Genomic DNA, 72,089 nt, shown 5'->3' on the forward strand with positions numbered 1-72,089 from the left:
TGATAAAAAACTTTTTTTGAAAAGTTGGTACTGTTAAAAGTTCAAAAGATAAAGGAAGATATTTTTGGTGGTGGTAACATTTATAGCCTTTTTTACTTCGCAGTAAAATATCTTCGAGTTTTGTTTCACTACAAAATCTTGTCGGATTGTGTAAAAAGATCAGCCAAAACTTCTTGGTGTCCATTTGACAATATTAAGTTGAACAAAGAATCTCTATTCTCAATGACAGGGTTTTTCTCAAGTAACTCTTTAACAACATCTCTGTGACCATATTGGCATGCAATATCAATGGGAGATCTCTCATCGTCCCACTGGTTCACATCAGCACCTTTGTTAAGTAGTAAACGTACAATATCGGCATAGCCTTTCTCGCAGCTAATATGCAGTGGGGTTGTACCGTCGTCATCTCTAACGGAGTTTATATCGTTATCAGCACCATTATCTAGTAGTAAAGAGACAATTTCATACAGATTCTCAGAAGCAGCGTCCCACAGTGGCGATGTATCAGTCTCGTCACGAACATTGACATTAGCATTATTCTCAATAAGCAATTTAGCAACAGTTGTATGACCGTCGTGACAAGCAGCATGGAGTGGTGATACTCCGAAGTGTGAACAACTATTTACATCTGCACCTCGTGTAAGAAGCACATTTACAATATCGATATATCCCTTTGCACAAGCAATATACAATGGCGTTCTTCCTTCATCATTGGCTTTCTGAAAGTCAGCTTTGTAATCTAACAATAAACAGACAATGTCAGTACGACCAAACTTGCAAGCTGTGTACAAGGGACTTTCTTCCTTTTTATTACACATCTCAAATGATGCATTTTTATCGAGCAGGTGTTTAACAATCCCTAGAAAGCCACTACGTGAAGCGGCCCACAATGGCGATTCACGTCCACTGTTGCACTTGTTAACGTTTACTTTGTTTTCTAGAAGCAGCTGAACTATATCCTCAAACCCGAAATGGCTCGCAATGAACAATGATGAGATTTCCTGGCTATTGCATTTATTCAAGTCAGCCCCGTTTTCTATTAAACAGCGAACAATATCTGTATGATGACCATGACAAGCTATATGTAAGGATGTACTACCATCCAACTCAGTGCTATTTATGTTTACTCCAGCGATCAAAAGCCTTTTAACGATCTCCAAGTGACCATTTTGTGATGCTAAATATAAGGATGAAATGCCACTTTTCCAGCACATGTTGGCATCGGCACCACAATCAAGTAACATATCAACTATTTCTTTATATCCTTTTTGGCTTGCAACACTGAGGGGAGATTCATTTGCATTAGTGCATACATTAGGGTCTGCTTTGTTAGCCAGTAGATTTCTAACTATTTCTACATAACCATGTTGGCATGCTATATATAGAGGTGAAGCACCGCTATCCCTATACTTATTTACATCGGCATTATTTTCTAGTAATATTTTGACGATCTCTTTACGTCCTGTTTGGCAAGCCATGAAAAGTGGGGTAATGAGTCGAGAATCACATTTATTCAAATCTGGATTATGTTTCAGTAACTCGGTAGCTGTCTCGGTGTGTCCGTTTTGACATGCTAATAACATTGCCGATACCCCTCCATTATCTGTCAGGTTTACGTCTGCGCCATGTTTGAGCAGGGTACACACTATTGATGTATATCCTCCTTGTGATGCTAAACACAACGGTGATGTGCCATCTTCCATGCATTCATTTACATCTACCTTCAGTTCCATCAAATCTTCTATCACGGAAACGTCACCATCATCACAAGCTTCCAACAAAGTTTGTTTATGTTTCGATTTATTCATTACTGACAGGCAGAGGGTTATTTGTTTTTTTTGCGGATTTTTTTTGGAATCAGTCTTTATTTATCTGAATAATAAAAAACAAGTTTTATGCATAAAAAAAAAAAAATTTAAAATGTGAATTCGAGTTTCTCTAAGCTGACTTCATAATTACAGTTGCTCTTCTCTATATATCATATAAACCTTATCCTGTCCCTCAATATTTTAGGTGACCTGTTGCGCTTTGCGATTCCGAGAAGACTCCTGTCTATTTTATAGCAGAACTATGAGTGTATATCTCTGCTTAAAGAGAGATGTAGGTACGTCTATGAGACCGCAACAAAACCAAATACCAGGAACAAAAATTAAAAATAATAACAAAAAATAATAGGACCATGCAGACTTCAAACAAAGGAAAGGTTTATATATCGTCTTCAATATGTACTAGAAGACACCCGCGAAATCGAGGGCATATACAGCTTGTAAACTGTTGTAACAATTTTTGTAAAAGATATTATGACTGGAGAATTTCATATAAGGTACCAAAAGCCCTCTCCCTTTTTTCCAAAGTCCGTTATGTGTTTCCTTTCTGTTAAATTCAATTATTTTTCGTGTTTTCTGGCCTTATACCACAATTATTCTTCCCCTTTGCTAATATGCATTTTTTGGTAAAAGTCAAATTAAATTAAAAATTTGCGCTTCAAAAATGAAATAAATGATAAAATTGAGAATGGAAATGGGGAATGTGCCAAAGAGACAACAACCCGACCATAGAAAAAAACAACAGCAGAAGGTCACCAACAGGTCTTCAATGTAGCGAGAAATTCCCGCACCCAGAGGCGTCCTTCAACTGGCCCCTAAACAAATATATACTAGTTCAGTGATAATGAACGCCATACTAATTTTCAAATTGTACACAAGAAACTAAAATTAAAATAATACAAGACTAACAAAGGCCAGAGGCTCCTGACTTGGGACAGGCGCAAAAAATGCGGCGGGGTTAAACATGTTTGTGAGATCTCAACCCTCCCCCTATACCTCTAGCCAATGTAGAAAGGTAAACGCACAACAATACTGCTTATAGACCATTATTGTTCTAATTAAATGTGCTTCTAGGACAATCCATCAGTGTTTTTCCTTTTGAAAGCCCTATGAACATGGCAATGGTAGGATTTGAATCTCGTATAAATGACTAAGGCTCATTTGAGGGGTGGTCTGAGGGGCCCTAATCCCGAAATCCCGTGCTTAAAAACATGAAATCCCGAGGTGCGTATTTATCCCGACATCCCGAATTTTTTTTCCCCCGCATCCCGTAAAGATCAATCCCGTAATCCCGAGCTTAATCACCCGATCCCTACGTCCCGAATAAGTCCTGCCTCCCTCTAATCTCTAACCTACTTTCATTTTGGCCAAATCACTACTTTCACTTTCACCAATATTTTTTTATGTCCCATTTATGGGAATTATGTTTTCTAGTCTGTTCGTCCGTTCGTTCGTCCGTCCGTCCTTCTGTCCGGCTTCAGGTTAAAGTTTTCACTTTCAACAATAAATTTTTATGTCCCATTTATGGGAATGATGTTTTCTAGTCTGTTCGTCGTTCCGTTCGTCCGTCCGTCCGTCTGTCCCGCTTCAAGTTTAAGTTTTTGTCGAGGTAGTTTTTTTTATTAAGTTGAAGTCCAACCAACTCGAAACTTAGTAAATATGTTCCCTATGATATGATCTTTCTAATTTTAATTACAGATTTTATCCCATTTCACGGTCCACTAAACATAGTAAATGATAGTGCCGATGTGGCATCCTTATACTATGGTCACATTCTTGATCATTCTTGTTTCCACATGTTTTACTTATTTCAATACATATGCAACTGGTATGACCCCTTAGACAGTAAATATTTCAGAAAAAAAAGTAGACAGAATACAGAGAGTCTTTGTATATTATAGTAGTATAATCGTAGTTTATAGGTGGATAAATGCGAAAACATAATTGTCTCTAAGGAGGTATAATAGCTGTAGTTCTTGCGATCTAAAAACCATCATATGGAGAACGCTTTGATTGGCTTATTTATTTGGCTTATTTATTTTTCATTTTCGTAATCTATCATACGATTTGTTGTTCTTGTGCATGTTTAAAACTGAGGTCTTATCAATGACTTAAAGTCAGTCTGATAACGGAAACAATATCCGGACACCAATTATTTTTCTTTTTTCTCTCAAAATAACTCAATCTTAATAATCATAAGAATGAATGACAAATGTGACAATGCATGTAACCCAAAGTACACAGAGGCATAATGATTAATTTATTGTGGAAGGAAGAGAAGCGACACACAAAATGAGGTCTTCTCGTTTAATAGTAATGATAAGATGTGGTGTGAGTGCCAATGAGACAACTTTCCATCCATGCCACAATTTGTAAAAGTAAACCATTATAGGTATGGTCTTCAACACAGAGACTTGGCTCACACCGAACAGCAAGCTATAAAGACTAGTGTAAAACCATTCGAGTACCTGATCAAATTGAGACAAAACCATGTGTTTGACGAACAATGTATATGCAAAATTCCCGATGCGAATTAATTAGGTCATTACTTCAGAAAACTGTTCCGCTCTAATCATTGATAGGGACACTGTTTAATTAAGGCACTTAAACTCCGATCGAAGTAGTAGTTTTTTTCTTCTCCGTGTTAAAGGACTCTTTGTGGTTTAGAAATGAAGAACAGCAACCAAGGCGACCATACAACAACCACATGCTCCTGACTTCGGACAGGCACATTCACTATTAAAAAATATACATTTTATACAGCTGCTCCTATGCTTCATTTGTTTTTTTGCTGTGCATAGACTGATGTTGCGTCATGGATGGATATCCCATAGTTGTTTTCTATTGAATTTCAGTCTATACCAAAATAAAAATTTCCGGATCGGACAGGAAAAAAGGACAACAGTTAAGATAAATTAATAGAGTTATTCCTCTTTGTACTGGCTCTCTCCTTTCGTGTATTTACTTTTTTCTTATAATCATGTTTCCATATTTGTTCTAAATCATTATTCAATTATTAACAATCAGTACATGTTTGTATGTTAGATTGCATATGTTGCTTGTGTGAATATTGAATGAAATTTGTAATTTGTGTTGATTTGTACATATGCTCTTTCGTTTATGGGCCTTTTGATTAAGAATAAAGATATTTGAATTTGAATATATTGGAAGACAACTTTAATTATTTAATAAGGTTTGAAATAATGCACAGATAGTAAAAAAGAAATGCAGATTTATAGAATACATAAAAATATCGGCCACTCTTAAGAGTCTTGAAAATGATGAAGAAAGGATTAATTAGCATCGAAGAGATTGAATGCCGTGACTTCAATTATCTTAAACATGTTTTAAAAAGAGTGATTGATAAACAGCTCAAGGTATTATTGCCGAGAATAATCTATCGGGTTGGCCATTATAATTATACATACTTGAAAGTTATATTAAATAGTAAAAAGTACTTATAGCCATCCGCCCTGAATTAGAAATATATTAAAATACGTCATCTTAAGGGTAAGTATAAAATGAGTAAGCGTATTCGTACAATTTCCCCATTATTGTGTGAGTTCGTGGTCTAGTGGTTAGGACCGATGGCTACAGTGCTGAAGGTCCCGAGTTCGATTCTCACTCGGGGTGCTAAAAATATCAACACATCAGAAGGGTAATTTTCACCCTTTCACACACATCTCTGGTACCCAGACCGGAGTTTAAACTAGAATGGGTACTTTGGAGGCCTCGGTTGGTCAAAGTTGTCCCTTAATTTGACCTGAAGACCAATCTTCTGATATCTCTCTGGTTTGTCTGTTTCCACCAAGTGGCCCGGTGGTTCTCTCCGAGTACTTCGGCTTCCTCCACCATAATAAAATGAGTAAGCGTATTCGTACAATTTCCCCATTATTGTGTGAGTTCGTGGTCTAGTGGTTAGGACCGATGGCTACAGTGCTGAAGGTCCCGAGTTCGATTCTCACTCGGGGTGCTAAAAATATCAACACATCAGAAGGGTAATTTTCACCCTTTCACACACATCTCTGGTACCCAGACCAGAGTTTAAACTAGAATGGGTACTTTGGGGGCCTCGGTTGGTCAAAGTTGTCCCTTAATTTGACCTGGAGATCAATCTTCTGATATCTCTCTGGTTTGTCTGTTTCCACCAAGTGGCCCGGTGGTTCTCTCCGAGTACTTCGGCTTCCTCCACCATAATAAAATGAGTAAGCGTATTCGTACAATTTCCCCATTATTGTTTGAGTTCGTGGTCTAGTGGTTAGGACCGATGGCTACAGTGCTGAAGGTCCCGAGTTCGATTCTCACTCGTGGTGCTAAAAATATCAACACATCAGAAGGGTAATTTTCACCCTTTCACACACATCTCTGGTACCCAGACCGGAGTTTAAACTAGAATGGGTACTTTGGGGGCCTCGGTTGGTCTATGTTGTCCCTTAATTTGACCTGAAGATCAATCTTCTGATATCTCTCTGGTTTGTCTGTTTCCACCAAGTGGCCCGGTGGTTCTCTCCGAGTACTTCGGCTTCCTCCACCATAATAACAGACTGTCCGGTGTCCTAGCACTCCCTTTGTGTTGGGTGGGGATTGATTGTCCTTGTAAAAATAATTGTCGTATTAACATAAATTAGTGACACATCTCCATTAATCCCGTTAGGGAGTGTACATGAATGCCACTGTACCTTCGCAGCTTTCGAGGGGTTCTTCGGATATCGCAGCATTTACCAGTACATACATACATACATACATACATACATACATACATACATACATACATACATACATACATACATATTGTTGTAGTAACCAGGTATTGTTGCATTTGTTATTTATTAGTCAAGCCCCGGTCACAACAGATCGTACCAGTGGCGGATCCAGATTTCATAAGTGGGGCCCACTGACTGACCTAAGAAGGGGCCTGCTCTAGTCACGCTTCAGTGATTCCCTATATAAGCAACTATTTTTTCCCAAAAAAGGGGGCCGGCCCCCTGCCCCCTAAATCCGCCTCTGCCGTACGATTTTTTTGTCGTGGAAGATCTATAAAATAGTTGTCGTGGAACTGTCGTGCATAATGTCAAAAAAATATTTCGAGTGGTCACAGCTACGACATGTCCACGATGGTTCCACGATGCACATAGTATAGAAAAACGAATTGTAATTATACTGTCCTCGGTCAGTCGTACGACAATCGTAAGTTGTTTGGAGCTATTTATTTTGGGTACCACGATTTCCCGAGAAATACAAGAAAAACGTAATATCCCCAAAACAAACTAATATATCCCGAGAAAAAAGATTTTTAATGGTGTTATAGGTGTCATACTGTTTAAATTAGTGTAACAGCATACAATAGTAAGGTTTACATCCATGAGTTTAATTCCTCTTTTTTTGCGAAAATTATTTATTTATTTATTTAAGAAAATTTAAAACTACAAAGGTACTCTGTTCAAGGCACGAGCATACCATATGAAATCCACGAAAATTATTTAGGTTTTCGTGTCATGGGTTGCGCGTCTTTCCGTAGTGTCACTGTCGTGCCAATGTCGACGACTGTCGCACAACAGTCGTGGGTCACTCGCGCGTCTGACTCCGAACTACTAGTATTTAAAGAAGGCCCAATTTATTGCGTGCCATTTCCAATTTGCTTTTAATGTCGGTCAGGGTCATTATATTAAGTTCTGTCCAAACAAACGATGTTTTTCGTATTAGTTTATTTAATAATTGTTCAGCGAATTTAAACTATAATGCCCCCAAAAAGAAAAAATAACAAAAGAAATGTGGTAGCGGTAAACGTTGGTGATGTTGACCAGACGGAGGACCATGACCCCTAACCACAAGCTAAAACAAATGGCGCTGGGTTCGCAACTGCTGGGGACAATGCTGATAATTTCGTCACTGTAAAGGGGGACGGGGAGGCGTTTACGGACATTCCATCCGAATTGTATTTTTTGTAAATAAAACGACGAACATATCACGGTCGTTCGACAGACAATCAATGTTGTGCGAGCATCGTACGAAATTTGGTAATCGTGAGACAATCGTGCGACTGTATTGCGAGTGTCTTGCGAAAGTCGTGAGATTGTCGTATGTCAGTCGTGTGACAGTCGTACAATTGTTTTTATCAAGATGGGTTATTTTGGTATCCACGACAATGTGTTCATCGCACGACAGGCACACGACTGTGGTAAGACACTCTCACGACAGCCATTAGACAGTGACACGACAGTGACACGACAAAAAATCGTAGAGCAAAAAAGGTGCATGTTCAATTTTCGACCCCCGACACACGACAGAGCCACGATGCTGAATATATCGTGCGACTGTCGTGCAACTGTCGTACGACGATCACACGGATGACCCGCGATTAGATCAATTTTCGTGTCGGGGCGCTGCATAGATTAGTCGTAGGTTTGTTGTGACCAGGGCTTTATGTTCGTTTGATCAATGAAAGACCTGGGAAATGTGAATATACGTTATTTTTCTCTCCATCAAATTAAACATATCGATGATGGTGGTTTAGAACGACTTTTACTACCCGTGAGGAGTTTTGCACGGTTGTTATTAATACATTTTATTCCCTATGACATGATACATGATTATGATCTATTATATATGTCTCTGGTGTTAGGTTTAACAAAAAGGCGAGACAAACGTTATCAGAACTTGAAAATACCTTCCCTAAATATAATAAGTTATTATAATCTCAGTATTATGAAGAAGAAGACCAATTATGCACAGGCGCTTGGTTATATGATACCGTGAGATTTTTTTTTTTTTTTTTTGATGATTAAAATATTCAATTTTTTATATTTATAAAACATATATCTATCACTTCTGTGCATGTCTCACATAGTTTCGAGTGATTTAAACGACTCAAAGAAAATACCAAATTTTACTATCCATACTAAGAAATAAATTTGGTATTTTCTCTGAGTCGTTTAAATCACTCGACACTAGGTGAGACATGCACAAAAGTAATAGATATGTATTATAAATATAGAAAATTGAATATTTAAATAAACAACAAAAATAAATATCTGTATCATATATAATACCCAAGCGCCTGTGCAATTATGTATAAACATAGTGTCTCTGGTATGAATATAAACGCATGAAACAAAACATTAAACAACTATAGATTTATACAATAGTTACAGAAATAAGTATACATTTCCCAAATATAGATACCAGTCACTATGCTTATATTTCTCAAAATACTTAATATGACTGGCTATTAAGATATTTCATAAGCGGAATACGTCAGCCCCAAACTGATTAAACAACAATGTCAAATCTAGAGACTTATAGACATCAACAATACATAGAAGCCTACAATATATTAAGCTCAGAGCCATTTAGAAGGCAAAAAGGCCAGTCTTTCAAGTAGACAGTAATCTATATATCTATATACAATGACTATATAAACAAGTCTAAATTAAAAAAAACCCGTTCAAACCTATAATACATATAGATCATAGATGTAGTATCATATCTAAGAATAAGAATACTATATCCTTTAACTATAGTCAGTACTTGTGAGCCAAAATTTGTTCCTGTGAAAAAAGTTCCAGTGGAACTAATTTCACAGGAAATATGTTCTGGGAGAACTTTTTTCACAGACGATTTCTATATAATTTGTTCCATCTCTATGAAATAAGTTCCACACTTTACCTGGTGAAATAAGTTCTGGGTTGGTGAAATTTGTTCCTTACCTAGTGAAATAAGTTCCATGTTTGTGAGATTTGTTCCTTACCTTGTGAAATAAGTTCTGGATTTGTGAAATGTGTTCCTCACCTGGTGAAATAAGTTCCTTGTCTGTGAAATATGTGCCACTGGTTAAACAAGTTATCTTATATACTGAGCACTTGTCATCAGTGAGTTTAAAGTCATTATAAAAAACATGTATTATATAGATAATGTAATAAATAAAAAGTGTAAACATCCAATTTGGATCATGTGGAGTAAAGCAAAAATTTAATAACATACTCAATTAATAATACTTAAAATGACACTTATGAACCAGGAAAGAGTAGAATAAGAAATAATGATAAAAGTCACTCCAAAAAAAAAAAAGTATTAGTATAGTTAAAAATGAACTTTTAAAGATTTGTAATTTTTTGAAAAGGACAAAGTGACTGATCAATTATATTAAAAGACATAAAGAAACAAAAGACACACTCTTTTAAAACTGTGCAATGACCATAACTAAATACATGTATGATTAGAACACCGGTTACCCATGGCAGATCAACAGGAAACAAGGAGGTCGAATACCACATAAATGATTACAGATAAAACATAGATACAAATTATGATACATTATCATCGCTTTTATTTCTTATCTTCATCCTACAGTTATGCCTTCAATTGCAAATGTACCCCATGCAAGCACCTATTTTCTGTGAAATAGGCCGGTCGGAGCAGAACATTTTCATTGATTTCTGTAAAATACCTTTGTTCAAAACTAATATCACAGGAACTTATTTCACTTTTTTTTTAAATTTTAATATTGGAACAAAACTCATGGTGCTGTGATTTTTGTTCTGGAACTTATTTCACACTTGGTTAAAAAATTAGTTCCGGAACAAATTTTATAGTGCTGGAACATATTTTCTATGAAATTTGTTCCGGCGAAACAAATGTCATGCCAGAACAAATTTTTTGTTACATACTAAGTCGATTTAAAGTTTTTTTCTTATACCTAAATAAAATGTCGACATGACGATAAAAAATATTTATTTCCCGAGTCACTCTTCATTTTTCTGTCTTGTACTGTCTTTTGGTCTTTTTTCTTCCCTTTTTACCAGAGTTGATTACCATGGCGTTGTCATATTATTTTATGATTATGAGTTTGAGGTTGTGAATGTTCCTTTGATATCGTTCGTCTCTCTTTTAAAAACTGAGACTACTATTGTGTGCAATTTCATTATAGTGAGTAGTGTCAGTTAATGTATATCATAATTATCATCATCAAATCTCAGTGGTTACTTTTTTTGGCGGACGTCGGAGAAAACACCTTATATTGTAAACTAACTAACTAACTAATTTTATTCAGTATAAAATCCAGTTCAAAAGGATTGTATGTACTCGGAAACGTCAGACACATATTATATCATTATATTTCGGACTACCTCTTGCTTAAAGGTTCGCATAAAAACATCCAAGGTTATCCGAAGAAATAAAATATTTATGTTTATATTTTTTTCCTGTACATGTTATTCCTGGAAAAGGTCTTGATAAAGCTACCACGTTTCTAAAACAATACGTTGCAAAATATGGATACCTTGTGGTTTAATATTGGGCTAGCTTTTCTATTTTTGGGAACAGTGTCAGTAAATTGCAAATCTGTAAATGAAATGCAATTTCAGCACATGAAAAAAATATTAGATGAATCCGAGTTGGATAACCTTCGTCAAAGGAATGAAGTATCGGCAGTTTATTATTACAAACGTGGTAAGTACTCACAAATTTCTATGAATTACAAATGTTGTGACTCAAAATTTATTTACATATGTAGGTTTATGAACCCTTCTCAGGCTTCTGTAGACATGTAAATTACAAAATTTTCAAACTGCAAAGACAAAGTATTAAAACAACAAAGATAATGAATAATAGAGATGGGCTATTTTGTGCATATGTTCCGGACCGTATGAGTATTTGGACCGTACGCGTACGGTCTGGACCGTATGCGTACTTTTTCAAAATACTCATACGGTCGGACCGTACGCGTACGGTCTGATTAATATCATTAAGAAGTTGCTTAAGTTTATAAGTTACAAATGCATGTAAAGTTCATGTACAGATCAACATAACTTAACTCTCAAATTAATATGGAAAAGTTCAATTGTAATTGGAATGAAAGCTTTATTTGTTAACTAATAAAAAAATTCACGCTTATTAAATCTATTAATATCTTGTATTTAGTATGTCGATCAGTAATACATTAATTGAATTATGATCATAGAAATTTACGATATCGGAAGTAAACATGATGTGGGACGACAATTTTAGAATATTAGAAACTTTACAAAAAAATGCAAATGCAAAGGAACATGAATGAACTGCAAACATGTAAATGTAAAAACTATATCATTAATTGTGGTAGTAAGTGTCACCTTGAGGGAGAGTACCAAACTAGTATTCAGATATACAATTAAACAAATATTTAATGTCAAATGTTCAATTGTTCATTTTATCCATCTAAAAGTGATTGTAATGATAACAATTTATAAAACTAAAAATAAAGATTGTGATAAATGGTTATCTCGTACTGGACCATACGCGTATACTCATACGGTCCGACCGTACGCGTATGGTCGGACCGTACGAGTATACGTATACGGTCCGGACCGTACGCGTACGGTCCAAATACTCATATGGTCTGGAACACATATACTAAGGAGAAACTTGGATCTCCTGTAGTTGGTGATCGCAATACTGGTATACCAGTATTGTCCACAATACTGGTATAAGTATTTTGTACCAGTATTGTAACTTGTTTTGAAAAAAAAACCAGCAATACTGGTACATTACTGATATACCAGTATTGTAGCTGTATTGTTGACTATACTTTAAGGTGTATAATGAAAAATAAGATATTGAATATCAAAGGGAGATTGAATGAACTCAAAAAGATTAGAGGATAGTTGTGAAATCAATAAGCAACCAGTTAAAGAATAATTACTTTACTTCTACAAATAAACAAAAGATTATTGTAATTAACTCATATTATTCAAACAATTGTTTTAAATTATATAAATAATTGCTAATAATTTTATCATATTTCTGATATGAGGCAGGCATTACCTGTGAATGGGGACGAAGTCTAGGATTTTTTTTTTTAATCAACAATGTTAAAAAGAGAAACGGAAATACTGTAACGTTTCCGATTTTGTTTTGTTGTTAGGGATTTTCAGTTGTGACGTTATTTAAGTTATGACGTCATAGTCAATGTAAACAAAGAAACGCTGTCATCAGGTAACGTTTTTTTTTAATAACAAACATTTTTTTTTTAAATGAATTAGTATTAGTTCCTTTCTTAGACTTATAAATATACATTTTATTCAAAGTCTCATGTAAACACGACCAGAAACGGAAGTAGATTTCTGCGCAGATCCAGAAATTCAAAAACGCGACAAAAAAAAATTGAACGATTTTGAGTTCATTAGTACAATGAAAAATTCAGGAAATTTTCCCGATTTTTTTTTTTATTGAATTTTCTACTGTAATAGGGGACTTCGTCCCCATATAATTCAATTTATATAAAAAAAAAAAAAAAGCTTATTATTATCTGAGTTATTATTCATTCAATAAATTCAATGAAACTATTACACTAAAACACTGTAAATTTAGCATTTACATGTTTGCCATTTTATATTTTTTACAGATATTTTAAGACATGTATACTTACAATGTAGATCATATGCATTCAGTGGCGGATCCAGAAATTTTCATAAGTGGGGGCCCACTGACTGACCTAAGAGGGGGCCCGCTCCAGTCATGCTTCAGTGATTCCCTATATAAGCAACCAAATTTTTTCCCAAAAAGGGGGGGGGGGGGCGGGCCCCTAGCCCCCCTCTAAATCCAACTCTGGCATTTGTTGGTATTAGTTTTATAATTAATTTTTTACAATAAACATGATAAAAGATATCAATATCCACTAAACATATAAAAAAGTTACTTAATAGGAAAACTTGATTAGAATCTAATTTTAACTAGTTTGTCTACATGAATGTTAAGGGTAGTTAAAGCAGTTGATTCAGAATCATGGGCAATACAATTTGTAACAGATATACATATGTAACTACTGGTACAAATACTCAAATACTAATGCTGGACAAGCACTCCTACAATAAGAGGGCCGCAGAGATGCTATCTAAACAAACTGAATACCTAAATATTAATATAGGAAGTGGGGATTGTATAAATGCCACCTGAAGAAGAAATAAACAATACCCTGATACCAATGCTGATGATACAGAATATTTAACAGCAATGTCAATATAAAATTATTCACTAAAATATACTGAGTCTCCGAAAGAGAGAACTGGAAGAAAACATAGAAGAAAGTAAAGAGTTTGTTAAAATGCTGAGACAGTACAGTTCCTTAAGAAATCACATCAGAACTTTCACAGTGAACCATCAATGAGATCATCATGATCATCAGTTAATTATGCAATCATTTCATATAAAATTGTCATGTCATATGTTAATATGTGACACCTCTAATCAAAGATTAAATTATAAATACCTACTATGCTATATGTATTGTTTATTTAAAAAAAAAACACAATACTGGTACAAAATTTTTATACCACTGGTATACCAGTATTGCGATCACCAACTACAGGAGATCCGGAAACGTTATGCAAAGTATTATTTTTTTATTGTTTCATTGCATTTAAGGTTTATGTACTCTTCTGTTGCCATTTTTGTACGAACTTTTCAAACTTCAATTGTATCAAAACTACAGATATAATGAATAATAGAGATAGGCCATTTTGTACATATTACAAGGGGAAACTTGATGCAAAGCATTATTTTTTACTGTTCCATTGCATTTAATAGAAAAAGAGGACTTTGTGGCAAATAAATCAAGATTTTTATAGAAAATCCACAGCCTTTATCCTTGTACTCTCATATTTGGCAATTTGATGACTGATAGATATAGGATTATTGCATGCAGTGCTAGCATTGATTTCCTTAAAACAAGTTTATAAATGTAGTTATTGGTTAAGACAAGTATAAATATGGCCAAAATCAAGTACACCTTTGAGGGTGCGCTCGACTTTAGTGACTCAGCACGAGGTGTTTTGGAATTTACAGGTTACTTAGAACTTTTTGTAAAAAATAAACACTAGCACATCATAGAAAATCAAGTGAGTAATTTATGTTTCAAATTTTATAACAAAAATCTCTGTATTAAAGGCTGTGGATTTTCTATAAAAATCTTGATTTATTTGCCACAAAGTCCTCTTTTTCTATCAAATGCAATGAAACAGTAAAAAATAATGCTTTGCATCAAGTTTCCCCTTAGAACATGTACTAAATGGCCTATCTCTATTATTTATTATATCTTTAGTTTTGATATAATTGAGGTTTGAAAAATTCGTACAAAAATGGCTACAGAAGGGTACATAAACCTTAATAGAAAATGAGGATTTTGTTGCAAATGAAACCATGATTTTTGTAGAAAATCCACAGACACAGATTTAAACATAGATTTCTCACTTGTTGATCTATGATGTATTATTGTTTACCAAAATCCTAAACAACCTTTAATTTCCAAAAAAACTTGTGCTGAGTCACTAAAGTCGAGCACACCCTAGAAGGTGTACTTGAATTGATCTATATTTATACTTGTTATAACCAATATCTAAAATAATAAACTTGTATTAAGGAAATCATTGCTACTGCATGCCATTATCCTCTATCTATGAAGCACCTAATTGCCAAAAATGAGAGTACAAGGGGAAAGGCTGTGGATGTTCTATAAAATTTCTATATGTTCATTATTGAATCAACACAATAGTACATAATCCTTAAGGTTCATCATAACAAATGGCCAAATATGGCCGTATTTTCACCTCATACAATGTAAACTACTCTGTGTACAGACTTACCTGTGCTGATTGGAAAGTTTTAATGCCTAGCATCCACTAGATACATGTATATAAAAGTTAAATGTATTTTGTGTTTAAGAAAGATCTTTCTTGGTTTTTGATGGGCATTTTTTTTCCTTTCTGCAGAAGGTGAAAAAATAAACAAACACCTGAATTACTTTGATACTGTCCACTCACTGACTCAGATAAACTCTTTAACTCACCTATAGTTGTGAAGATACCTCTTGTCCATGTCAATTAAGGACAATCAAAACAATACAAACCAGTTTTTACGTGAGGGAGCATCTCATAGTTATACCACAACTTAGTTGATTTTCACACCTTTTGCATGAAGGAAAAAAAATGCCCATCAAAATCCAAAAGAGATTTTATCTTTCTGAAACACCAACTTCACAGGTAAGTCTGTACTCGGAGTAATTTTTGGCATGTAAATACAGCCATATTTGTCTGTTTGTTATGATGAACCTTAATATACAATCAGTATCTAATTGTTTTACTGTTTAATTAAAACTAATGAGCAGTCTGTAATACTAACAAACAGCATTAACTACTAATCATAAGTCTTTAAGAGTTGGTTGAGTACAAGTTGGAAAATGAACCAAATAAAATACAACATGTATAGTCATTGATTTTATGAAGACAGCTGGTTACTGTTGCATGTACATGTACATTTATAATGTTAAAATGATAAAAATATAATGTTACATTGGAGACTAATCATGCTAATTGCCGGAATGCAGGGTCAGATAAGGAACCAATTCATTATGAATGTAACAATACCTTCTGCGCAAATGCAGGAAATAAAAAAGTTAGAAAATAAAAAAATTAAGGATGTTGAGTTCATAAGTAGATTGAATTGTTCATTTTTTTCTTTTTATATTTTGTTGATTTTTCTACTGTAATTGGGGACTTCATCCCCGTAACATGCATAATATTTGTGTCTATTGTTACATTGTGTTATAGTTAAGTTAATGCACTTCAATGTATGCTGGAAATAGTGATATATATGTATTAAAATAAAACTTCAAAACTTTTATTTGAATTTTACAATCATGACAATATTGCATACAATTTTAAAAACAATTTTTTACAAAGGTATTTTCTACAAATCCAGTATTTTGCTTTGGGACTTGGGAGCATGTTTCAGTTGGATGCATTTTTGGTGAAACCATTCTAGGTAGCCATCACAAACGAGTGATGCATCAATGTGCTCATTGGTTTTGCAGATTATACAATTCCACTATGCAATATCCCTTTTAGAAACTTTCAATGTCTGCCATGTCACCAGTTGAAAAATATTTTATTACTCTTGTCAGTCTTGTGATGTTTATATTTATGTCAAATTTTTGTTGAAATAAAACAATAAAGAACCTATCTTTTCAGCTTGTGCTACATGTACAAACTTGTATATTATGTATGACAATGTTCAAATCAGTATCAACCAGAAGGATAAGTTTATGTTGTATGGTAGGCATGGTATGAGTTGCAATACTAGTACTGTAAAAAGCAAAATTTTGTAACTACATTTATAAAGAAGCCATGAACTTTAAAATTTAAAATTTTGTTGAGCATGCAACATTCATATCTCGAAAATAGAGACATAGAGATCTTAGATTTGCTCATCTGTGTCAGCAGCGCCAGTATTTAGGTTTTGTTTGTGGTTTTAAGTTTGTTGAGACATCAATAACTGTCAAACTTTCATTGAATTTTATGAAATTTTGACTGAAGCTTGAATATGATTATGTCAGACCAAAATACAATTTACAGAGCAAGATTGTAAATATTTTGTTTCTGTTTTTTACTGAAAAATGGATTTATTTTTTTTTTTACAGCAAACAATTAAAGTTTTTTATATGTCTCTGGTATGAAATTCGTGCATATGAGTCTGTTCAGAAGTGGTTGATAAAGTGATTGATGTGTAACAAATTTTAACATGTAAATAAAGTCTGGGGTTTAGGTTACACATCAATTACTTTGTCTAAGCTTGATAAAATTTTATGAAACTTTTGCAGATTTTTTTTTATGATTGTGAGATAATGTCAAGCAAACCTTTGACAATACATTTTTTTCATTTTCAGTATTTTTTTTATAGATGGATTTAGTATTATACAGTTAATATTAACAGACAGTGAGGGTTTACATTTTTGTTAATGATAAATCTGTACACCTTCATGGATTGTTATGAAACTTGCACAGAAGCTAATCCTCAACACCAAAATAAAGCATAAAAGAAATTTTGATATGTTTTTTTTTAAATGAACATTACACTTTTACACTGACAGCAGCTATCACAGGCAAGACATACAAATGTATATGTAGGGTTCTGCTGAACCCTTTACAATTTTTTTTGCATTTACTAACACGCATATACATACATGTATATATATATTGGTAAAGCAAATTTACAGATCTAACATTGTTGGGTTGATGTTTAGACGAGTTGTATATACATTATGTACACAGCCATGTATCACCATCATTGATGGCGATCCGATGGATACATCTGTTGTAGAGTTGTCACTGACTCAGACGTACTTATAAATATAATTATTTTCTGTGACTGTATATTACATTAATTTGTAGGATCCTTTACTACAGATAATTTAGCTGATCTGTAACAATAAAATCTTCATGCCTTATATATCATGTACTGTAGTACGCCGCTAGATTAAAACTGACGAGGAAAGGTAACACACGGCCAGCGAAAGCTCTTTTATAGAGAGCCCAGGTGGTCGTGTGGTCTAACGGGACGACTGCAGTGCAGGCGATTTGGTGTCACGATATCACAGTAGCATGGGTTCGAATCCCGGTGAGGAAAGAACCAAAAATTTGCGAAAGCAAATTTACAGATCTAACATTGTTGGGTTGATGTTTAGACGAGTTGTATATATGTATATATATATAAGTGCCTATAAATAGCAGCACATGACATACAAATCTATGGGAGTGTGGATTAATCAGTACAGAGATTAATTCAATTACACAAATAAAATTATAGATTGCCTAACAATGTAATTTTAACACACTATTTAGTATGTAAATATAAGAATGTTTAAAATATTTACAAAATGATGAAAATAAACGCAATATTTCGCTAGACCAACTAGCTTTATCAAGGGTGCATCTATCCAGGTGAAATCGGATGTAGATGATAAGAAACTTTTGCAGCTCAACGTCTATGTTGTACTGAACTGCCTTTAAAATAAGAAAATTTTGCAGCTCAATGTCTATGACCTCTTGCATTTAGCTGCTTTGAAAATAAGAAAATTTTGCAGATCAATGTACATGTTGCACTTGGAGTTAGCTACCTTAAAAATACATAATTGGTAGTTGAAGTTAGCAACGTCCATTGGCCAATATTACGGGATAAAAAGGACGATGCTTTGTTTTAAATTATTCTTTATCTTTCCTGTATCTTTTTTCGTCTTTTTCGTTAAGACCATCAGGTTCTAAAGTGTGGAGTTGGTGGATATGTACATATATATATATGCATGTTCAAAGCCTTTTTGTAAATTTGCACATATTTTGTTCAATATGTGCATGTTGTAAAGATACCATGCAGTCAAAACACAATTTTCACTAGAGCTTTATAGCTTGCTGTTCTTTATGTTTTTCCGTCTGCCCCAGTCAGGAGCCTATGACCTTTGTTATACTTGTATGTTTAAAAAAAAAATAACTTCATTTATATGTTTCAGAGTTAATGGTGACAACCATTTTCATTGAACTAGTACAAATTTTTCTTCCTCTAGGTTTGGGATTTTCTCATATAATCTCACTGTGTTGAAGACCCATTGGTGGTCTTATGCTGTTTTCTGTATGTTAGTCGGGTTGTTGTCTCTTTTACATATTCCCAATTTTCATTCTTTATTTTATTTTGTTGGTACTGTATTCAGATCTGTTGAGAAATCTGTTGTGTTTGGTTAATTTTTTTATTATTAACTAGTGCACTATACCATACTTTTTTTACACAGGTTATTTGTATACATTGCTATGGAAAAAAACATGCAAAACTATGTTATTTATGTTATTGCAGATATTCCACGATTGAAAGGCTTTCTCAAAGAGTTAGACAAGACAGCAGAATATTTAAAATTATATGGAGTGGAAGTTGGATTTGTGAGTATATTATTGTTAAATATTGAATAAAGTATATAGAATGTAAGTGTGTCATATATTTTGAAAATAAGGTTTTTTTTGCTTAATCATGTTGATTAAGATTAATTTAATAATACAAGTAATTAAACATATGTTTCGATGTGTGCCCCAATATTTAATGAAAATATTAATGAAACAGTGATGTATGATTGAAAACTTATTAAGGAGGGGTACATATGCTGTAGCAAAACTCCCAATGATTACTAAGAATTTCAGCTATTTATTTCATTTTCTAAGTAACTTTTGAAACCTAAAATTTATACTGTATCATATAGATTATAATTTTACAAGGAAAAAAAAATAAAAAAAAGTTTTATAGTACTTAGCATGTTGAAGTCAATGCAATTTTAATATATTTACAAATAACATGTGTATGTCAAAATTTTGATAAATTTTATTATTTAAATTTCATCTATCAATCAACTACAGATTTGCTTCCGATTTTAAAATGTCTTAATTGTTTGAGGAAACATATAAGGAAGTATACATGTATTTCTTTTTCCCCTTACATTACTTACTATACTTCTAAATCAACCTTCACCTTCTTGTTCCTTGTAGATGTTATATCTTCTTTCCTCTTTACTTTCCTGTCTTTTTTTCTCACCCTTTTAACATACAGCAAAGGCAATCTCCAAAATTTTCTTGTCTTAATTTCTCTATTACTATTATTTTAATAGCCTTTCCCTTTTATCAATAGAAATTATTAAACTTTGCATATTTTTGAGTTTGATAAAAGTAAGTTTTATTTGTTTAGTTTGATTGTGGAATTCTACATGAAGCCAAAGAACCAAAGTGTAATGAGCATAATGCAGAGTTCCAAATCTTTACATACCGTAGTAACCACGTTCTGTTGGAACTGGGATTAGAGACTATGTTTGATGTGAATTCTATCATGTCCAATATTCTACAGTAAGTTAATATAGTACATTGTAATACTTTATGACCTAGTATTCTATTCATTTGTAAGAACATTTATGACTGATTGTTATTTTCTTTATGTCCAGTGGCAAATACTTCATGCATGTTCAGAACATACAAATAACAATTGATACAAACATAGGTTCTGTAAGTTAGGGTCAAACAGAGTGAATGACAGGTAATTTGGACAGCACAACAATATGAGAATATGTTCATGTTGGATAAGGACAGAAATTTTCCTTTCAACTGGCACAAACTCTTTACAAAAGTAACTAAATTTAACAAGCTCACTTTTGCAAGGGATTGCTGGTAAAAAAAAAAAACATCAAGAGATTATCATATTTCTATACCCCAGTTAACATTTAAGAAAAAAATGTTAAGTCAAGTAATTTTAAGGTATTTCATTATAGAAATGTGTTTAATAAGAAATTGTGTTTAAACAATACAATAAAATCAATAAGATATTATTATGTAGTGTAACAGTTGTTCAGTTTCATGTTGCATTTAATTCTCAGTATTTATATAAAAATTACACCAATTATCCTGGTATCTATGATGAGTTTAATTATAGAATAAAATAAAAATAATGGTGATATTTTAGTTATATATTTAAAAATAGGTAAAGACAGGTAGACTGAGGTATCTTTTCAATCAAAATTACACTTGCAAATTAAGCTGATGACAAGGTTTTCAGATTGTGCGGAATTTGTGCCATTGTTGATATTTGATTCAACCTGATTGATTGATTGATTGATTGTGTCTGGTGATACAATGAATATATTTTTTTATTGCAGAAGCAAACATAATGCTATAGCAAAATAACATAATATACAATTACAATAATGACAGTAAACAAACAGAGAACAACACAATATGGTCATAATGATACAGTTTTGACTACTTAGACCAATTGGCCAACAAGGCCTCTTATTAAAATATGAATAATGCCATGTAATATAATGTCTTCAAAAAACACTACATGTAATGTTTCTTCCAGATTAGTATTAAACAATGAGGTACCAAAACACTACATCAAATTTTTCTTCCAGATTAGTTTTTAATCCATTATGTAGGAAAACACTACATAGAATATTTCTTCCAGGATCTTCCAAATTAGTATTAATCCATCATGTACCAAAACACCAAATAAGGTCAGGGAACACAGTTATCGTTCCTCAATTTTTTATGTCCACAAATGTAGTCCCTAGTGTGGACAGTGTGTTACTTGCTATTTTTTTATACCCCTTTTAAGTGTATGTATTCATGTTTTATGCCTCAAACAGCAAGATGGGGATGAAATTAAACTGTAAAAAAATTTGGGTCATGAATTTCAAAGTAAAGTAGTGACTTGATCCAGCTGAAAAAGGTTAAAAATTAGCACTTGGAAAATGTAAAAAGATTTCAAGACCCCTTTAACATAAATTTGTCCATATTTTGAGTTAGAGCCGATGAAGTTTTCTATATTTTTGATATAATTTGTCCCAAAAGTAGTACAACACACTAAAAATATTATTGAGAAAGCGCAGGTGGGATTTTTTCAATTTTCATTTATCATCTAAAAGAAATGCACTACGACATAACTGTGTTCTTGGACCATAAAACATTTCTTCCAGATTAGTATTTATCAGTTACATGATGTTCCAAAATGCTATATAAATTGTTTCTTCCAGATTAGTATTAATCCATGATGTACCAATACTACAGTCTGTGGAAGAGAGGATTGAATATGAGAATAAATACAAGGGAGAGAAGGATATACTGTTTACCTACCAGAAAGCTATTGGCACATTTGGTAATTAGTTTTAGTTAAAAAAAAATGTTTAATTTGGTAGTACTCATAAAATTTATATCACATTTAAGAGCAATACATTAGAAATTGTATATACAACTTTTTTTATATTTTTTGCTCCACCTAAGATAGTAATGGCATTTTGCAACATAATTATTTTTTCTTCTCTGTGTGTCTGTCTGTTTTTCATTTGTCCTGTATCAAGTTAAATATATGTTTGAGGGATGTTAAAGTTTGCTAAATTGTAATTTATCATAAAGTTAACTCCTCTTTGAATCTGAGTACACATGTTCATTAAAATGTCAAGTTTTAAAAATACATGCCAAAGTTATGGATTTGACTCAGATTTCATGGTTAACTGAATATGGAAATGGCTGAAAGTGTGAGTGTGATATGTGAACTTTCAAACAGATAAAATTATTACTTCAATTCATTTTCCAAGAAAAACTCAGCAGTATATATTTGACTTTGTAAATAACAATTTTTACTGACTTTTTGGACAATTGGTCAGATTTAGACATGCTTCTTTCACCAAATGATACAAGTTGATCTATAATTAACAAGCTTTATTTACCCACAATTGTATATATTAATTCAATCTAACATTAAACTTTATCTTTGGTCTAAACTTTATAAAGATGCAAACAAGAACACTAGATTGGGTTAGATTCTATTATTTGTATTGTTTTTGGTTTGCATACAGTTTTAAGTCCCCAAATATGTTTTGTGTTCTTATACGTACATATAAACATTGTATCACTGTTAAAGATAAGTTTGTATCATGTAGACATGTTTAAATGACAGTGATAAATTATAACCAAAAAAATTGAATGAAAAAGACTGCCAGACTTGCACATCAAAATGTAAAGACATATAAAGAGATGTATGTGTTTTGAAAAATTAAAATTGTGAAAAACATAATGAAGTAGTAAATGTTTGTGCACACTTTTTATACAGTTTATTTGGTTTAAAACTGACACAAAGTTTATAAATGTTAATAAGGCAGTTAAAAGATATATTTGGGGACTTAAAGTTTATGCAAGCCAAAAAATACAAATATTGTCTAACCCAATAAGCAGTACAAAAAGTCTGTACTAATTATAATTTACATATGCCAACATCTTCAAAGGTTGTTTGATAGTTCAAACAAAATAGTACAGTGAAGTCAGATATCGATCATTATACACCTTATTGCTATTTGTCCACCATTACTGGACATCACTGGACATCACACAGGATCCCATAAAATTTTGATATTATGATACAAAACATTTGACGCCACAATGGAAAAGTGATTGTTGTACGACATCAAAAGTTCAAGCGGGACCAATTCTCCAGTCAGCCGGGATTAGCAATAAGGTGTATTTAGATCCTATTCAGTCAGTGCAACACAATGTATTGATGAAATGTTATACTTTAATATTTAAGCTATAACATAATGTGTATTTGAGTTCTCAAACTTGTCCAGAAAACATCGCATAAACCATGCTTAAGCAATGCATGGTGTATAAATCTGTTATACAAAATAGAAATGACAATCATTAACAAAGGAAGATAACTCTTAACTTGCAATTCAAGTTTTATTTAAAAATTTGCAAAATGAAAGCTTTCTTTTATCTTAAGTGCTCACTAAAATGTTGATTGTTTGTTGATAAAGTGTAATTGTACATGTTATACCCTCTACACATTAAATCATGATTATAAATTGATGAAAACGTGTTTTATTCACAGAACATAGGATCTTTATGGAAGTGGCCTTTGCTTATCATGATAAATTTAAGTTTGCTGTGTGCACTAATAAACAGGCCGTACAAGATCTTAAGTAAGTATTTTCTTTTTACTGCTTTCATAATTGTTTAACATCGACAGAAAAAAGAACTTTTGAATATTTTAATATATTAAAAGAGAACAAAAACTCGGCAACAATACAAAAGAATGCTTGCAGTTCTTGTCTCTTGGTATCCTCCTACCTTTTTACATGTAATAATAAAAGTGTATTAATATAACTTCAACTTCACTCACTCACATTATCCTCCAAGAATATGATTAATATGTTGATACAAAAAAATACAAACAATACTTATAAGTTTCATATGTCTGAAGCGTATCAATCTGATTGTTGTTATTAGTTCCCTACTGACAAAGTTGGTAAAAAGGTGACCTACGGTTAGCACTCTGTCCGTCCGTCTGTCTGTCAATTTGTCAGTCCAGCAATTCATTTTTTATGCCCCACCTACGATAGTAGAGGGGCATTATGTTTTCTGGTCTGTGCGTCCGTTCGTCCGTCTGTTCGTTCGTCCGTTCGTCCGTCTGTCCCGCTTCAGGTTAAAGTTTTTGGTTAAGGTAGTTTTTGATGAAGTTGAAGTCCAATCAACTTGAAACTTAGTATACATGTGCCCTATGATATGATCTTTCTAATTTAAATGCCAAATTATAGTTTTGACCCCAATTTTACGGTTCACTGAACATAGAAAATGATGCAAATTTCAGGTTAAAGTTTTTGGTCAAGGTAGTTTTTGATGAAGTTGAAGTCCAATCAACTTGAAACTTAGTATACATGTGCCCTATGATATGATCTTTCTAATTTAAATGCCAAATTATAGTTTTGACCCCAATTTTACGGTTCACTGAACATAGAAAATGATAGTACAAATTTCAGGTTAAAGTTTTTGGTCAAGGTAGTTTTTGATGAAGTTGAAGTCCAATCAACTTGAAACTTAGTATACATGTGCCCTATGATATGATCTTTCTAATTTAAAAGCCAAATTATAGTTTTTACCCCAATTTTACGGCTTACTGAACATAGAAAATGATAGTGCAAATTTCAGGTTAAAGTTTTTGGTCAAGGTAGTTTTTGATAAAGTAGAAGTCCAATCAACTTGAAACTTAGTATACATGTTCCCTTTGATAAGATCATTCTAATTTTAATGCCAAATTAGAGAATTTATTCCAATTTCACGGTCCACTAAACATAGAAAATGATAGTGCGAGTGGGGCATCCGTGTACTGTGGACACATTCTTGTTTCACTCTTTTTTTCTTCATACTTGAAGATACTGATTTGATATTTGGTTAATTGTTTTATCATAACAAGTTGTTGATCAAATTCAAATTTTTTTCCACTCAAATAATTTTGTGCAGAGTTATGGTTTTTGGACTTGAGTTAAATAATCGGTTTTCTACACTTTTTTTCGTCATGCTTGAAGATGTTGACTTGAAATTTGTTATATAATTTACGCTATGACAAGTTATAGATCAAGTTAGCATTTTTGTAGTACAATTAAGTTTTAACTGGTAGGGGACTTTGTATTGCCTTGAAATACTCTCAGAGTTCATGTTTTAGATAGGCTTCATACAACACTGAATGCAGAAAAGGCTATACCAGAAGTAATAAAGTTTTATACATGTAAAGCAATTAAAATATCCATTGTCATGGTTAAAACGAAAAAACAGTTATAACTAAATAAAGAACAGACAGACTGAAATATTTTAAGCATATATTAGAACAGCTACAAATGTATACTGTAAATTAAGATGATATCTGATACACATATCTGTATGCAGATTTCCATGAAAAACTTATTTTTTTAAAATCACTATAAATTTTGATTTAAAACAACCAAATGAAAGGCTTTTCATTGATTGACATGATAAAAGAATCATAAAGGTATGTTACTGCAATCTGTCTCCAAATCAATAGATAGTCGTTGAACATGTTTTAGAATTGAAATTAACTTTGGTTAAACTAAGATTTACATCCATATATTTATTGTTATTTAATTTGAAAAATGATTATTTCAGAGACAGTTCTTTCAGTCCCTCAGAGAAGTCTATATATGTACTTAGATGTAAAAATTGGACCGAAAAAGATCTGAAATGTCCCTATTTTAAATACAGCAAGAAATATGATCTAGCAACATTGGCTAACTTTGTCAAGAGTCTTACATACCCTAAAGTGGTAAGAATAGCTTTATTTGGTGAAATGGGCCCAACTTCGAAACAAACATATGAACCAAAAAAACACAAGATTAAAAGGCTACAGATTCTTGACTTGGGACTAGTGAAAAAATGTGGTGGGGTTAAACATGAGTAGTGAGATCTCAACCCTCTCCTATACCTATAGCCAATGTAAAATAAATAAAATCACAGTAAAACTCAGTATAAAAGCGCTATGAGTCCAATGTTAGAATATGTAACAGAAATAACAGGCAAATTGACAATGATGAACATAAATTAACAAAGGACTTCTAGTAGTTACAGACATTTTTTTCGAATATATGTAATGAAAATATTGAGTAAAGGGGAATATATCCTGGTAAATTTTCAGATCTTTGTTGAAACGCAGGAACACATAATACATATAAGATACCAAAAAGAGACAATAGGTATAAAAAACTGCATTATAATTGACTGATATCAACATTTTCCAGTTTATGATGCCGTCTGATGGTATGGAGATACCCTTCTATCAAGACAAAGGACTGCATGTAGGATATTTCTTCTACAACAAAGATTCTAAAGACACTGTTTTAAGTGCAGCCAGTGACACAGCTGATGCTTTTTTCACAAACATGGGAATAGTTGCTGTTGATGTGTAAGTCATATCATAAGAAAAAAAGTAAAATCACAAAAATACTGATCTCCGAGGAAAATTCAGAACTGAAAGTCCCTAATCAAATAGCAAAATCAAAAGCACAAACACATCAAACGAATGGATAACATCATATGGTAGTTAAGATTGACTGTACATTTTTGTATTTAAATATAAATATATGGAGATGTGGAATAATTGCCTATGAGACAACTTTTCACCAGAGATGTGAAGTTTTTTTCTTTGTTTATTTATTTTCATGAATTATAGTGTAGGGATATTTTTGTGAAAAAAAATCCCCCTAAATAAAAATGAATTTAATGTGCATGCATGACATCACCTGGATTTTATAACTGTTCATGTATGTTAAATTGACAGAAGGACTTCCAGTTCGTAAGTGGTATGGTATGACCCACATCAACCCTTTTACAATGGACTTTGAAAAAAATATTTAAGATGTTTAGATGTTTATTTTCAAATACAACTTAGCCACAGTGATTGTGTAACAGTAATGAAAATACATACATATAAAATATTTGCATATGAATTCATTCTCTATTTCACATAATACTTGACAGGCAACAAATAAAGTGAACCCACATTTAACAAAAATAACACATCATGCAAATAGAGTATCTGAAAAAAAAAGTAAAAAAATTAATTCTAAATTACATTGATATATGAATTTTTAGCTCACCTGACCTGAAAGGTCAAGTGAGCTTTTCTCATCACTTGGCGTCCGGCGTCCGTAAACTTTTACAAAAATCTTCTCCTCTGAAACTACTGGGCCAAATTTAACCAAACTTGGCAACAATCATCCTTGGGGTATCTAGTTTAAAAAAATGTGTCCGATGACCCGGCCATCAAACCAAGATGGCCACCATGGCTAAAAATAGAACACAGGGGTAAAATGCAGTTTTTGGCTTATAACTCAAAAACCAAAGCATTTAGAGCAAATCTGTCATGAGGGTAAAATTGATTATCAGGTCAAGATCTATCTGCCCTGAAATTTTCAGATGAATCGGACAACCCGTTGTTGGGTTGCTGCCCCTGAATTGGTCATTTTAAGGAAATTTTGCTGTTTTTGGTTATTATCTTGAATATTATTATAGATAGAGATAAACTGTAAACAGCAATAATGTTCAGCAAAGTAAGATTTAAAAATAAGTCAACATGACTGAAATGGTCAGTTGACCCCTTTAGGAGTTATTGCTCTTTATAGTAAATTTTTAACCATTTTTCGTAAATCTTAGTAATCTTTTACAAAAATCTTCTCCTCTGAAACTACTGGGCCAAATTTAACCAGACTTGGCAACAATCATCTTTGGGGTATCTAGTTTAAAAAATGTGTCCGATGACCCAGCCATCAAACCAAATTTAACCAAACTTGGCCACAATCATTACTAGGGTATCTTTTTTAAAAAAGTGTCTAATGACCCTGCCTACCAACCAAGATGGCAGACATCAGTAAATACAGTAACAGGTGAGCGACACAGGCTCTTGAGAGCCTCTAGTTTAGATATGATCAACAATCTTTCTATTTTTTGTGTGAAAATGGTAAAATTCATAAATGCATAAGGAGGTATTTATTTCATTAAAATTTATTTCCTATAAAAAAAAAGAATGCACCCATTTCCTCAATCTAATTAAAATTAATCAAGCCTTGATGCGTGACATATCAGAACGGGAGCAATTAAAGGATTTAATTTTAATTAGATTGCTATTTCCTCTGCTTCAAATTATAGCATTGTATAGAATGCATTTTATATTTCAGAGACCGTTTATCACCTGAAGAAAAAGTTGAACTTGATTTTCATGGAAGTTTTCCTGCTGTAGCATGTCATAAAAGAAATATGGTACGTTGCTTATCAAGCATTCAAAAGAGAATTTTTGCCATGTCAGACATATCTTATACAATTCATTTAAATGGTTTAGAATTTGAAAAAATCCTGTCCTTGTGGAAAACAAATAATTCATGAACTATATGTATTGATTATTTATGGTCTCTTTAGCTTACCTTGCCCAAAGCCATGTGAGCTTATGCCATCACTTGTCACCTGTCATCATCATCATTAACTAATTTAAGAATCTTCTCCTCTGCAACTACTGGGCCAAATACCTTTAAACTTAAATTTATGTTCCTTAGGGTATCTAGTATATAAATTGTATTTGAAGTTTTGATCCATCAACAAACATGGACACCATGGTTAAAAATAGAAAGTAGGGGTCAAATTCTGTTTTTGGCTTGTATCTCAAAAACTAAAGCATTTAGAGCAAATCTGGGTGTAAATTTTATATAGGACAATATCTATCAGCCCTGAAAATTTTAGATGAAATGAACAATGCATTGTTGGGTTGCTGCCACTGAATTGGTAATTTAAGGAAAATTTGCAGTTTATCTTGAATATATTTAAAGATAAAGATACACTGTAAACAGCAAAAATGTTCAGCAAAGTAGGATCTGCAAAAAAAAAAACATGACCAAATTTGTTAATTGATCCCTTTTAAAGCAGTTATCAAAGGCTATTTTTCACAATTTGTTCGTCATGTGTGCTAACCTTTAAAAAATTTCTCCTCTGAAATTACTGGGCCTAATACTTCTAAACTTTAACTAAAGTGTTAAATGTATGGACTACCAATGTGTCATGTTTAAAAGTTGACACATAAACTGTATGGTGAAGACAAGTTAGCTAGAGGTTCAACAGAGTTTACAAAATTTTTGAAGTTTGTTTTATAAATTACTATTTTTGTAGTTGAATGCAGGAAGTAATCATTGGGAAAATGAAAAAAAGAATAGCACAATTGACAGTGCTATGGGAAGTGTATTTGTCAAATAAACCAATCCTACTTTTCAGTAATCATAATTTTCCAGCAAGTGTCCCCTGCCTTTCCTATTTGTATACAAGTTATATATGTTGTTCATAGATATAAGAAGATGTGGTATGAGTTCCAATGAGACAAATCTCCATTCAAGTCACAATTTGAAAAAATAAACCATTTTGGGTCAAAGCATGGTCTTCAACATGGAGCTTCGGCTCACACTGAACAGCAAGCTATAAAGGCCCCAAAAATTACTTGTGTAAAACCATTCAAATGATAAAAACAACTTTCTAATTTATATAAAAAATGAGAAACACTTGATCCTGCAGTTAATATTTTCCATAGTCAACATATCAATGTCTGATAAATTATTTTTCTGTACAGGAAAAGCCAGTATTTATGGAAGGCAATTGGGGGAAATTACAAGTAATTCATCAATTCTTGGTAGGACAACTTAACAAACAAGATTCTCATGAATCTGATGTGCAGAGTATTTCGAGTGATGATTTCATCTCGTCTGAAGATATGGATGAAGATAGTGAACAATTCAATGAACAAGATTTCGAACAGTTTGGGGATGATGAAATTGAGGAAGGTATTGTATACTTATCATGCTTTGATAATGACTTTATTTAACCTTTTATGTGGTCAGGGGCTGCTCTGGCTCTCAAAAAGTTGGAGCCAGAAAAATCACCAGTTTTAAAAACTTGGAGCAAACTTTAGAACCAGCTAGAGTCTTTTATTTCTTATTCAAAAATTTAAACTATATGTTTAATTAATTTCTTATGCTCAGAGCCTGCACTTTACATCATTTAACATGTAATACTAAGTAAGTTATTGCATAGGGTTTATATACATACAACAAAACAACATGTGTAATTTATTTTCTTTTATCAGTATTTCATATGTATATAAACCCCCCCTTTTTTTTCTTTGATTTTACACCCCCTAGATGTAGAGTGTAGAGTATCAAAGTATTATCAGTTTCACCACAAGAAATTATGATTTTTTTCAAGAATAATCTCTAGCAGTCAAACAAAATGAAATTCTTACTGTCTATAAATTACAATGAAAGATAACTATTTCCTGTAAAGGGGGTTTCCCCGAATTTTCGGCCAAAAAGCACATGGCTTTCAACAATTGTAAACGAAGCATTCAATTTGTGATCATCGATAACAGCTTTAATCAATTTGATTTGGATATAGATATTCAATTTAAGGTACAGTCAAGCAATGTTTTTACTTTCTTCTGGATTAAAACTAGTTTTAAAGATCAATATAAAAATGAAATAATCTTTGTCATCAAAACAACAGACAATCTGAAATATATTGTGACCCATTAATTTTTTGAACACTGCTACAGAGGTCAAAGTTTAGTCATTTTTCAAACGAATGTATGTATTCTCTGTTACAACTAATCAACTGCGTTCGATATAAATATTTCAATAAATTAACGATGTCAAACATACGATTCCACAAGGTAAAATTTATACTTCAAAAGGTTTACTTTTTATTTTTCATGGAAGGATATTTGGAAGCTGTGTCAGGCTATAATATTTATCATTAAAATGATTTAAAAAATGAAATAGACAAAATGCCGGCTGACCATTTCCATTTGAATTAATTAATGTGGATGACCATTTATGACCCATCCGATAAATGGATTACCTGTAACAACAGATTATGACACCTGTTGTAACTGCTGATTAGCTTGGGGTCGTAAACAAAATCATAAACTTGTCGCCAGGTAAAGTTTTTTTAAACTTTATCCAATTAAATTGAAGATCGATATTGTCAAAAAATGAAATTTTTGACATAAGAAAACGTTGGCGCCAGAAATATCGCTAGCAGCCGTATTTTGTCGCCAGATGAAATAAAAAATCGCAAATTGCGACATTGGCGATGCACAGCGCGGTCCCTGATATGGTACCAATAGTCATAATTCAATGTTGTTATTGTTGTTGTATGTCATATTTGTTTTTCGTTTATTGTTTTGTGGATCAGGGCCAGTATGCATACAGCTACTTAAGTAAAGGTTTGTTCCGAACTGACAGATTTTTCCACATGTCCTTCAATGAATTAGTACTATGTTAGAAATCTGAACTTAAATGGTTTTATTTGTATCACCCCATGGCATTAGTTTTCTTGCTGAATATTTTGACACTTGTGATTTTGTTGCTTTTTAGCTCACCTGGCCCAAAGGGTCAAGTGAGCTTTTCTCATCACTTGGCATTCGTCGTCCGTTGTCCGTCATCCCTCGTCTTAACTTTTACAAAAATCTTCTTTGAAAGTACTTGGCCAAATTAAACCAAACTTGGCCACAATCATTATTGGGGTATCTAGTTTAAAAAATGTGTCCGGTGACCCAGCCAACCATCCAAGATGGCCGCCATGGCTAAAAATAGAAAATAGGGGTAAAATGTAGATTTTGGCTTATATCTCTGAAACCAAAGCATTAAGAGCAAATCTGACATGGGGTTATAGTGTTTATCAGGTCAAGATCTATCTGTCCTGAAATTTTTAGATGGATCGGAGAACCTGTTGTTGGGTTGCTGCCCCTAAATTGGTAATTTTAAGGAAATTTTGCCGTTTTTGGTTATTATCTTAAATATTATTATAGATAGAGATAAACTGTAAACAGCGATAATGTTCAGCAAAGTAAGATCTATAAAAAAAGTCCACATGACCAAAATGGTCAGTTGACCCTTAAAGGAGTCATTGCCCTTTATAGTAAATTTTTAACAATTTTTTGTTAATTTTAGTTATCTTTTACAAAAATCTTCGCCTCTGAAACTACTAGAACAAATTTAACCAAACTTGACTATAATCATCATTAGGGTATCTAGTTTGAAATATGTGTCCGATGACCCCGCCCGAAAACCAAGTTGGCCGACATGGCTAAAAATAGTATATAGGGTAAAATGCAGGTTTTCGCTCATATCTCTGAAACCAAAGCATTTTGAGCAAATCTGCTGTGAAAAAAATTCTTTATTAGGTCAAGATTTATCTGCTCTGCAATTTTCAGACCAATAGGGGAATTTGTAGTTGGGTTGCTGCCTCTGTATTGGTAATTTTAAGAAAATTTTGCAGCTTTTGGTTATTATCTTGAATACTATTATAGATAGAGATAAACTGTAAACAGCAATAATGTAAAGGAAAGTAAGAGCTACAAATAAGTCAACATGACCAAAGTGGTTAATTGACCCTTAAGGAGTCATTGCCCTTCATAGTAAATTTTTTACAATTTTCATAAATTTTGTAAATTTTTGTAAATTTTTTCAAAATATTTTCCACTGTCACTTCTGGGCCAATTTCATTATAGGTAGAGATAATTGTAATTAACCAGCAAGATTGTACAGTAAATTAAGATCTACACAATTTTGTCATGAATCCTTCTGTGTCCTTTGCTTAATATGCACATAGACCAAGGTGAGCGACACAGGCTCTTTAGAGCCTCTAGTTATAGCTTACTATGGCATGAATATTGTTCATTGTTGAAGGCCATACAGTGGACTATCATTGTTTTCATCTAAGTTATATGGTCTGGTCTCTGGTGGACAGTTGTCTCTTCTAATTTTTATAATAGGAAAATTTCTTAAGATTATACTGCTAACTTTTTGAGAAGACACTTCCTGCATAAAAGTTAGGTTTGCATTTTGGTTACTGGTAAGTGAATAATGAATTTCTTATTGACAATTGTAAACTGTAAACAAACTGATACAGCAGGGCTATCCAGTATCCTGATGGTGTCCATCTCATGGTTTGACTAATAATAACTATATTTTGTTACTACTATTTCAATATGTTCGAAGCAAAGGTAGCATAGGTTTTATGGTACTAGCTAATAAGCAAACATAACATCTTTTCTTTGTTCTTATATACATTTACGTTAAGAAATTTACAGTGTATTCTTGTGTCAAAGCAGACTCAAAACTGTCAAATTTTAGAGTAAAATATTATTGAGGCATAAATGGAAGAATATTCATATAAAGATACATTTTGAAAGTTGATATTTTATAGATGCTTAAAAGCCTTAAACAGATATCATACCTAGAAGATCTGCTATGTATTCTTTATTAATGAGTCATAGTTTGAGTGATTGTGCAAGATTAAAATGGAGTAAAATGAAGACTTCTTGAATTTTCATGTAGATCATAGATTTTTAATACTTGTTGTAGTTGAGACACAAGATGATGCTGTAGCTGAGGCGGTGTACCAGTCAAGGAGGAAACTTCCACAAGTGGATTTAATAGATGCTCTGACTGACAAAACTTTCCCTACCACCATTAAAAATAAAGATCTGGTCTTTGTTTTGTTTTATCTTCCATGTAAGTATTCACTTTTTTTCAATGGTAAATTTCCATCTGTTCTTTAACTGCTGTGACTTAGATCATTGTTTCAAATATCCCCTTAGTTCAATTTTAGAAACACCTTTTTTTTATGAAGTCTATTCAGAAGAAGGGCCAGGTCAGTCTGCCTTTGATCATTTTTGATTTGTCAAGCAGGCTACACATATCAGTTAAAATTTCTTTTTTAAGCCAATTTATTCACGATCTGTTCACTGCTTTCTGATTGATTCATTATTGAAAAAAATTACATAGTTATAAGAATAATTAACTGAGTTGAGGATGTTCCTTTTTCATTTTCCTGTACAGATCAACCAAATTTCTTTGGGTGTTATCTTTACTGAAGGTTTACCTAAAACAAACCACAAGTAACATAAAACTTAACAGAAAGAAATGCTGAGGATTCATTATCATTTGTAGGATACCAATACTTATGGATTTTGAGTGAATAATTTATCCACTTATTAAAATATTCAAGGAAGTACACATTTTCCATAGGCTTGTATGCAGAATTTGGGAGAACCCCAAAATCAAATATCCATGGTAATACAATTTTATGCTCGATCCACGAAAATCGGTATCCACATAAATAAAGGAATTCGTAGTAGGCATATGCTAATCTTTTTTTATGCTTGTGTCAAAAATTCCAATAAGGAACATATATTACATTATTGAAGTAATAAACTAATTTTCAAGACATTTCAGCCATTGGCCCTCTTCAGTTTCTTTATTTTTAGGATGTACCGTAAAGTAAAATGTTTTCCATGTGGTTTAGAAGAAAAATTAAATAAATGAAGAAGGCCAATGACCGAAACGTCTTGAAAATTGGTAAAAAAAAAATATAGTTAAATGTTTTCTGTTATTAAGTTGACGACAAGAGCATGGCATTCTTGTATGCTTATGCTGATGCTTCTAAGGAGATAGAAAATGATCCAGCTCGCCCACTGACCAGGGTCAATTGTCATGATTGGACTGATGTCTGTGGTAATGAAAAGATTAACATATATCCCACCATGAGGATGTACCGTAATGGAAAGATGTTGAAAGATTACAAAGGATTGTTAGATAGCAAAGCTGTTGTTACAACTGTCAAATTGTAAGTTTTTTTAAAGAATTACTGTGAATTATTTGTTATAAAAAAAAGTGTGTAGTGCAAATGTAAAGTACATTTTTATTCTTGCTTTTCAAAATGAAAAATTGTCAAACATTTTGAATATTTTTTCAATGTTGTCTAGACTGAACACCTTGAGAAATTTAAAGGTTATTCTTAGTTTTATCAGCTGCTATTAACGTCATTCAAAGTTAATTCAAACTATATTTTCTTAAATTTTCGAAAGATTGATAGGATCACATGCAGTATGAGTTTTCGAACACAGAACATTTCAAGGATCACACCAATATAAGTTCTCAAACACCAAACACATCAAGAGAAGATGAAAATGTCATATTACCACAATGTGTAAACATGTATTAAAAAATGATTTCCTTGTGTACAGGCTTAATCAGTCTAACCCAGTAAATTTAGTAGATTCCACATCAATCATGGATTTGATGAATGGTGTGTTACCAAATAGTAAACAGGTTGTTACCGAAACTGTTGTCATGGCATTGTTAGATAAGTCACATCATACAGGTAAAAACCTTTACATTTTTGTATGATTGATGTTAGTACTATTTTGTTATATACATGTTTTTGTGATGTTTTAATGTGATGGATATACCAGTGTGAAGATAAAACAACCAAAATAAAAATAAAAAGATGCAAAAACAAAATAGACTATTTTAACATAAAAGGGCTACCGGTATATATATTAAGCATGGATTAAAAGAATGCATTCAAAACTGTTAGAACTTAACAGCATACATGATATTCCTCTTTAATATAAAAGTAACAGAAAGAAGGTGTTAAATTTTATTGATTTGTGAACTTAATGTTTTTATCAAGATTAAACATGAATGAATAGTGGTGTGTGGTATACATAAGCAATTTAATGACACAAATAACCAAAAAACATCAAAGGTTGAATGCAGTGTTCCACAATTGTAATATGTTTATAAATCTTTCAACTTACATGGCACATCTGTTTAGTAAAAAAACACTGTAAATTGTGTTTAAAACAGGGATATGATCTTTGCAGATTATGTTATGATTGGATTACTATAGACAACAGAAATACCTAGTTACCAGTAATTGCAGATTGGCAAATATTTTCCCAAGTGTGTTCGTACAATGTACATTTTTACTACTAAGTGATGACAGAATATAATTTTTTTACACATGGCAAATCAGAGTTGTCTTTCTTTTTATAACAAATTTTCAAAATGTAGCTTCAGTTAAAATTTTAATGCATAGGTTTGCATGTGTGAGATATCTGTACTTATCTGGTAAGGCATCTACAAACATAGGTATTATTATGACAAAACTCTTAATATTTTCAGAATTGAAGGTATTTAAAAATGTAGCAAGTCAGCTAGAAGATACTATGACTTTTGCCTACAACAATGATGGAGCTGCAAGTAAAATGTATGTTTGACAAAAAGGGCTAGCTTATAAAGCAGTATTTCAATATTTTGTTTCAGAATATTTTTTACCGAAGTAAATTGACTTATGAACTTTGATACTTCTATTGTATTATGAGTTTAAATATAAGGAACTTAGAGTAAAATTCATAAAGAAATATTACTGGTCTAGACCAAGTGTGTTTAAATTTATTGAACTTTTAAGTTTTTTAGAACATCAAACAGTTAACCTTTTTTACTGCATTAAAATCGGAGACAATATCATAACATTGACATTCTCTGTCTGTTTACTTGTGTACTTTGAAAATTTGTATTGGCACTGATGAACTGTAAAGTTCAAGGTAATAAATAATTTGATTTATGAGAAAAAAAAAAACCACCTAAATAATTAATGCTCAAAATATACATTAGTATGTTTCACTGAAATCACCCATTTTAAATTTAAGACTATGAACATGATGAATAATAGTTTATGGTTTTTCTGTTTGTCCAAATATCTATGGTTAATGACTGACTGCTTTCAAAAAATAAATATATAGTGATATGTTATGTTATAACTACAGACTCAATCTTTCCTACTGATTTAAGTTACAATTAATTTTTTTTCAGACCGGACTTTAAATTTAAAGTTCCATCAATAGTTGTACTAAGAAGGTCTGATATTCTAAAACCTCATGTAGTTTATATTGGTAAATTAGAAGTTACTGAAATGAAGGATTTTATAATCAAAGCCAGTATCCCATCCATGGTAAGAATTTTTGAGGAAAATTTGATTTGTGGAAGTTGTGGAAGGGAGAAAATTCAAATCAAAGTGATTGTTATGCTTTGGTTTATTTCTCAAAAGTATAGCCAAACACAATTTAATCAGTGTATGCTTAATCAAAGATTGGATATTCAAAGAGTCATTGATGGTCTAGTAAAAAGTCTTCATTTCTGGAAAAAACTATTATAAATGCAAAGAACTGCCTATATTGAAAAGAGGTCATTGTTACAGTTTTCAATGCAAATTTTGGAATTCTTTTCATTTTAGAAAAAAAAAATATGCTTGAAAATTTGACCTATTTGATATTTCTGATTTTATTATTTAATGATACATTGTAAAATGATATGATGAATATTTCAATAATTGAACTGACTTTCACATTTATTTATATGCATACATTGTTTTGTTTGTAGCCTGAGTTAACAGTGGAATGGTTTCCAGCACTGTACAGACAACAGAAGCCATTTGTAATCTTGTTTCTGGATGAGTACCAGGAATCAGCTAGACTGAAGAAAGTCATGGAGGATATAGTTATATCTAGCAAATTTCCCATGCTTCAATTTGTTTGGATGAAGTAAGTTTACATTTCTATGCCTCTCTGTTAATGTGGCCAGATCATATAGATTTTTATTTGTCTATCTATGTAAATACAAATAGATATGTATTTTTATACACTTGTTTAAGAAATAATTGATGCAAGCTATACTTTATTGTAACTTTAGCATGGTAGGCATTATAATCCGGATTATTTTTGCCCGAGCGTTAGTGAGGGCTAATATAACATGAATATAATGCCTACCCATGTTAAAACTACAATAAAGTATAGCTTGCATCAATTACTTCGATTCTGAATAGGACAATTAAGGTAATTTCTATGTCCGATAAGTATTAGTGTAAAAGTGTTTCTGTAAGCTCTTCCATGAATCCCCCTTTTTTGGTTGTAAAGAAGCAAATGGCTGGCACTGTGATTTTTCAGAGGGAGGAGTTTGAACAGCCAGCATGAACGGTTGTTGTATCTCGGTCAAATATGTGAATTTCGGAATGCAACACATTATAGTCATAATAAATAAATTAGTAACATCATGTGCACCATTTAAGAGTTTAAAAGTGTTTTAAAGTTAAGGAAATATATTAAGTGCATGATAATTTGATAAAATTCATTATTCTGAAGAAGTCAATATACACATGTGCAAACAAATTTTATTCCATTTAGAGCATGGGTTTGTTCAGAAACGAAAGAAGCACGTCAAATTAGAATTTATATCAATACTATTTCAGCATCATTATTGTATTATAAAGTACAACATTGATCAAACATATTTTAGTTTGACATTTTAATCTTCATTGGTCTTCATTTCATGCTTAGAAGACAAAATGAGGAACTGAAATTGTTATTAAATTAATTTCCAAGGAACTAGTGCTTTGTTTCAGTTCAATTTTATAACTACAATAAACCTCTTTTATGATTTGGTCACTATAACCCAAACATCACTTTAGAACAACTGTGACTTTTGTTTTTTTTTAAATTCAGGTATCTGAAAGGTTTTGTGACTTAACTTGTTATAATTCACCACTACAATCATTTTGCATGGTACAACACAGCTCTATTATATTTAATTGAACTCATGAGCAATGCCATACTCCTAGAGTGAAATAAAAAAAAAAACATAAAGAACCTTTTTTTTTTCTTTCTTAGTGCTGATCCCAAGTCAGTTGGTAGATCTGTTTTAAATGAATATGATAAAGATAACAGGGTACCAGAAATATGTTATGTAGATCTGAAAAAGGTAAGTTGTAAATGATTTTATAATGATATAAATTGTACAAATAAGAATGAAAATATACAATCATTGCATGTTAACCAGACATGCATATAGATATATTTACTAAGTTATTGATAGATGAAATATTGTCAAAAGAACACTATGTTTTCATTTCTTGATGGTAAATAAATTCATGAAAAGCCCAAACAAATGTTGTAACTTCAATATGGTTCCTTTTTCCCTGAAAGTGAACTACTGACTTTCTACTGGATTTGTTCTTACTTAAGTAACAGGACAGGTGCCACATATGGAGCAGGATATACTTACAGTTACCCTTCTGGAGCTCTCAGATCACCCCAAGTTTTGGTGGGTTTTGTATTCCTCAGTCTTAAGTTTTTTATGTTATGTTTTGTGTACTATTGTTATATATTGGTCTTTTTCTTGTTTAGCCATGGTGTTGTCTTGTCCACTTATGAGTTTGAATGTTTTTTTTGGTACCGTTGTCCTCTAAAATCTCTAAAAACTATAAAGTTAAAACATACTATGTTGACCGGTAAGTTTATACATCTGAGTCCTTTGGTTTTTCGGTAGAGATTGCATAAAATGCAATCAAAAACCTATGGTACTGACTTGAATCTTAATCTTCCAAGGTTTGTTTGCATTTGAGATGCACAAAATATAGTGCATTGATGATAACATTCTAAACACCCTTTCCATGAGTAGATATGAACATTTCCAAGAACTTATCAATGAAATAAACACTCTGATATTCATGGCACAAAATGATGTTATACTTGCCAGGAAAATTACATAACTTTTGCAAGTGTATCTGTTCCAAAAATTAACAATATCATTGTTTAAATAATTTTAATAATTTGAGTTATCTTCCTTTGTCCAGAATTGTTGTTGAATCAACTGCAACCAATACAATATACAACGTGATATTGAATTTTACTTCCCACTGAAGGGGATGTGCAGCTAAAATTGTATCTGTGCAATATCTTATAATTTTTTTCAACACATGCTTTTCAAGTTTAAGTATGTTGTTACTGATCCATGCAGTCACTCAGCTCCAGACCCTATATTGGATATATATATTAAATATTACAACTTCTATTGACCTTTTAACAGATTTGGATTTTAGAAGCCCCTTCTATGGCTTTAATTTTAATTTCTGTTACTGATTTTTCTTATGATTATTTCCAGGGAATTGTATTTAATAACAAGGATGAATATCCAGTGGAAGATACCATTTCTGAATGGTTGACCAGTGTCATGAACGAGAAGATTGAACCATCTAGTTTGTATTATCAATTTATAGATAAAGAATAGTTATTTTGAATTAATTCAAAATGTGACCATAATGTGCAGAAGTTAAAAAATGTCAAATTGCATACAAATGTTGCTATTGTTAAAACACAGTATAAAGTCAAACTGCATCTTGCTAGCTTCAATACAAAACTTTGAATTAGGATAAATGTTTTACAAATATGTTTTACCAGATCAATTAAACTTGAATGTGATACTAATGTTTTTTTAAAAAAGTATTTTTTTCTTGCCCTGTAATTGTTCACACCTTTTTACTTGTCTTAATAGATAGCTGTCTCATTGGAAATCATACCACATTTCATTATTGCGATGAAAATGTATGGGAATTATGTCATGCAAATTCTAACATGATTTGTCTTTGTATTTGGATACAATTACTGAAAATAACAGCAATAATACTTTCTTGACCAGTAAATAACAAAATTAAAACAAAACATGTGTATATTACGGAGAGGCAAACTTAAGTAACATTAGAACAACATTAGTCTTTATAAGATTTTATAAGAGTTATTTGTTATTGCTCAGTAGAACAGAAGTTTGGAGTATCTTTAATATTTACAGAGGTGTTAGAACAAGGAGACTGGAAGCCAAAGAAGCATGGTTATGATTTCCTGTCATTAATAGATAAAGAAAATGAAAGAAAGAAGAAAAAGAAACAAAGAAATCAGGGAGAAAGAATCATAGAGGAACATGGTGTTGGTGAGTTATCATCTAAGGTGGATATTTTATATTTGGATAAATTCGGTTGGGATTCACTAATGCCCGCGTCACACTGTCCCGATTTTTATATACGATGGACACCTGAATGCGAAAATTGTAAGTTCGTACGAAGTTGGTTCCGATCTCGTTAAAATACCAAAAAGTGACCGAAGCAAGTACGATGAATAACGAAGTCTATACGAGGATGCCGAAAGTATAAACGATAGCAAAAGATGGACATACGAAGGTTAACCAAAGACGATATTTAAGCTTCATATCTCAGCCGAAGCCTACAAGATGGATCACGAAGGCTACACAATGGATTACGACGATGGCGCTATGGCCATATGATGTCTGTACAGCTTACGATGCATTTAAATTATATGCCGAGGGCATCATGCGTTTTAAATTGTTTGATCAATATTGAATATATATTATATTGTACATTTAATTTTTGGTTTAATCATAAGACGGAAGACCGTGGGTATTTCCAGTTACTGAATAATTTGGTTCATTTCTAAAAAAATAGTTTATGTATCAAGTATGCGTATTCAATTTATCACTTTCTGCATGTGTCATATACAAATATAGTGTCCATATTTGTCCCCAATATGTTACAAACGAGGGGATGCCATGCTCGGCATTGCCTTGTTTGAACTGTAAAATGTGTGCACTAGTCTGAATAATCACCCATAATTATGCCCATGTTTACTGATCTATCTTAAAGGTAAGGTAATGGGTTCGTTGATCCCTTTTATTCAAAAAGAGCTCTTTCCAGGAGAATATCATAATAATATAGACTAAAGGAAGGATGTGGGGAAAGCAACAAATACGGCAAAATATGACATATAGAAAACAAAATGTTTATGGAGTAAACATTCCTGTGACAACATCTCAGACGATACATAAAAAATCAGAATAATGAAGAAAAAGTTGGTTTCCCTATATACGTGTACCTGCAGTGTTGGTATACGAGGCGCGTTTATGATTTTCATTATGTTATTTGATATGAAAAATTGACAAAAAATAATATTTTATTTGTAAAAGTAAATCCTGAGCCTGTAATACCTGCTCTTCTTGTTCCATTTGAATTAATAGAAACAACGCTGTCGCCTTTCTTGTTCTCATAGAATCATATGATATGAGCTCCATGTTTTGTGAACGTCTTTCTTAACTGTCGTATTAGACTGACCAGTGCATATCGCGCATGGCACTTTAAATGTATTTAAGCGCGAAAATTAACTTACATTTAGCTGGATTTATTGCCGTCGTAGTTCCATCTTGTCGCCTTCGTACTTTTATTCGATGGCATCATGACGGGATTACGAGGTCTTCACGAAGTCGTGTTGCCATCGTAAGACCTTCGGGTAGCTTCGTGATTCATTCGTGTAGACATCGTAATGTCAAAACTGCCCGATGGAAACGATGGAAACACGAATGCAATACGATGTTCAAAGATTCATTCCCGGTGACATTACGATGGTGAGGATGGTGATACGAACTCAATACGAACCCTCAACATCGGACGCACCTTCGGGGATTTTTTAACATGTTAAAAGATTTAGAACCCTTCCCGAAGTTGTCCCCGAAGGCTAGAAAAAGTGGCCGATGGTTCTACGATGGTTAAAGAGGGCACTACGAATAGCCCGATCTGGATACGATCAGTCCCGATTTTGAAAATTTCCATAATCGTGTTGCCATCGGCGTAAAAATCGGGACAGTGTGACGCGGGCATAAACAATGACAGTTATGTTAGACCGTTTGTTTTAGATTGATTGTAAGAGAGCCTTAATATTCTGGAAGTAGTATACATACTATCTACAATTTATGCAAAAATGATTAAAGATTGATTAAATAACAATAACCATATGGCATGATTTTTATACACACAACACATTTATGCCCCCACCATAACGGAGAGGATAATAAGTTTTATCTTTGTCCACATGTACATACTTATGTCCTTACGTCCCAAAGTTGGTTTCCTGGCTCTAAATTTAGTTTGCCTACAAAATTCTTATCACAAAATACAGATCAATTTTGAATTTTGATGGTGTCACTTTAACCTTTTTAGAGTTATGCCCTAAAAACTTATGGAAAAATAACTTAATTTTTCGTTTCTGTTATCTTACAATAATGAACTTTAATTTGCCTCAACCGAATATTATGAAACATATTACGACAAAACTCAGATCAAGTACAAATTTTGGAAGTGTCATTTTTACTGTTTCAACTATGTCCCTTTATATGATATGCCAGAAGGGGCATAATCTGAGTACCATGAACACATTCCCCATTTATTCTAATAATAAATCTTCCATGAGTTCTCTAGATGTTAAGTTTGGAAAGCTAAATCAAATTTTATAGTAAATACAATCAGATTGATTAAGTTTATTCTCATAACTTTATAGGTTTTGATAAAGATGGGAGAGAAATTAATGCAGAAGAAGAAAGGGTGAAGGCTGAGACTAAAAATCTTGACTCTGAGGAGGATGAGGTAAGTTCTTTAACTGAATGTTAATTACATCTAAACAAAGATTTGATACTATTGAAGGAATGACTTTATTCTTTCTGTCTATGAAGAAATAACATCAAAAATGCATTACAGGCAGTGTGCACCATATTTTTTTTTAGGTTATTTTGAATAGATGAGAAAAAAATATAGTAATGCCTTATAATTTAATTCTAAATGTCTAGCATCTGATATACAAATAAGAATGTGTCCCCAGTTCAAGGATGCCCCATCTACACTATTATTTTCTATGTTCAGTGGACTGTGAAAATGGGGGGAAATCTCTAATTTGGCATTAAAATTAGAAAGATCATATCATAGGGAACATGTGTACTAAGTTTCAAGTTGATTGGACTTCGACTTCATCAAAAACTACCTTGACCAAAAACTTTAACCTGAAGTGGGACAGACAGATGGACGAACGGACGCATAGACCAGAAAACATAATGCCCATAAATGGGGCATAAAAATTTCACACAATTGAAAGATGTGTCACATCCAAAATTAAACTATAAGATTAAGGTGATAAAGGAAGATATATAGATGTAGAGTCAAAGTATGGTTTGACTCCATCATATATTGGAAAAACTATACATGTGCATTACATTGATTACCTGAAATATTGTGAATTTATAATGTTTTGTATATGGTAGTAAGGGGACATATGTTTTCATGTCTGTGTGTCCCTGTGTTTTTCCAACAGTCTTTATCAGATTTAAGTGTTTTGGTTGAGAAAGTTTTCAATAAAGTTGTGGTCACATCAACTTTAAACTTTACACATGTTCATTATGTCAGATGTGAGAACTTAAAAAAATATATGCCAAGCCAGGAATTCGACCCAAATTTTTGTTCCATGAACATGAAAATAAGGTAGTGTGAGCTGAACATATTGTCAGTAAGCTAATTGACACTTCATTTTTTTTTCATTCCAAATTAAAACTAAGAAACATGCTGTAAAAGATTGTTCAGCCTCAGTAGTGGTTGATATTGAATTTAAAGAAAAGTATAGTTAGTATCAAATGTAAATTTTTATCATAATTTAGGAATCTAGTATTGAAAATGTTAAAAGGTTGATTTAATCTGTTTTTATTGAAAAAGTATTAGACACATATTTAAATATTGAAATTTTTTGATAATCCCCTCGGACATAAGTGCCTTTAAACATACAGGGTTCACCACCACAAAGAACTTAGGGTTTGGATATAACTATATTTAGTAAATGATATGTTTTAAACAATTACCTTTCACTGTTCTTTTAAGATTTAAGGAAAAAATTCTGACATGAAAATAAATGTGTATTTCAATTAACTTAAACATTTAAAGCAGTATGTAAGTAAATTATTTATGTTGCAAATGTTGCTTATAAAAGTTAATTTAAATTCTTGTTAGCATTAATATATATGAATGAACTATTACAGATAAGAGAAGAATTGGTGGCCCTGCATAAAACACGCCTTTATAAATCTGGTGGAGGAAGAAGGCATAAAGATCATCCTGAAGGAAGTGAGGGGAAAGTTACCTCCCCTCCTGAAGTGGATGAAAAATATAAGGCAACTGCAGATTCTGCCAGTCATCAAGGTCAAAAGTCAAAGGAACATAAATCAAAACATACTGAATTATAAATTATTATAAATTAAGTTACTTTTATCATTAATTCCATATGAGATTTCAACATACAACGTCAATCAAAATACTGTCAAAAGCATTTTTTTATTTTTTTAGATTCCTAGATTTATAGAAATTCTGTAGAAATATGACTGCTAAAACTTGTAATAGTATTATAATATATAGTTATGTCCTAACTGTTGCCAAGTCAGTTATATGTAAATGGCATCCTTGCATAATTTGAATGTTATGATTCAATGGTGAAAAGAAAGGTTTGAATTACAGTTACTTTTTGGGTCTTTATCATCCTCAAGTTGTAGTCTCAGTTTGAAACAGTCAGTATGAATATATCTGGCATTCTAATGACTATATTGGAAATCTTGTTACTAGTCAAGTTATTCTGTCTCTTTCATTATTGTTGTTGTATAATGGTTTAGTTTTGTGCCATTATTTTTGAAATCTGTCGATCTGTGAAATCTATTTACATACTACTCAATTTTAAGTTGAAATTTTAAAGACACATTTTGTTCTTTGATTTGAAATACAGTATAGATATATGTTTATGTACTGGTTTGTTTATTATGTTGTTATGCTCTCCCCAACCTCCACAAATTCATTACTCATATACATTCATAAAAGGTGTCTGAAACAAAACAACCAGAGTGAGAGGGGCCAAATGCAATTGTATGTTTAAATATGAACAGCCTAGAACTACACAAATCTTTTATTTTTATTTTTTTACTGCTAAAACTTAAAACTACAGCAAAAAGATAGGATGATTATCTTTGTTCTTGCGTGACATATCTACAATTTTTTTCTTTTTCTACAAATACACTTTGAAGGTGCAATATATTGTGTGTATACATGCATATTATATTAAGTTAAGCTTTAATAAAATATCTATTTTCTGTGTTTTTTTTTTATTCATTCCCTAATGATATAATTTATAAATTGTATATGATTCATTGCTAATACTTTAAAGTAGCCTTATTAATAATTGGTAAGATTCTTTTTCTTACAGTCTATTGTTGAACTGAAATCCTTTCTTTGTTTAAAATAAAATAAAAACAACTTTGTTACCTTTTGTATTGTTAATACAGATGATTTTTTACATTTAAACTTTTCTTCTTAAAAATATTTGTTATTGTCTTTACACAATTTTATGTTCTTTTAGAATTGATATATAAAAGTTGTCTTTATTTAGTCAAATAGGGCTCACAATATTTGGCACTTGTTTTCTCAAAGTCAGAGTATGGATTTTCAAAAGCAGTACACTGATTGCCATCTACACAAATGCAGGACATTTTATTACACCTATTCTCACAGTTTTCAAGTTCGTTAACATATATGAGTTTTAATACAGTTGCCATGTTGACCATTTCAAATCCAGCATAATATGAGTTCTGTGATTAATTAAGTTTGTAGTAAATTAGTTATTATTTATTATACTTTAAAAGTAAAGTGGTTTTGGATATTATTTTTATAGATGTGTATGTATACTCTTGTTGAAATATAGTTAAGGATTTATTTTTTATGTGTTATTTATATTTATTTATTGCCAGTGATTTCATCTCCACACAATTTATATATGAAATCAGAAATTTCTTAAAACAAATTGAAAGGATTAAAATTATAATCTGTCATGTAGTATCATTATGTAACAGTTTTAGATTAAAAAGAATTATGAAAAGATAGCCAAAATATATCTCTAAACAGTATCAAATCAGGATAGAAAATTGTCTATATTAGAGAATAAGTGGAATATAAGATAATGTAAAAAATAAAAAAGCAGAATTGAATGTCGACATCCTTCCAAAATGTATTTTTTTAAAGGTTTTTAAGGTATTTGAGATTATTGATGTAAAAGAATGTTCTGCCAACAGTATCTACTTTTAACCATCTTATATTTAGATACATGGTAAGGAATCTTTAAATTGTAATGAAGTAGTGCTCTAACTACACTTATGTTTTTGTTTTTTGTTTACTATTACATATATAGCTGTTTGTAATTTTCAAAAGTTATTTTTCTACTCTGAAGTTGCACACTTTTGGTACCATTTTGAGAACTTAGTACATATTTTTGCTTTAACTGACTTTTCATAATGCAATCTATATGGTAAATGTATAATATATAGACAAAATAAATGCATACCCGCCTTCCAATATTTCTTGATCTAGATATTACAATGATATCAAGTGGAACTGACTATACATCTCTGCTAATGGCATGCTCTTGTACTCACACAAAGCATCATTAATTCAGAACATTTGATCACAAGAAAATAACCTCCCTGTTACTTTTTTTCATCTTCAGATATAGTGATGATGTCCTTCCAATTTATAATTCTTTCCGAGCTATAGCGTCCTTACATAGGAAATTAATCATGAACTAATATTGATGGAGACAGAACAATTATAACATCTGTAAATGTTTGGATCTTACTTATTTTTTTATTTATACTGGATAAAGATTATAGCATGTATAATCTAATGCATTTACAAATGGTATATATCAAAATGACCAATTTACTTAAAAAGTATTTTCATAAATAGACCTTAATGGTATGTTCAGATGGTGAAATAAGTGCAGCCAGTCCATTGATTTGTATATATATTAGTGGATGTTATAATAAATTCAACCTTTTGATTTTCACAAAACCAGCCTTAATATTAATGGACCTGGGAGGCTAGTGAACTTATTATATTTATATTTTTTGTTTGTTTTTATATTTTGGTACCAACAGTGTGTAATTTGTCTCAATCTTTTGTTATCTTTACTGAAAAATATCAGGAAAACTTGACATTCCAAATAAATGAAGAATTAAACCTGTGTTTTAGTTTTTATGTTGTTTAAACAAAGCATGTTGTCTATTGTCGAAGATTCTATGTCAACCACAAGAGTCCTTTGCTTTTTGTGTGTCATGTTTCTATTTCTATGACCTTATTTTTTCTTCTTCAATCCACATCTAAAACAGGATATTACTGTGGATAGTGAATATATAACAATTTCCTTGGATTATGTGTTGCCATGGATATTAAATTTTGTGGTTATGCCAAGTTTACATACAAGAAAATTTTTGAAATAGGAAATATGTACTTAGTTGATTATTATAATTCATGTTTTACATTTACCAAATAAAAATATGAAATTGGTATTCCAAGAGTAATAATGAATTCACAGTACATCTAAGACTTCACAATCTGGATGTTAAGCAGCCAACACTCTATATACTTTTAAGACTGTACAGAAGTATGGCTTCATCTTTGAACTGAATGTGGACTAAAGGTAAAAAAATATATGAAAACCAATGTTGAACAAACAAATATCAACAATCTTTGCCAAATAAAAAATGTAAAAGGCCATCTTTATCATTTTCCACCAGAAAGTGAATTGGTTAAAATGATAAAAATTGTATGTAATTGTAATTCCAGAATATAACAGTTGATTGGAAAGGCAACAAGGGTCACTGATCATCTAACTTATAGTTTATTAAGGCCAATGTTATAAAAATGATTTATGATCAAATATTTGAGAAAATTTTAAACAATTGTAAGGAAAGTATCTAAACATAAAATATCAATGAGTAATCTGATCTTAGTTTTATATTTGATTTCATTGTGGCTCTGAAATTTGAGTCAATTTGAAAAAAATCCAGTTGGAGTTGTTTTTGGTTGTCTATACACTAAAAAATAACTTGATAGTCCTATTTTGTGCTGTAGTTTTAAATTGTGAATGTATATATTGGATAAAACTTTGCGAAGATCAAATATTTTATTTACAATGTTTTTTAATTCAACTCTGGATTTCTTCAATCTGCAGTCTTTTATCTCTGGCACAAGGCAAAGTATATGTGTATGTTTTTAAAGATATTTCTATCCATACACATCAAATATTTTCCTTCAAATCAGGACTGCTGTCTTCAGTTTCTGTAAGTTACTGCTAAGTTTCAAAATATTCAATTGAAACTTCTTCATCCATTGCTAGAAACATTAGTCTGAAAAAGAAAATAATGACATTATACTGCAGTAATAAGAAAAGGTAGTCAATGCACTTTGTAGTTCTTAATCTCCCTAGAACAGCAAAGTTCTACAGTATGAGCTGCTCAGCACTTGAATAATATTAAAAGATTCTCTGTAGCAAGGGCATGAGTACACACTGAATACTTTTGATGGCATACAGTACAGGCACTTGTCTCTGATAGTTATATTAAGGTATTAAGGATTTTTGTTTTCAGGAAAAAGTGAATGTGGCATACAGGTATAGTGTTTGTACATACATATGCTTGTAAGTGTAAAAATGTAAAAATAGATATAAATAAAAAGAAAACCTCTGAATTAAAAAAAATCATAAATATCCTGATATTAAATTTGTTAGAAGTTTGGGTATCAATAAAACAATCACTGAAAAACCACTAGCCATCTTAGATAATTTGAATTGACACAAAAAGATCCAAGAATTACAATCATGTACTGTTTCACATGCATGCATCATTCAAAGACTTTCACACATAGTCTTATTTACAATACAATCAAGTGAAGTATATTTCATACAGACTTATATGAAAGGTACACTTGTTAGTCGTTGTCTTGTTGGATTGTTGTCTCTTTAATGTAAACTTTACATCTCAGGCCTAATACACGTATACTGCTGGCATGACTGACCGTTTTGTGTAACTTTACTTGTGCTTTTAGATATAGCTCTGTTATGTCCTTTATGTTGACAACTGGCTGTCATTGCAAGTTTATACCTTTACTTAGACTATAACGAAATATTTAAAAACAAACCTTTGAAAGTTTATCCGGATCATGTACAGTATGCTTAAGATTCATATTAGCTAATTTAACTACCAATAAAATGAGAACAATAATAACGAAAGTAATTAGAATTCCTATCGCAATGTACTTCCTGTTCTTTGGTTTACAAATACATTCCTTGATTCTCTTGTGATTAATAAATGACGAACTAGTTTCAGTCAAACGGACATTACTCCCTGAAATAGTTCCTGTTTCATCATCGGCTAATATTGTTACTGCACTTTCGTTCGTAACTTCATGATCACCTAGAAGTTCGTCATCTGTATCTTCTTGTGATACACCAGTATCTTCTTGTGATACACTTCTATATTGAACACGTATATTCACTTCAATGTTTGCACAATCTTTTCAAATACACTTTTATATACACAATTAATCATGATAGATTTTTATTGCATAAATCTGGTTTAAATTCACTTTTAAAATACACAATCAAGGTTTTAAAATCAAACAAAGTGTTTCTCATGGTTATTTATTCTATTCAAAGTGAACATGATAGTACTATGCACACTTTATAGACCTTTACGGGTATTTCGATACCCGTCAACGGTTTATATTTATCTCTATCGATTTTGTCATGTTTGTATTGTGTAGCTTCTTCATAAATAATGTATTTGTATTTAACTTTTATTCAAATTGAGAGTTAAAATAAGACTATGACGAACCTGGGAACAGCAACGTCAATATATATATGTTCCTGAACGTACTGGGCAAATCATATGTAAGGATGAAAATGGAATTGCGTACTCATTTAATTTTTGTTTTTAAACAACTGTAACAGTTGTATTTTTCAACAAGGTATTGTATGGTATGAATAAAATGCGATGCGTGATGTAATTTAGTCAATGAGACAGCAACTCAATGTTAAAAACATGAGAATGAAATATTTGTCATGAATGGTAAATCTTTGAAAACCAGTTGTTGGCATGACACAGGTTGTGTTTTTCTCATATATTTCATGATGGTATAATACTAAACCCTAACAGGAGGGATTGTGCCTGATATTCATATGGTCTAGACATAATCTTTCAATCAGTTTAATTGATGTCTGGAGCTGACATGTCAGTAACTGTTAGCAGTCTGTTGTTATTTATGTATTATTGTCATTTTGTTTAATATTCTGACATCGGACTCGGACTTCTCTTAAACTAAGTTTTACTGTGCGTATTGTTGTGCGTTTTTTTTTTCTTCCTATACAGCTAGAGGTAAAGGGGAAGGGTTGAGATCTAAAAAAAACATGTTTAACCCCGCCTCAATTTTGCGCATGTCCCAAGTCAGGAGCCTCTGGCCTTTGTTAGTCTTGTATGATTTCTAATTTTAGTTTCTTGTGTATAATTCGGAGTTTAGTATGACGTCCATTATCACTGAACTAGTATACATATTTGTTTAGGGGCCAGCTGAAGGACGCCTCCGGTGCGGGAGTTTATCGCTATATTGAAGACCCATTGGTGGCCTTCGGCTGTTATCTGCTCTATGGTCGGATTGTTGTCGCTTTGACATATTCCCCATTTTCATTCTCAATTTTATCTGATACAAAAAACTTTTTAACTCGGAATAATTTACAGAATATTTGTGTTTTGTAACAAGCTGTAAATCATTCCGAGTAAATTGAAAATTTGTTTGTATAACACGACTGGTTCCACATGTGGAGCAGGCTCTGCTCACCTTTCCGGATCACGTTACGGATCACCCCCGGTTTTTGGTGGGGTTCGGGTTGCTTAGTCTTTAGATTTCTATGTTTTTTCCTGTGTGCTATTATTTGACTGTTTGTCTTTTTGTTTATAATTTGCCATAGCTTTGTCAGTTTTTTTCTCGATCTATGAGTTTGAAAGTCCCTCTGGTATCTTTAGCCCCATTTTTGTATCAACAACTATCAAAGATTTACCATTTAAATGCCAAATATTTCATTCTCATGTTTTTAATTTTATAAATGCATTTGATTGTTAGATGAGACCCCTACAAAAATTGTTGCTGAAAGTTAAGCTTGGAGAGACGTATGCAATTTCTCTCAAATAGCCTAATTATCTAGTTGTTTGCATATTAGAAGGTCCAAATGCCTTGAATATTATCCCAGATTGTACAAAAATCCATGTATACTAAAAGGTTGTGTACTCTTTCCAGTCGGTTAAAAAAACAAACTAAAACGTGTCCTTTCTTTATTTATTTTTAACGACTGGAAAGATATCTGGGTCGATAATATACAATTTGTTTTTAAAAGACATTACCTCCTCAAATGCAACTTTTTTTCAACAGAAAGAAAAAAACACTTATATAAAAAAAATATCCCCAAAAATGTTCATGGAACTTATGTATACATCTAAACAATTTAAGCTTAGACGTTTGTGTAAGTTTATCAGAGTTATAAACAAATAAGTGGATTCTCCCTCGTCCCTCCTGTTTTAAGGCCTTCTATTTAATATGCACTGCACATTTTTATAAACATGTAAACATATTTATATGTATCTCTGTTGTATTGTTTATTTCCTCAACATACGAACCTTGTACTTTTATATATTTCCGCAACATATACCTTTGTACTATTGTAAAATGCCTATGCTCTACTGTGTATCTTTGTATCTACAGCGGTTTATCAGAATAAAGTATATATGGTAGATATCATACCTATGTTTGAAAGACATGTATTCAATCTTAGATGTAAACTCCTAAGTAGGTCTATCAATAGTGTTATTTAGATGTTTCAATATTGAACCTGTCGCTTTGAAATAGATTTTTTACATCATAGGTAGTCAAGAATGTGAATGAAGATCGTTCAGTTACTAAATAATTCAGTAGTTTTAAACATTCACAGGAGAATATCATTGCAGTGAATTTTAATCATATCAGAGAAAAAAATCATTCAAATGCATTGATCGTCCAAACAAAAGGGGTTCCAACCCTTACACCCCATAAATCCGCCACTACACTGGTTTCGAATGGCACGAAAGCCATTGAAATTATTTAAGAGGTAAAGAATGAACTGTTTCAATGGCTTTCATGACTTTCGCCCCCCTTTTGTTTGGACGATCAATGCACTTGAATTGGGACATACACAGTTGGAATACTCCCCCCTTTTATCCTTGGTTCGGAACCCCCTTTTGAAAATTGCTGGATCAGCACCTGCCAATCATACCTACCGTACTAGTTTTATATAATCCTTTAGCTCGACAAAGAGGACTTCACTTTAATCAAAGCCATCACAGATAATATCAGCAATACACAAAAAACACAAATTAAAGTTACAAGTAATAGTAGTCTTGTCTTTTGTGCGCCGCATTTTAGAATTTTCAATTTGCTTTTATCCTTGAATACATATTTTAATATTGTTTCGTGGTCGTCACGCTCCAAATTTGTGTGGCTTTGTTCTTGTAATACTTGGTCATTCTCACTTGGAATCATTAACGTCCGGTCATCTGCTTCAGGTTCATATAAGCACGCCTCTTGGGTGGCTAAACATTCGTTTCCAGACATTTTACCTAATGTCTATTTCCTGGTCAATGTAAACAGTCACTTCACAACACGGTCAATAAATAATTCCAATTTTTGACACCGTTAAATTTTTCTAGCATTTAAAGAGGCCAGAAAAGTAAAAGGGATCTTGTATCTAGAATTGGATCAAACTTTTTCAAAGTTTTGGATATAAATACACCGGTACTTTAACGTTTCCTATATCTAATAACACTAGTGTACGAGTCCTATTCAATTCAATGCACATCCTTTCTTATTTAAAATTTTAATCATACCAATCATTGGACATGAATATAACCTATAAATAGAGACAGCGACATATGTTAATTTATATAATTTACATAAATAAAATCACATCTGGTCTTCAATTATTTCATTGTCATGGTATTGATTCGAAGTTGAAGAATAAAGAAGAAATTGTATGAAATGTTTTACATGTTGCAATCAATGCTCATTCTTCCTCAAATCACCGTGAGTGATACGTAAGAATGCAGCTGATGAGCTTTATTTTATTCCTTTAGGAGAAAATCTCATAAACAAATATGATCATCTTTGTCAGTGTTGATTCATGCCTCACAGTGTAAAAATGGACAAAATATGATTTTGAGACTTGTTGAACATTTCATGAAAGAATTTCGTAAACTCATTGTTTTAATGCAGTTGTAATATTTTCAACTCTGTCAAATTGTATTATTATAAATTTAAACTATTAAACAAAGTTTTATTTAGTTTTAGGGGTAGTTTGGAATATTTACGAAAACATGTAAATCTGCAAAACTTATCTAATTCGCCTCTAGTTTAGATAAGTTGAGATTACACTTAAAATACTATCAATGATCTGCGATCCTCACCAAATTCTCTTAAAGGCAAAAGACATGTAGATTTAACTTAAGACAACACCTTACGAAAACACTACCTATGAAAAGGCACATGGCCATGTTGGGAAGTACCCATGCATAAAGTAGTTATTGAGACTACTAGACTTTTCGTTTAGTACTGTCTCTGTAATAAAACTGACCTATGTATGATTTTTAGCTGCTCGATACTAGTACCTCATATTACAAATCAAACATGAACTTATATACAGTAATGCAATTGATCTACTAGTAGTTGCTGATTATTCCAGATATCCACATTTTTATGAAGAAGTTGCCTTTTATTTCTTCTTCTCAAAATGGATAAACGGTGTCCTAAGAATGCAACAGTGTGTCCAAAAGGGTGGGATAGAGTTGCCATACCTTAACGATGAACTTCAAGGTGTGCTCTCCAACCTTCCTTTAATCAACAAAATATATCCAATTCTTAATATAGTTATTAAGCGTTCTAAAAAAATTTCACCTCGCTCTGCTCGTAAATATCTATAATTTACTATAACATTCTGAATGAACAATCTGCCCCAAGTGTGCCATCGAATTGTTAGGTCTATTTTATAAGGAACAATTCGCAGAATATTATACACACTAATGAAAACCTAGTTAACTGAGGTTGAAGCAAACAAAAAGAATAATTATATCATTATTGTACAACATAAAGCCATCTTCGCTAACCAAGGGTTACAATCCACTTCCTCTTCTCCACCCTTGGATGAACAGAAAGCAGGCGAACACAAGAATTTTAAAGATTATAAAGATCTATGAAACATTTCTTTTACTGAATAGAGAAAATGGCCAAAACCAAACAATACTCAAATGGAGACCCCCCCCCCACCCATCCAGACCCTCATTGATACCTCAACCCCTATACTTTTTGATATTTTATTTACCCAATTGTTGTTATTATTTGTATTAATAACCTTCTATCATTATTTGATCTAAATTAACTTTTATTAGCTGAAATTTCAGCAGATGCACATCACAATATATTTTGTTTATTCTATCTGTATGACTTCTATCCGTCTTGAACAGTTCTATAAATAACTTGTATGGCAAAAAAGTGACACTCAAATGCAAAACATTACGTAACACAAGAAAAATACAACACAAATGTTCTAAATAAGTTATTATTATACATATTTTAAAGATCATATAAGATAAAGATAATTGTGTGTCTGGTAGTGAGGTAAAAATAAATTATCTCCCCTTTAAATGCGGAAATACAATAAATTAAATCCTATCCATATTTTATTTCTAAAAGCAATATAAATCAATTTTAAACTATTATATTTCATTTGAAGTTAAATTACTCTACCATTTTTTTAAAACAAATCATATTACATCAAATTATGAAATTTATAATTTACTCTTCACCGCATGTGATAGACTAACTTTTAAAATTATTAAACTTTATTTTTTCTTCATTATCTTTATCAAAAATCAACTATCCCTCATTCTGCGTCTATAGATGTATTAATTGCATGCTATAGCCTATTGAGAGGATTAGATGAACACCTGAGACAATGAAGCAGTGTTTCTTCTTCAGTAGAAATATCTGTGCCGATATCTCAGGGACAAACATCAACAAACATAGACCAACTAATCAGTTTCTAAAAAGTGCCATTCAAATAAACATGCATGGTTTACTTTTAAAAATTGTCACTTGGAGAGAGAGTTGTCTCTCGACACTCATACCACATCTTCCTATATTATCTATGAGGGAACAATCAGAATCCAAGAAAAATTAAAATAACAAAAATACAGAACTCCAAGATAACTTCAAAACGGAAAGTCCTTTATAAACTTGCAAAAAAAACCCCACCACATCAAACTAATGAAAAAAACAACTGTCATATTCCTGACTTGGAACAGGCATTTTCTTATGCAGAAACAGATGAATTAAACATAGTTTTATAGATAGGTAAATCTCCCATGTTGGAAAGGCAATCTTTTAAATTGTCCTCTTTATTGCAACCAGAAAGCTTTCTTTCACCAATTCCAAATAACAGTGTGAAGTTTGGTCAAAGACATTCTATATAGAATGGAGCTTGTGAAAAACTGCATTCAACCTATTTTTATATTTATCATTTATTTGTTTTCAGTAGTCATAATTTAACAATACCACTTCCATCACCATCTGACTATTGTTTGGGGATAAACACAGACTATCAAATTTTAAAAAGAAAAATCATATAAATATATTATACAAGAACACAGTTACTGAAAAAAGGCTACTAGTTCATACTGAAACTTTCACTCACTACTAACACACGGCCATTTTACCATTAGACTAGTATGCAAATAATTGAAAATGGAAAAGGGGACTGTGTCAAAGAGACAAGAACCCACACATAGTATATATACAATTTAAGAAACAAATGCCTACTTCACGCTTCTGTATAAATTTAAATTATAAATGGTAATAAATATCGAAAATATTTCACAAGACTTTGCTCTTTTGTTTTTGTTTGAAAAATTAAAATCTAATGAAACCTCTTTCCTACTGATGCTGAAGTGATTATCATATACTTTGAATTTCTGTAAAAATTACAACCAAAAGTTGTAAGCTACACTACAATTATAAAACTACTGTTCTTTTGCTTGATCTTCCTCATTGCAGAAGGTACATAGATCTTGCCTAATTCTATATATTAAAAGATGTATTTGTAGGTAAAATTCTGTGTTATATTTTATAACAATTATTGTTTGATATGTATCTCTACATCATCTTTTTGTAATAAAAAAGTACTTAGACCATTCTAGATTTCAGAATTTGTCATTTCCTCGAAGTGGCTCCTAATTTTAAAAAAAATCTCATTTAAGAGTATTGCTTATTTGCATTTATTATCTTCAAATGATCTGTACACACATCCAAACTCCTGATTTTCCACGATCCTTATAGAAAATTCACAAAATGGAACACAATTTTCTCAGTACAAACTACAAAATTGTTTCATGATTTTTTTATATAGATTCTGGAATGTTAAAAAATAAACTGTATATATTAAATAAATCAATAAAAAGTTCTTGTCTTACTTGTTAACAGGTTAACAATGACTAACTTTGACTATCATTTCCAAAACGGATTTGTTTAAGCAATGAGAAATTTTTTTCATTATGTAATATTAACATGCATTGGACTATTGAGAGGACAAGATAATAACCTTACCAAAGAAGCAGCTATTCTTCTTCAGTAGAAATATATGTGCTGACATCTCAGGGGAAAGCTGTTTTGCACTTGTTCCTTCGATTGAAAAAGGTAAAATCACAAAAATACTGAACTTCGAGGAAAAATCAAAACAGAAAGTCCCGAATCGAAATGCAAAATCTAAAGCATAAACACGTCAAACTAATGGACAACAACTGACTTGGTACAGAGATTTTCTTAATTAAAAGTGGTGAAATTTTATAGCTAGCTAAACCTCTCACTTATATGACAGTCACATAAAATCAAAAACAAAAACCAGGAAAGTGTTTGCTTATGTCAATTTTTGTGGACATTTTCTGTTTTAAAGTTTGCCTTGGAGTTCGGTATTTTTGTTATACTTTTTCCCTATACAAGGTTCCTCGTCACTGCCTCAAGTAATTCCCGAGTCTTAGAACCTGATGAATTAAGGTGGCAGTAGTTTTAAAACCGATGATTTAACATCGTAGGTTTGTACTGAATAAAGGACAGTATACCGGCATCAATCGATTGAGAGAAAACAAATCCGAGTTACAAAATAAAACCGAGGGAAACACATCAATTCTACTAGTATGCGAAAACTTAGGAAAACTGGAACACTGAAGTGCAACAAAAACAAACGCCAACATACATAGAAACGAACTGTTTGATAACAACTGCCATATTTCTGACTTAGTTGAGAACATTTTTAGAAAACACGGTGGGTTGAACCTGGTTTTATTGCAAGCCTAACCGCCCTACTGAACCTTCTGAGCTGTTGCCAAATCATTTGAGTGGTTTCTCCTTGTCGACTTCTTCTTATTTGTATATGAGTCGGATTTTCTTCAGACATCTGCCAAACACACGATCAAAGAAGTCAGATAATTTAATTTCACATTCAAATACAACATGCATATGAACTCTTTCCATTATCAGTACAAACTTTTCCTATTGAGTTCCATCAATATACCCTACAGAACTATAAATTATGGGATACACATTTCCCAACTCATTCGATACTCAAGGCAAAAAGTTGACGAACCACAATAATATTAAAGAACGTCTCGTTCTTTGGACGATACTAAGATCTTGTTGATTGATATTCTGTATCAACTTCACATGATGGTCTTGAAGTATATATTCTAGGTACTGACAATTTTAGTGTTAATTTATTTGACTTTTTAAAAATTATTACCTTTACTGTTTCCATTTTTCCTGTTCAAAGTCAGGAATATGGCAGTTGTTATCTAATAGTTCGTTTAATGTATGTTGCATTGTTTGTTGCCCTGTTGCCTTGTTGTTTGTTTTTTGTTGCACTTCTGTGTTCTATTATTTCGTTGTTTTCCTCTTATAGTTGATGTGTTTGAACAACAGTATACTATTGTTGCCTTTATTTGGTAGTATTCCTTTTGTGTGGCTCGGTCTGTATACATCCGGTCATTGTGTAATTGTGCTATGGTCAATTTGTGTATTCTTGTCTTTCAGTTTTGTTAACGTGCTTCGTCTATATGCCATTTTGTTTTTCTTGGCTGATATATTTATTTGTTTTTATAGTGATTGATATGATAAGACATTGTTGACTACTGTGCCCCCCCCCCCCCCCCCCCCATTTTTTACATTTTTACTTATCATATATTTTTGTTTGTTAAATACAATGAACGTTTATGCGACTCATACAAATAAGAGGTTTAGCTAGTTGCAAAACTAGACTTACTCCACTGTTTTCTAAACAAGGACATACCTGTACCAAGTCCTTTTTATGGAAAAAGTATATCAAAAATACCGATCTCCAAGGCAAACTGTAAAAGAAGAAGTCTACAAAAATTGACATAATCAAACACTTTCCTGGTTTTTGTTCTTGATTTTATGCGACTGTCATACAGGTGAGAGGTTTAGCTAGCTATTAAACCAGGTTAAATACACCATTTTCTACTTAAGAAAATGTATGTACCAAGTCAGGAATATGACATTTGTTTTCCGTTGGTTTTATGTGTTTGAGCTTTTAATTTTGCCTTTTGTTAAGGGTTTTTTCCGTTTTGAATTTTTGATTCACATTTTGTAATTATACGTGTGGCATATGTATAACAAACTTCCTATGAGTATGAGTTTTGCTTCTTAATTAACTTTAACATTGTTTTTATTTGTGAAAAGTTCGCGTCATTCGAAGAAAAAAAAGAGAGTGATTCTGCAATTGCTTTGGTTTTTTTCAAACATCTAAAATTGAAGTGCACTGAAAATTCAGTGTGTGAAACAAAAAAATATTTATGAAACTCATATATAAGATATATTTTTATTCATGGTGAATGACATTTTAGCCATATGTTGTTTGTACAATTTCATTAATGTTTATCCTTTTTTGCTGACTAATAATATGTTCAAAGGAAACTATGTTTATCTCCACACAAATGGCGTTGACAATTTTTACATGTCTTTGAATATATTTTTTAAATGTACATGTGATTTGAAATGAATACTTCCAGCCGAACACGCCTCTGTCTTGTTTATATATTTTCCCTGCTAAATATGTCTTTCTTGATTCATAGGATTATTTTTCCATTCTATCTGTTCGAATACATCCCTCTCTCTATCTATCTTTCTCTCTCTCTCTCTCTGTTCCAGTTTGTGTCACTTAAAAAGTATGTACTAACTGATGGCCCTCTTTTGTAATTATACATGTAAGATGTATGGCCAAAGTGTCTTATTTTCGTTTATTGATGTGTCACTCCTCACTACATATCTACACTACAAGTTGTGGCTCAAACTTGTCGCTTTATTTGTTTTGCGATATACTTTCTCTCCTGATTGATTCATGAGCTGATGTGAAAAACCTGTCTCTACTGTATGAGTGATATACTAATCTTGTATCATTTTTCAGCACTGGACATCAGAGGTTCATAGATCAACTGCTGTGTTTGTTACTGTAAAACTGTCATACAGAAAGATGAAATATGATTATCCTTTGGAAATTCAAAGTGCAACAGTTACAATTCGATAGATGACAAATCATGAAAATAAAAACTATTTAAGCGTATAAATGTAAAACATTTATCATTTTAGATTCCATAAATTTATAGAGCGTGTAATGGTTTAAAATCATTATTCATTAAAAGCTCATATTGTACACTTTACAGTTAAAGAAGGCTTGATTTCTGTAATAGCAGATTACATTATTCAGAGATAAGTACCAGTTTCTGTGAACCGTATCATAGTTAAAGACGACCTCTTCTGAATGAATCTTTTATCGAACATTCTTTTTATAGTAGATCTTTTATTAGAAATTAAAAGCTCGAAATCTTGGATTGACACTTTCGTCTTGTCGAAAAATTATGTGACAAGGAATTCAAACATTTTTGTGCAATTAGTTTGACTTCTCATTGACTTTTACCCCACATCTTCGATATAATGATATTCAGTGCAAAATGATGCAATACTGCACGTCAATTCGTCATTATGATATATTATGTTAATTATCTGATTTCTTATACTTACAGTTATATATTATCATCTAAAGCTGTCAATTAAGGATGGTATTATAATACACGATCCAACAATTGCTACCACAGCTACCAATGTCTTCTTCTTACGGGACGACATCTTAGAAAAACACTCTGCCTGTTCTTTGGCTGTCTTTCTAATATTATTGATCCCTCGCTGCAGTGTATTATGTTTAGATTCCATCGTAATTATCACACTCGTCTTTTGTTTATATGCAATAACAGTATATATCACAGTAAAAAATATCAATGTATTTCAGAATGTCCGCTTAAAATATTTTACGATTCGGTATGATATTCATTCAGGTGTTTACAAAATATTCATATATATGCTTGGAGGGGTTTCAATTACTACAGGTAATACACATTACTCAGGTGACAAATATGTTATTATGAGGTACAGAAGGGTAGATACATTAACCGAGTTTTTAACCACATATATTGAGGTTATAGGGGTGAAGGAGAATTATGTACTTACGATTACCAGAAATAAATTTGCTCAAGTCAATCTTTAAAATAATTGAAAACAGTTTTGATTTTATGAGTATGCTCTTGTGCTATTATAACAGACAGAAAGAAATCAATGTGTATTTTATTTTGGAAGACAACAAAACTAGTCAACTGATATTAGACATTTCGCAGGTTTTATATCATACAAGTTTCTTGCATAACAAATTTCGGAATAATTCAGAAATTTTTCTGACTTAATCAATTTTTACTCTGATAAAAATGGAAACAAACTTAGTTATAAGAAAAACTTCTCATGTAATTGATAGATAATTCGATTTAACAAGTGCAGTTTGAAATTTTCACAATTTTCAACAATCCAAGAAAAAATATTATTCACATTAGTCAGATAAAAGAAATAAGAAGGAACGACAAGCATACATTTATTTGGTTCCTTTTTTTAATACATTAAAATGCAAGTGATAAAACCTGATATCTATGATACCTTTGTTTTAACAGTGTATTTCATTTCCCTATTTGCTGTTCCCTAGAAGCTGCTGCAAAAATTATGTCCGCAATATCGCCCATTAGTCGCCTTAAAGTTCAAGGGATTAAAGATACATTTACTATTGTACTTTGAACATTTGATTTCTCATAAAGATGAATACAAATATATCTATTTACTCTTCTGTTTCTTTCTTTAACATGTGCTGGATCACTGAAACGATAATAGCGTTTTATGTATACTCGTATTTAATCAAATATAAAATGAACTAAAAAAATTTTCTAAATGAAGTCACACGCCAATTCCCCAACTACCACCAGCGAAGAAATGCAATAAATAAACATAACTGAATATTTGAATTATGACAATCAATTGTCTTTAACATTTATCAATCATGTGATTCTGTTTTCATGCAACAAACATGAAAAAGCAAGCCCTTCCTTTTGTGGAGCAGGATCTGCTTACCCTTCCGGAGCACCTGAGATCACCCCCAGCTTTTGATGGGGTTCGTGTTACTAAGTCTTTAGTTTTCTATGTTGTGTCTTCTGTACTATTATTTGTCTGTTTGTCTTTTTATTTTTAGCCACGGAGTAGTAAGTTTATTTTTTTAATCTACGAGTTTGATTGTCCCTCTTTTTGCATGAAACATTTGGTTGATTATTATTGGGAATAATTGGAGCATGACTGGAGCGGCATCCACTTAGGTTGTCAGTTGGCCCGATCTTACGAAAGTTTCCTGGCAAAATAATCATAGTCCTTCGAATAGCCATTTGGATATAATCGAAACAAGAGGTCTGCTCAAGGGTGTACCCTTACAAACACTGCTCCAATAGTGTAATGAGGAAAACGGACAGAAACAGAAACTAGCATGTTTGTGCAGTCTAAATTCATTAGATACCAGTAAAGTTAGTTTTAATTTTACCGATTGTGTCCTATTCCCGAATTTGATATGTTGACTACGTGGGGATTTACATGGTGGGTGAATTAAGCATGAAATAAAGAATACCCTTACCCTGTGCATGAACCAAGAATCGTTCCTATTAAACTTCAGAAGACTCCCAAATTAGTGCTCGTTACCTTGATTTGCCTTCTTGCTTTGAAGGAGATTCTATCGATACACTACTGTTGTCTCAACGAAAATAGAATAAAACGCTCAAGAAAAAAACCAGATTGAAATATATTTTGCTACGACGTGAATACATACATATAATTTTATATACAAATTTCCTTTGTCGCCCATAACATTACTGTACATAATTCACCCTTTTATATACAGTTTATACTATATATATAAAAAAAAACCATATATTTTTTAACGTAGAAAAAGTTGTAAATAAGTGCCTTTAGGAATTTTGTCCCACCACTTTTTATTCAACTAATTTTTGGGATTAAACTTTAGAAAGATTTGAGTTATCTTTCTTTCAACAAAAATGTATAAACATTTCGTTTGGAGGATTTTCTTATAAAAGTGATTTTCTCTAGTTATATCGAGTAATTAGCCAAATACATATATCGTTCATCAAAACTAAACATCTGAACAGACGCATTCTATAAAAAATATGTCTACTTGCCCTTTCGTTTATCTTTGTTGACATATTTTCTTGTTTTTATAGTGATTAAGATTACAACACAGTGTTGACTGCTGTACTCCTATTTTCGACATTTGTACCTATTATGTTCATTATTAATCAAAGCTTTAAAAGACATATGAATTGGCGGTAAATTATAATAGATTTGTGAATATTGACAACGTAATTTCAAGCACTTTCTTTTCATTTCATTTCATTTCATTAGGAACTTATATCAACAGATTAAACCACTTTAAATGAATTAACATACGTTATTTTGTTGTTTGGTTAAAATGTTTATTGTGTAATATATAGTAGAAGGTTTAATATTATAAGACATACTCGATCTCTTTAAAGAAAAAAACCCACTTTCTTACCTCATAGCGTCAAGGATAAATGGGGTTTAGTTTCGTTTTGCTGAAATAATAAATGAATGCAAGTCATAGTTTACTAGAATATGAAGAACAAATGTTTGATTACACAAAATATGTTATAAATGAAATAGGTTTTATTTGGTTGATATTTTATGTACAGTACCATCAAACAGTAGTTGGATATAAAATTTCAATAATTTGAACGTCAAATTGTACTTAAGGCAGAATCCTACTGACGTATTTGCTCAAAGTAGTAGGCACCTTAGTTTCTATTTTTTCTTCAATTATTGTTTCACTATATCATAATGTTCCAAACCATTTTCGTAATGATATACATATATAATATTCGAAGGTTGTTAAAACATAAATAAATCGTTAAAATATACAATTTCATTATTTTGATTAACAATCTCTTCAGTCTTTAACAAGGAAACGACATTCGCTGACACACCCATGTGGACCACTTACGTAAACTATAGTCCAGTTTCGATGATGTTCAATAAGAAATAATCGTCATGGAGATGTTGTTTCTTAATTATAATTACCTTTAAACCAATATCTGTATCTTGAATACTAGTTAATATTTTATGAATAAGCAATGAGAAAATTATGAGTATTACAATACTTGATGCAACTATTATCCAAAATGATTTTTTTCTGCATAATTCCTTGGAAACAAAACTTTGCACACTTGTAGGTTCAATAGTTAATGCAACATCAGGGTGAAATTCCACAGAATCAATTTGTTCTTCTTTTTCAGTATCTTTAGTCGATTTTGACCACAATATGAGATCGTCATCACTTTCAACTATAGGATCCGTTAGAATAGGTTCACTGTCATCAACAGAAAAACTGGTTGACAATCGTCGCCTCATATTTATTATCCGAAATGTATTATCAGTTTCAACGTTTATAGGTATACACCCGATAGTGATATTTATCTATTACAATGTAGTCATCAGCAGTAAATTACTACGATAAAAGTTTGAACAGTGATACATGTATTTAACAAATACACTCACAAAAATGTATGATACTTTTTTTTAGTGTGGATGACACGTGTTTGCACAGGTTTACAACGCCACACAAATTAGATGTACATTAACCAAATGACATAGACTGTAAAGCAAACATTGTGGAAGGATATCTCTGCATAAGAGAGATGCAACATCAGTTCCAGTACAATTTGGCTTTCCAACTGTAAACTGACAACGCTTTCGCAAAAAAAAACTAAACCAGATCCACAATGAACTACATAGAAACTTAAGACCGAGCAACACAAACCCTGCCAAAAACCGGGGTGACCTCTGGTGCTATATGAAAGTAAGTAGTCCCGTCGTGTTGTTTATGCAAGTACACATTAGATCTTAGTTGGTGAGTTCACAATCGAAGACGGATAGTGATTACGATAATAGGAACAATCTGTATTCATATGTGACACTATTGAGCAAACTTGACCAACCAACTCGTGGTGTTGTCTTAAAAATTGTCAAAGGGTAGAATTCACTTTTACCCCCTTGCACTGGATCACTTGTTTCAACAGCTTCCTTGTTAGCAGCAATCCTATATCAAGGAAATTGTGATAGAAAAAGCAAGCTCAGGATCTTACATAGGACGAAAATAAGTCTGAATCTAGTGCTGCAAAATGAAACTGACTTTTCCACAAACAATATTCACATAAAATTTTATTTCTTAAAAATTACAAAACTCTGAAAATGTCCAATGCATAGTTTTAAAGCGCTATCAAATGAAACTTCAAAGATCTTATCTTAGGATATTACTATTTTTAAAGGATGACATTTGTTTCTATACATCTGTTTGATACATTTTTGTAAAATAAGAGGATTTTAAGCAAAATACATCGAGTCAGGTACTACATATCTTTTGTATTTAAATAAGCTTACAAGCATTTTTAATGCACAAATCTGTATAAAAAGCCATTATTTCACAACCAGGAAGAGATGAGTTAAAATCAAGTTTAAAAATCATGTGTGCTTAATGTGTCGCGATGAAGAGCTTACAACACTGGGAAAAAAATGCAACGTATGCAATCATGCGATCAAAAGTACTGATATAAATCAAGAAACAGCAGTATTCTCTAGTATTTCCTTTTACTATTCATATATGAATTAATCAAAATAAGGAAGAGATTTACAGTAAAAATTAATTGTAAGTCCAAACAATTAAATTTTTGAAAGAACAATCTGAGATCATATGAGTATCAAATGACATAAAAAATGAAGAAAGAGGGTTTAAAATGTCAAAAATATAGTCTATAGATATAAGAAGATGTGGTATGAGTGCCAACGAGACTACTCTCCATCCAAGTCATACTTAACCCTTATAGGTCGAAGTACGGTCAACATGGAGCATTGGCTCACACTGTTTATTCTGTTTTTATTGATATATATTTGTCGTGGCTCGGTACTTGTACATACTGTCATTGTGTTATTGTTCTATGATAATTCTCGTATTTTTGTCTTTCAATTTTGCTAATTTGCTATGTCTATATGCCTTTTGGTGTTTCTTTGATACATATGACGTGGCTCTGTAAATATATATACCGTCATTATGTTGATCTAAATGTCATTTCTTGCTTCTTTGTTACATATTTGTTTGCTTTATAGTGATTAAGATTATAACACAATGTTGACTGCTGCACCCCTATTTTTTACATTTTTACCTATTATGTCAGTTTGTCTTGTTCACACATTTTTGTTAATATAACATTATAGCTTTGAAACAATGTTTAATCCACAATTTTCTACCTAAGAAAATACCTGTACCTAGTCAGGAATATGACAGTTGTTCCCCATTCGTTTGATGTATTTGAGCTTTTGATTTTGCCATTTGATTAGGGAATTTCCTTTTAAAATTTTTCTCGGAGTTAAGTATTTTTGTGATTTTACTTTCACTGAACAGTAAGCTATAAAGGGACTTAACAAATGACAAAGTGTAAAACCATTCAAACGGGAAACCAACAGTCTCATCTATATAAAAATTGAGAAACGAAAACATTTATTTACATCAACAAACAACAAACACTACCAACTTTCCCCTAAACATATATAACAGAAACCTCTATAGTATTTCTTATGTTATATCTTAATGCTGTTTGCTATTTGTAATTTTAGATAGTTTGCAGATCGTTGGTCATTTTATTTCGACAACGATAGTTGTGGCCATTCAAGATCATATTTTCATCAAAAGTTTTTCGAAAGTGTGGCATGTACAAAGAGTCCTTTCCCGGAATTCTATACAAATAATTTGATATCATATAGTTTTTTTTAATTGCAAGATACAGCTGATTGCTATGAAGACCAATGTCTAAAACAAGTTAAATTATCTTTAAGGTTTCTTTAATGTAAAACAAAAACCAGTCAGTCTTCCATTAAAGATAATCGTAATTAGTTGAAAATATTATTCAACTAATGTTATAGTAATTTGATTGCAATGAAGACCAATGTTTAAAAGAAGTTAAATAGTTCATTAAATATTAATTTAGAGGTAAAGTATGCTTCTTATATTTATTGTTCATTTAGGCGAATCAATTAACTACCTGCTGACAAGAGGAACGACCTGTTTTATAATTTGTAAATAATGAATAGAATAAATAAAGGTAACAGTAGTTTACCGATGTTCAAAAGTCATACATTAATTGAGAAAAAATAATCCGAGTTACAAACCAAAATCGAGGGAGACACACCACAACAAGAACATTGTATATCACATTCTAAAAATACAAGTTCGAGAATCTAGAAAAAGACGCATCCCAACGCAACAGACTCCATGGTTATCGATGTCAAAATGACGTAGCGTATTTAATACTGACTCTTATCCATTAGATCTTGTTTGATTGTCCTCATTTTGTAACTGTTAAACAAAAAGTTGCTGTGGCCTTTTGAAAGAGTCTACAAATGTCAATCTGTCACAATCTGTGGATTAAGCAACACAGCTTAAAAAGAAAACAAGAGTAATGCGATAAATATATTGAAATTCAAAGAATTATTAGTTTGCAGATTTGAGAGTATTGTAAAAATGATTCGTCCATAATGTAACATGATTGCATAACGTTAATTACTCTCGCTATTCATAATATAAATTGACCGAAATTATCAAACATACCATTATATATTTGTAGCGTGCAGACAAATGTGAAAATGTTGACAACATTAACAGTTTTACTGTTATTTTGCAGTATTGCAAGTAAGTTATACTGTATGTACGTTCCTAAGCTTCAATCAGATTTACTCAATAAGCAACATTTTAATACTCGTTTGTTTGTCTTTGACCAAAAAGAGAACAATATAAATAGTAGTTGAAAAAGTAAAGAAGAATATATTTATTTTAGATTTTTACTTTCCTTTGAAGTATCAGTATTATTCAGATAATTCAAAAGTTTCGACTTTATTTTATACTACGGTACCATAATAGCTAGATTGTACTCAAAACTCAAAACGATCGCTGGCAAACATACTTCGAACTTCACTAGCTATTTTGTTTCTTTAATCATAGTTTGAACTCTCTTTGTAGTAATACAATTATAAATACGATTATAGTCCCTAGTGTGGACAGTGTGTTACTTGCATTATTTTTCAACCTTTACAAATTTATTTCTTCATGGCTTATGCCTTAAAAAGCAATAAGGGATGAAACTACACTGTAAAAACAATTGAGTCATGAATTGTAAAGCAAAGTAGTGATTTGGTCCAGGTCAAAAAAAGGTTACAAATTAGTATTTTTGAAGATGCAAAAAGAATATTTTTAGTTAGAGCTGATGGAATTTGACTTGTCCAAAAAGTAGTACACCACAATGTAAAAATATTGTAGATAAAGCGTAGGAGGGATTTTTTTTAAATTTCCATTTATTTTAAAAAGAAATGCACTACGAAATAATTGTGTTCTCGGGCCTTGTAAAGTGAGCTATAGTGTGGCAACCGATTTGGCTTATGACCTCAGCGCAGATTCAGAACAGCGATGACGCTTGGCAGAAGACAGTTGATGAAAAAAATTACCACACAAAAAGGTTTTATTGCATTTAGCTTGACCCTCATTTCTTGTGAGGAACCCAATTAAAAGATTGAGACTGAAAGCCTCAGTGCGGTTTAAGACCCGCATAAAGGGTATTCCATATCATACAAAGCCATTTCTATATCCGGTTAAACACTATTTTCGATAATAACACAAGTGATTAAAAGCAAATTATTGGTGTCCAGGATTTCGAGTGATTGCTTTAACCAACTTAATGGTTAGAATCCTTGATTTAAGGGCTTTTCTCTTCTGTTTCAATGTAAAGTATTGTCTTTAGGCTTTTTTTTATTCATAAACTATGGTTTCCAACGAACTTGAACAACTCATGTGAAATTGGTTTCAAACATTTATATTACAAAGTTTTAAATTACAAGGATTTGTTAGAATCTTTAATTTATTCAAATAACTATTCAATTATTATTTGATTAGGAAATGCAATGTAAACTTCAAATAAATAGGACAATGAAAAGCGACGATACAGTCGAACAAACAAACAAGGAAATGCGTTTACAGTCTATGGAAGAAGCGTATCGATAAAAACTTTTCTTATATATCCTCAATGCTCTTCAACTTTGTATTTATTTGGCTTTTTAACTATTTTGATCTGAGCGTCACTGATGAGTCTTATGTAGACGAAACGCGCGTACGGCGTATAAAATTATAATCCTGGTACATTTGATAACTACTTATATCACATAGCGATATTGTCTATTATCAATTGTAAATATGCAGACATTCCATGCGGAAAATGTTGTTTTCGGCAACGAAAAATTAGGAAAATACTAACTTTAAAACTTATTGTTCAAATATAAACAACAATTGAGTCTAAATATACATTCAGAAGTTAGTTAGAAGCTAATGTTTATGTCCGTGTAAAATTTGAAGTGCTGTGTTTTTCTTGTATACATAAATAAACAAATGCTATTTGTTCTTATATCAATGCGATATTTTTAAAATATCATAGCGGTGTTTTTGTTATATCAATATTAGTACTAATTAGTATTAATATTAGACTGCTGTACCCATATTTTGACAATTTTACCTATTATGTCTGTTTTGTTCACGCATCGTTGTAAATATGACAGAATTTGACGAGACTGTCATACACGTGAGAGGTTAAGTGCTATAAAACCAGGTTCAATCCACCATTTTCAAAATTTAGAAATGCCAGTACCGAGTCAGAAATATGACAGTTGTCATTCATTCGTTTGGTATGTTTTATCATTTGAGTTTACCATTTGATAAGGGACTTTCTGTTTTGAATTTTCCTCGGAGTTCAGTATTTTTGTGATTTTACTTCTTAATAGTATTGTATGTAAATAAACAGTTTTAAGACCATTGCTTAAATTCAAATTGTTTTTGGTAACATCTTACAAATTTCTCAATTGGTTTTGGAAGCAAAACTAATCAAATAAGGGTTTAATAAACAATGTCGTAATCAAATAGCTAAGTATCAAAATGATTGTTCACATATATAACATTTAGCAAATTGCATAATGAACGCACCGAAGTGATATATATCCGATATGCTCACAACGCACGCATGGAAGACTTTCTTTATTGATAACAATGAAACTAACTTGTGACAAAAATGAATCATAATGTCCTCGTTCAGATTGATTCGACCTGTCCTTTTGAATCTCCTTTTTTTATACAAATTAGACCGTTGGTTTTCCTGTTTGAATGGTTTAACACTAGTAATGTTTTTGTTCCTATATAGCGTAGTGTTCGCTGTGAGCCAAGGCTCCGTGTTTAAGGCAATACTTTGATCTATAATGGTTTACTTTAAACAAATTATTACTTCGATGGAAAGTTGTCTCATTCGAACTCATGCATCATCTTCTTATCTATAAATCTTTAAAATTTCCCCTTATAAATAAATGCTTTCCAGTCCTCCAACTGAACTAAATTTATAAATATAGAAAAGATATATACACATTTCTAACGTCAAAAGACATTTACATCTTATTTATTTGTGTTCTAAACATTCTTTTTAGTACTCATTGAAGAAAGAAATGAATTTATAACAAGCGATACGGATTGTTATTTTGCACTAAGAAATGTTCGCGTATTTATACGATCGGTTACTAGTCAAAAACGAAAGTCAAATCTCTGTGGCAACAATACATCGGAATGCCCTCATGGACATCGCGATGTGAAAGAGCATCCACGCGGCGAGCTGATTCTGTTCATAGAGATATCGATTTACCAACGGGAGAAGTCTTTGATATCCAAAAAGAACTGTTTTCCTTCTCAATATTTTTTTTCTATGTTAATAATAAATGCATTTTCTGTTTGACAAGATTTTTTATTTTCGTTGTATCTGAAGTTGTCCAATTTATAGTCTGAGGCTACTCAGTTGATATCTTCAAAGTTCGGGACATCAGCATTTGTACATTTTAATTTGTTTGGATTATTTACTTTACCATTTGAATATTCATTGTAATTTGGAGCTGTATTGGATTGGATTGTTTGAATGAATATTTCTTTTAAGTAATGATATTTTTTGTCTATTTCGATATTACCAAGGTGGATATGCTATAGCAGTGTGACCAGTATATTAGAATCTAATAGGTTGGTAGACTATTTGCAACCGGATTTAAATTCCGCCATTGCATCATCACTTCAAATAGAATTAGTCGGTTAAACCATGTGATTGAAAACAATAGACTGAACAGGTTGTTAACACTTGCAACTATCAATAGGGTTAAGCAACATTTTCGAAATGATAAGTTCATGTAAGCATTAATTTTGTAACAGTTACGAAATTTTAGTGATATTGATCCTAAAACATTAAACCGGTCATGATCTAAGTTTGTGAATTATGTTTGCAGTTTTCTTGACATGCATTGTGATGTGTCATCGTATTCATTTTATATTAGAAAACTATAGCAATTATATTGGAAAAGTATCGCATAAATAAATTTTTGATATTAAAAAATCATCGCTATGATATAAGACAAATATCGCATTGATATAATAAAATGTAGCAGTTTCTTTGACTTATATGTGATTTTGGCTTAGCAAACAATTGAATTCATCTCAATTGCATTCCTCTGAATTTGCTACATGATATTTATAGAATGTGTACATCTACAATTTTAA

At 31.8% G+C, this 72,089-nt stretch overlaps 2 protein-coding genes and 1 long non-coding RNA gene across 3 annotated transcripts in view; 1 reads left to right on the top strand and 2 right to left on the bottom strand.

Moving 5' to 3' along the window:
• Positions 1–5,351, bottom strand: part of LOC143068087 (uncharacterized) — a 5,531-nt gene extending 180 nt beyond the window's left edge. Inside the window, exons 1-2 of the mRNA XM_076241856.1 lie at positions 5,255–5,351; positions 1–1,872 (exon numbers count right to left, since the gene is read on the bottom strand). The exon at positions 1–1,872 is cut by the window's left edge and continues 180 nt beyond it. Of these exons, the coding sequence (XP_076097971.1) occupies positions 129–1,808 (1,680 nt within the window). The 5' untranslated portion in view covers positions 1,809–1,872; positions 5,255–5,351 and the 3' untranslated portion in view covers positions 1–128. The remainder of the gene's footprint in view (positions 1,873–5,254) is intronic.
• Positions 5,352–10,990: 5,639 nt separating this feature from the next.
• Positions 10,991–45,415, top strand: LOC143068089 (thioredoxin domain-containing protein 16-like). Its single transcript, XM_076241860.1, has 20 exons — positions 10,991–11,273; positions 19,476–19,558; positions 20,352–20,506; positions 22,186–22,307; positions 24,036–24,126; positions 26,105–26,261; positions 26,734–26,897; positions 28,669–28,750; positions 30,099–30,309; positions 33,892–34,041; positions 34,927–35,155; positions 35,556–35,692; positions 36,499–36,583; positions 37,189–37,327; positions 37,756–37,916; positions 39,039–39,129; positions 40,312–40,405; positions 40,996–41,133; positions 43,545–43,630; positions 45,064–45,415. The coding sequence occupies exons 1-20, from the start codon at positions 11,096–11,098 to the stop codon at positions 45,265–45,267; spliced, it is 2,757 nt and encodes a 918-aa protein (XP_076097975.1). The 5' UTR covers positions 10,991–11,095; the 3' UTR covers positions 45,268–45,415.
• Positions 45,416–59,841: 14,426 nt separating this feature from the next.
• LOC143068090 (uncharacterized) lies at positions 59,842–63,998 on the bottom strand. The gene is made up of 3 exons (XR_012976111.1): positions 63,957–63,998; positions 61,055–62,224; positions 59,842–60,491 (listed from the first exon to the last, which is right to left on the bottom strand). It is a non-coding gene; the product is annotated as an uncharacterized LOC143068090 (long non-coding RNA).
• Between the last annotated feature and the right edge of the window lie 8,091 nt (positions 63,999–72,089).

Source organism: Mytilus galloprovincialis, chromosome 3 (assembly GCF_965363235.1).
Source record: "Mytilus galloprovincialis chromosome 3, xbMytGall1.hap1.1, whole genome shotgun sequence".
In the NCBI taxonomy this organism is placed as follows: domain Eukaryota; kingdom Metazoa; phylum Mollusca; class Bivalvia; order Mytilida; family Mytilidae; genus Mytilus; species Mytilus galloprovincialis.

Coding starts and splice junctions, on each gene's coding strand:
- LOC143068089 (XM_076241860.1), top strand. CDS start 11,096: ATGGATACCTTGTGGTTTAATATTGGGCTAGCTTTTCTATTTTTGGGA. Junction 26,898..28,668: donor GGAATAGTTGCTGTTGATGT/GTAAGTCATATC, acceptor TTTATATTTCAG/AGACCGTTTATCACCTGAAG. Junction 30,310..33,891: donor GGATGATGAAATTGAGGAAG/GTATTGTATACT, acceptor TACTTGTTGTAG/TTGAGACACAAGATGATGCT.